This window comes from Anoplophora glabripennis, unplaced genomic scaffold (genome assembly GCF_000390285.2).
Source record: "Anoplophora glabripennis isolate ALB-LARVAE unplaced genomic scaffold, Agla_2.0 scaffold376, whole genome shotgun sequence".
NCBI classification, from domain to species: Eukaryota; Metazoa; Arthropoda; class Insecta; order Coleoptera; family Cerambycidae; genus Anoplophora; species Anoplophora glabripennis.
In genome coordinates, this window is record NW_019416547.1 from 1 (window position 1) to 72,089 (window position 72,089).

The 72,089-nt window shown below is 31.9% G+C and overlaps 6 protein-coding genes across 9 annotated transcripts in view; 2 read left to right on the top strand and 4 right to left on the bottom strand.

Moving 5' to 3' along the window:
• Window positions 1–6,539: 6,539 nt before the first annotated feature.
• On the bottom strand, window positions 6,540–8,424 carry LOC108910490 (40S ribosomal protein S15Aa). Its single transcript, XM_018715096.1, has 3 exons — window positions 8,346–8,424; window positions 7,586–7,886; window positions 6,540–6,677 (listed from the first exon to the last, which is right to left on the bottom strand). Exons 2-3 carry the CDS (start codon window positions 7,882–7,884, stop codon window positions 6,584–6,586), a joined length of 393 nt encoding a protein of 130 aa, XP_018570612.1. The 5' UTR covers window positions 7,885–7,886; window positions 8,346–8,424; the 3' UTR covers window positions 6,540–6,583.
• Window positions 8,425–17,546: 9,122 nt separating this feature from the next.
• LOC108910498 (mitochondrial Rho GTPase) lies at window positions 17,547–30,259 on the bottom strand. 4 transcript variants are annotated; one of them, XM_018715115.2, is made up of 11 exons: window positions 30,114–30,259; window positions 29,503–29,916; window positions 29,274–29,426; window positions 28,887–29,215; window positions 26,537–26,865; window positions 23,606–23,736; window positions 22,623–22,838; window positions 22,369–22,565; window positions 22,257–22,295; window positions 18,836–18,907; window positions 17,547–17,772 (listed from the first exon to the last, which is right to left on the bottom strand). In XM_018715115.2, exons 2-11 carry the CDS (start codon window positions 29,902–29,904, stop codon window positions 17,643–17,645), a joined length of 1,998 nt encoding a protein of 665 aa, XP_018570631.1. In that variant the 5' UTR covers window positions 29,905–29,916; window positions 30,114–30,259; the 3' UTR covers window positions 17,547–17,642. The 4 variants fall into 4 exon arrangements, with proteins under 4 accessions (XP_018570631.1, XP_018570628.1, XP_018570629.1 ...); XM_018715112.2 differs by lacking the exon at window positions 22,257–22,295; XM_018715113.2 differs by lacking the exon at window positions 18,836–18,907.
• Window positions 30,260–32,826: 2,567 nt separating this feature from the next.
• LOC108910499 (general transcription factor IIH subunit 3) lies at window positions 32,827–34,162 on the bottom strand. The gene is made up of 6 exons (XM_018715116.1): window positions 33,861–34,162; window positions 33,581–33,803; window positions 33,313–33,528; window positions 33,123–33,258; window positions 33,030–33,066; window positions 32,827–32,954 (listed from the first exon to the last, which is right to left on the bottom strand). Exons 1-6 carry the CDS (start codon window positions 34,085–34,087, stop codon window positions 32,891–32,893), a joined length of 903 nt encoding a protein of 300 aa, XP_018570632.1. The 5' UTR covers window positions 34,088–34,162; the 3' UTR covers window positions 32,827–32,890.
• A 396-nt stretch (window positions 34,163–34,558) lies between these two features.
• On the top strand, window positions 34,559–35,983 carry LOC108910485 (structural maintenance of chromosomes protein 4-like). The gene is made up of 4 exons (XM_018715090.1): window positions 34,559–35,032; window positions 35,131–35,241; window positions 35,297–35,813; window positions 35,871–35,983. Exons 1-4 carry the CDS (start codon window positions 34,559–34,561, stop codon window positions 35,981–35,983), a joined length of 1,215 nt encoding a protein of 404 aa, XP_018570606.1.
• Window positions 35,984–36,392: 409 nt separating this feature from the next.
• Window positions 36,393–48,667, top strand: LOC108910491 (arf-GAP with coiled-coil, ANK repeat and PH domain-containing protein 2). The gene is made up of 14 exons (XM_018715098.1): window positions 36,393–36,588; window positions 36,653–36,769; window positions 39,280–39,453; window positions 39,897–40,125; window positions 41,194–41,289; window positions 41,553–41,758; window positions 41,863–41,979; window positions 42,185–42,400; window positions 42,461–42,567; window positions 42,625–42,805; window positions 42,867–43,303; window positions 43,851–44,014; window positions 47,734–47,954; window positions 48,011–48,667. The coding sequence occupies exons 1-14, from the start codon at window positions 36,536–36,538 to the stop codon at window positions 48,159–48,161; spliced, it is 2,469 nt and encodes an 822-aa protein (XP_018570614.1). The 5' UTR covers window positions 36,393–36,535; the 3' UTR covers window positions 48,162–48,667.
• An 11,443-nt stretch (window positions 48,668–60,110) lies between these two features.
• The window catches only part of LOC108910492, a 26,035-nt gene continuing 14,056 nt past the window's right edge, over window positions 60,111–72,089 (bottom strand). Inside the window, exons 2-3 of the mRNA XM_018715099.1 lie at window positions 68,128–68,237; window positions 60,111–61,166 (exon numbers count right to left, since the gene is read on the bottom strand). Coding sequence (XP_018570615.1) covers window positions 61,055–61,166; window positions 68,128–68,237 — 222 coding nt within the window. The 3' untranslated portion in view covers window positions 60,111–61,054. The remainder of the gene's footprint in view (window positions 61,167–68,127; window positions 68,238–72,089) is intronic.

Sequence of the window (72,089 nt, forward strand, 5' to 3'; positions counted from 1 at the left end):
AAGTTTGCCTACCTTTCTAGTCTTCTTTTAATTTCGAATAATCCTATTGAAATCTTAAATAATCATTGAAATCTACTAAAATAACTCTGGAATCTCCTGAAATGTTTTGTAATCGGTTGAAAGATATTGTAATCTTGATTATTTATATGAAATTTGTAATTTTTTTTTAATCGATATTGAAATCTGCAGATACATTACAAGAGATTTCAGAAATTTTGTAATCTTCGTACGTTTTTTCCTTAGCGGATCGCCCCTCGGGATGTCCATCTATATTTTATATTTGCATTTGTACAATAAATAGCTTGAAACCTTTCGTTGATCGCTGAATATTAAATATTAAGTAAACTACGTTATTTTGCCTTTTCTAAGCACTTAATAGACCTGATTAAATCTTTGCAACGGATTTCAGTATATGGTGTATCAAAGTAATAAATCTCTATAGACAGAAGCTACTTCGGGAATGCCCCAAAGTTCTATCTCTGGCCCCATTATTCATTATATTTATAAATGACGTAGTAATAATTTTACGATAAATCCGGTGTTACTTATACATATACAGATAACCTGATTTTTTCTTTTTTCTGATACCAATAACTGACTTCGTCTCCGACATAACGGAATATTTTTATGATCTTGTTCCATTTAAGAAGAAATTAAATTTTAACAATCATATTTCAAACATAACTGGCAATGTATCTGAAGCTTTAGGTTCTGTCGCGGAATTTGTTATCAGAAGTACTGTTAATTTTACATTGCCTCGGTTCGATCCAAGATAGAATAAGTCTCAATAGTTCAGCGCAGTTTTTTAAAACTTGCAGCTTCTCGAATTATTGGTTTTCCTCAATCGCTTCTACTAAATCGCTTTCAACTTATTTCACTTGTTAATAGACGTAATATTGCTTGTTTAATATTTGCCTTTAAACTCCTTCATTATCAAATCGACTGTAATCAGCTACTAGCCACGGTTAATTTACAAATTCTAGAGTCACGTCACCTGGGTTTATTTTACCTAGACCTACCCACCCCAAGAGCAACTATTAGAAAGTACCTGCTCTCCATTACACAATATTTGCAATATTTACTATGTGCCCACTTCCACTCCAAAAAAATGTGACATTGTCTCTACTTTCATGTCTTTAATTTTTTTTAAGTATGCCATTCTTCAGATGAATGCAGCGCTTGACAGCTACCGCTTCTGAAATATTTAGTAGCACGGAAGTCAGCAATTAATTAGGTAATATGACTTTCTGGGTCAAAAGACTTTTTTCCACGAAGAATTTCTGAATAAGGAACGGTTACCAAATAAATTTAATGGCGGTTTCCACACGCTGCGCTGCAATGATCAGCGTTTATCAAATATTTATTTATTGTGATACACGGACTACAATACAGAGGAAACAATACCTTACGTTTAGTGTTTAATTTGTGCAATGTTGTCTATCGTCCTATATTAGTAGAAGAAAATAATAACCGATAAATTAATAAAAACATATCTATCCTTTTTATTTATCATCTTTTGTAAGTATTTAATTTATAGATATACTTAAATAATATCAATTAAATACTGCAACAAAAGCAGCATTTGAGTAAAACATCTCAAAACTAAATTAGGTAATTCCCGAGGTAATTCCTTCATAACAAATTTTTCAAAAAATCTAGGTTACGTAAATACAAATTTATAGGCATATAAAATATGATAAAACTCCCATTAATTTAAATACAATTCCAATATTGCACTAATGATACAAAAACATGGTGATCAATCACTAATAAATTATGGAAAGCTCTAGATAACTTGTAGGACTTTTGAACTTAAGATCGTAGACGGACATAAAAAAGTACATAATTAAATTATGAAAATAGTCTCCAGTTTGTTTACATTTCATTAAAATTATCTGGGAGACATGTAAATGAGTCATTTTTCAACTATTATCTACGAAAAAAAGGCCAACGAACTTATAAAAGCTCCAGAGAAATACAACCATTTTTTAAATCTGAATAATAAAGCGAAAGACTATAAAATTTTATGGGAAGCCGCATTTTTTTACTTAACTTAATATCTTTCCTGTAGGATATCAGTTTTCTTCAATATTTCGAGGTCTGAAATGACTAAACACATAAATATTTTACCTGCAGAAATTTCAAACAGTGTCAAATTATATTGGCTATTATTTGAATTGCATTGTTTCGTATTATAAATGTTCATTTGTTTTTGAAAGGCGAATTAAAAAGAAATAATTTAAATATGACCGTTACCTAAAACTAGGGAATAAAATACATTTTTCGATATTTATAATACAAACAATTTTATCGCAATTGCTTCGAACACAACCACGAACAGAACCGGTTTAGATTTTCTACCAATTCAGTTAGATTACGTCCAACATTGCAAAGAATGATTTATTAATGGTAGAAAGACTGCATTCTAATCTCCTGAGGTGTAAACTGCATATTATGCAATTCCATTCCATGTTATCCCAAGGATAACAGGAACAGTAGCATATCCCGCTAAAAAATAAGAAGCCACTAACCTGCTATCGAAGAAGGCAAAAAACACAGCAAACAAAAAACGATTAATCCATGTTTGAATCCCAAAAAGTTTCGTTGGAAGTTCCGCTCCTCTTGTTCCATGTTTAAAGGTGTTCTTTGTTTACACACAACCATGGCAGAAGTTTTAAAACTTGAACGAGACTATCTAAGAACTCACAGCTTCTCGAGGGGAAACATTTCACTTATGTTTACGCCGCAATTCACTTTCTGCACCAACTCCATTTTTAAATCACACACCGTAACAAGATGCGAAAAGTTTCGAAGACACCTGTGGATGCTGCCCAACGAACACACCGTTAACTTTTTACCTGGCCGGTTACTCGGTTCGTCACATCGTTAGGCGAGCACTAGCACTTCATGACACTTTTATCTTACTTTGTCGAGTTTTATTGGGTGTTTGACCGTATGAAATGCCACAACATATTCGCGGGACGTTACAGGAGACGCACCGAACACAGTCGCACACGTCGTAAATGCAAGTTTGTGAAGTGCATGTTTTCTGTTGAAAGTTTTGACGCATGCGCCGCGGCACAGGTAAGAAAGGCGAATGCCCAATGAAATATTTATCGGCGGCGGGACATCTAGCGGGCAGGTGAGGAACTGTGTTGGAAACAGCGTGGTGCGCACGTGAGTAAATAAACAGTTCAATTTTTTGCGGCTCACTCCAGTGCCGTGGGCGTCCCGTATTTCCAGACGCTTAGGGATAAAACATTTATAATTAATAGATTATATTTTACTGAGTGTTGCCAATTTATTAATTATAATCGAACTGTTTTTTATTTACACAAATGCTTATAGGTATTCAATTTCGTTGGGAGAAAAGTCTCGTAATTAAAAATTGCCTTACATCCATCAAAATATATATCTTCTTTTGTTTTACTTTAAAAGGTATTAAGCAAATTCAAATCAAGTCGTTAGTATACCTGTATGCTCTCTTATACCGAGCTAATATTAAAAATGTATATTTAAAAAGAATCTTTATTTCCATATTTATAATATATATAGGTAAGTATTATATTATTTATTTATTTTTTTCATAATTTATAATCGATTTATTTTGTTATTTAAATTTATTAATGTTTAGTAAAATATATTTTTATTAACTCCTATAGACCTGAAATTTTCTAACAACGCTCAGATGTTATTTCAAATGGAAAATATGTTTCAGTCAACCAATAAAATTAATTGACAATTATTATGGCTCTTGGTTTAAATGAAGCGTCATTGGTCTCATGACCTGTTGTTTTCCAAATAAAAAAGTTTTTTCATCTGGAATAGTTAACCAATTGTCGTGGTGCCATTATCTCCAATTACGCATTCGTATTCGAAGGCTATAAATATATAACAATGTTTGTATGTAATCTAAAAATAAAACGTTTTAGCGATTTCACACAAAAAAAGAAATTCGTGAACTAATTCATAAATAAATGTATATACCTGTTGCAGTAAACAATAACTAGGTACTCTATAGGCTATATGCTGTCTGCCCTAACTAGCATATAATTACACAGGCAATATCTAGTAAATATCCAGTAATTATTAATTTTTTATTTTGGATAATTATTAATTACTTGCTATTACATGATATTGATGGTGTAATTCAACGCTAGTTAGAGTATGTAGCACATAAAGTAGGTGTTTTCTGCAATATCAATAATTAGAAATATTGTCTCTGATCTGTATGTATAAGATTAGAAGTATTCTGCATAGATTTAAGTTTTAAATTCTTAATAAGAGAAAAAGTACACTGTTAACCCATGCAAGGAGCAATATCTTGCATTCCAGTCATTTTATATCTCTTAAGTATATATAAAATGTAAAATACCAGTTTAAATTTTTACGTGTTTATCTTTAGATGTTAATTTTAAACGCCCTGTATCTCAGAAACTTACCATTTGCCAATCCTTGCCCATGGAAACTTCTTTTCTTATTTTGAGATTCCATGAGGATCAGACAGTGTGGTTTTTTGCAGTTCTAGATAGGTATATTATGTATAGTTTTTCCGAAGTCAATTGAAGAACCAATAATTTCAAGGTACCATGCTCGGTCGCTATAAGCGGCAACTCGGCATTTGAAATATTTGAAAAACTTGTTCCCATATTTAATTAGCCATGCATAAACAGGTCTGGTCGAACTAAACGTGGAGATGATAGAAATGTATACACTCAGTTGAAGAATGCGAGCTCGGCCAAAGGAAAACGAGCACAGTTGTATTGGGCTTCTGGGCAACAAATCACAGCAGGTCACAAGCGGTTCATAAATTGCCAAGCAGTGCAGTGCAGCAGTGCGGAATTTGGTGTGAATCAGGCAATTTTAATTTATTATAGGCACCTGCTTCTATGAATCATTCATAGGTATTACAATTGCGTAAGGGAGAAATAAGATGGATATTTTGTTTACTAATATTATCACAGCATGGCATTTTGGAGACCTTTTGAAACGGAACAAAACGAAATTTAAAATAACATATATAATTAAAATATGTTGTTGGCCAAATGAACATATAATAGAAATTTTCTACACATATACAAATTATTATAACTTTTTACCTTTAGCAGAAAATTTTTTTAGGGACGCCTCTGAAACTCATTAAATTTTATTACCAGACGTTTTTTTGCATATTCAACTGATTTCGGAAGCTCTATACCTACTTGTAACATTTTAAAAAAATGTTACATGAGGTGGGTTTCTATTAGTGTCGGCTGGAGAAAACTAAAATGGTCATGCATATTTTGAAAATTAAGACTGGGATCCATACAATTTTTGAGGGGATTTTAAAGGTCATATAAGTGATGTAACGAATACTGGCATATTTTTTTACATTCGTGTTTGCAAAATTACGAATATTTTACGAATCAGAAAATAATCATATTTTTTGGCTGAAATGTGAAAATAAGACAAACAAAATATTACCTAATTTCTTAGCATTTGTATGCGTATTAGAAAAGTCTTCTTAGCTTCTTACTCCTTTTTTAAAAAATAACAAGTTTTTTTCACTAAGCAGTAGGTAACCTTGCAATTATATTTTTTTATTAGTCTACTTTAATATTAGGTAATAAAACTGAATAGTATTCGCATTCGCATGCGCGAATATCGGCGCCAGATATTTCTGTACATATTTGCAAAACATTTCCCATAACCATTTTTTTATTTTCCACGAAATTGTTTTTTTGTAGCTACCTATTCAAATTTTAATTTGACGCTAACATTCCACTTCTCAAATTTCGTAATGCCGTACTTTAAGAAATATTAAAATTGTAAGCAAAATAAGAAAAAAAATCTGCTTATAGTATTTATGAAAAAAAATTATTCCTCTATTTTAATTTTCTATTTCGCAACATTTATTAGAAAATTTTTCATGTTGACCCAGAAATAATTATCTAAAGAATGAGATGGGCACACTTTATATTCAACAGCTGCCATCATGGGTAGCAAACTCTATGGAGGCCTCTAAAAAAAAGCTTACACAATCAGTGACTTGATGTAAAATGTCAAAACCTTCACCGTTTCGTTTGATTCTAAAAAAAAATCACGCAGTCAGCAACTTACCAAATATGAGAATGATATTACTGGATCTTTTTTCACTGGGGTGGGCCGTGCATACCCCTGCTTCCTCCAGCTACGCCCATGGCTGCCTTAGGCTTTTATTTGCATAAAAATTCAATATTTTGTATAGTTTGAAATTGTATTCAACAGTTACTAAAAATAACATTTACAAAATTTAATCTCATAATTTTATTTTGTAACTTTTGAAATGTCTTGATTACTGCAAAACTAAAAAGTATGTAAATTAAAATGGATTTGAAAGAGATACAAGTTTAAAATTATCCATATTTGTTTTTTATCACAATTTCGCACTCTTTTATTAAGTTTTTCTTAAATAATTTGTATTACCTTTTTCATTTTTATATTTACCTTCAATATGCTCCAAATTTTACCTTTTTTAAATCACAGAATAAATAGAAGAATAACGAATTAAAACACACGCAAAAAACATCACATTTTTTAATAAGATTTATTAAATAACTTTACATTAGAAGAAAAACCCAAGGATTTTGCCTCCCAGATGTTTCCTTCTAGCTTCTTCATGGTCCATGATACCCCCACTTGTAGTCAGTACAACATATCTAAAAAAAGAAACAAATACAAAATTCATTATTTCAAACAATATCGTAGTGATGGGCAGAATCGAGTATTTTTAAGAATCAAGAACTCAGTTCTCGAATAGTTTTATAGAATCAAATGGTTCTTCGAGAATCGAGTGCCGGACGGAAGACTAGATGTTGAATGTTACGATGAGCAGAGGGGAGGTAAATTTAGCGTTTTATATATAAACTTTTGTGTACAATTATTTAATGTTGCTGCAGTGCAGTCGACGCGGCGAGAACTAAAAGCATCAAATACTTTCATCAAGTATTCAAGAGACCAACAAAAACTTTTAAGAATCGAGAACCACTTGATTTTTCCAGTCCAGATCTCCCATCACTACAATAACGGGGAAAGAAAACAACATTACTGCCATTTTCTTTAACAGTAAATATATTAACAGTAACTATATTTAAAAGTTAATTATACCTTGATTCCTTCAGTTTTAAAAATATTAATAAATAGTTTAATAATGTCTTTGGAGAAACGGAGCTGAGGATAGATGTTAGTTGCCAGATAATAATCAAGTTAAGACTATTATAGTGGCAACTAATGCTATGTCAGCACGGGTCTCCAAATTTGCTCTCCCTGCGTGCATCAAGAAATTTTGTATTGATAAACGAAACTTCTCAAATATCACAGGTTATTCACATTGATGCTTCTTGGCAGACTATGTACTTTATTTGACTCTGAACAAAGAAAAGCAACAATTCACAAAATGTGTAAAAGAATGTCCTTTGCAGTAGAAATTAGTCACTTAAAATTAAAAAAAAATAATTTCACCGACTATTACAACTGCCATTTTAGTTTTCTAACAAACCGAAATGTGCAACAAATCCAATTGCAAAATATGACATAAAATACCCAAATTTAACTTAACGCTACTTACCCAAACTGACGTGAAGGTAAAAGGTTATTTGTCCATTTTTCAATATGTGTGATTGGTACGTCAAACCTAGGTGAAATCACACCGCATTTATTTAAACGTCCTGTCAAGTTTACCACGATCTTCCCACTTCTGTGGTCGTCCACAATTTCAAATTCGCCGATATATCCATGTTTCATCATTACTGTTAAAAACTTAACTATAACTTTGGAGCACGGGCGGATGAGTACCTGCCTCTTGCCACGCTTTTCAGCATTGTTTATGGATTTAAGGGCGTCACTTAATACATTCATACGCACCATGGCTAAAAACAAGAAAAATTGGTTTAATATAGAGAAGGCTTGTCCAGAAAACTTAGAAAATGTGTATATTATTTATCAAAATATCTATAGTGTGTAACAAAATTTCAGAACTCCTAATTTATTAACCAAATAGATGAAACATATTATTGGTCAGAAATTGAGGTTACGAAAATTTTGCTAATAAATAAATAAAAGTTTTAGCAGCACATTACTAAAATCAACTCACTTGGAAGTTATTTATTTAAATGTATAAAATTAAACCAATAAAATATTAAACAATAACAATATTTTATGTTTTTTCAGTGGCAACTCTGAAACCCACCACTAGTTTTTTGAGTAGGTTTTCTGAGACTATCTATCTAAGATAGAGAACGAATATTCACGATAATGTAAAGCACAAACACAGATAAATAATATGCACTTAATTTCAAAAGCGGATGGTCATTATTTCCTTCAATTACCTGGGATTTATTTTGTGTTTATTAGGGAACCATTCACGTCCGCAAAACACCGAGAAAAGGAGTTCATTTTCTGTTTTACCGACCGAGACGTATGTTCTACCACGATCCAAAACTTAACACTATCGTTAAGTACGTTCCCAAATTTAGTTAAAGCGGTTTACTCTTCATTTTACGTGTAATCTTTCCACTGTATAACACAAGTCAGTACTTTACTACTTAAAAAAAAATAGTTTTAGAAGGCGTAAAGAATTGTGACATTGAATGAGTCGACAATTTTGAAAGAGTAATTTCTAGCAGTTTTGTGGAACTAATAGTGCAGTTAAATTTTTAATTTTTTATGGAAAATACCTACTGCTTTTCATGCAAAATGGACATAGACTACTTTGTTTCAAATAAAATTGTAAACGACTTGCTGAAACAGATCATGTAGCAGTAATTAAATATATTAATATCAAATTCACAAATAGAAAAAATAGTTTATGAGATGTAAAAACCGCCATGTTCTAAAGTAGATTGAATGTATGCAAAAAAATTGTTAGCAGCAACAATTGTGCCACGTCCTTCCTGATTTATATTATACTGTTACCCTTCTGCAACGTTTCAATTTTGTATCCAGAAAGACGTCTTTTACACAATTAAATATAAGAAAAAAAAAGAGATTAATATTCAAACTTTTTATTTATTAAAAAAAATAATACAATGTATAGATGCATGTATAATTTTTTAATTATTAATAAGAGGATACCTCTGGAGAAAAATTATTACAAAAAGCATGGTCACAACTATTTTAATAAATTTGGATTAACTATTGCACTGTAAAAAAAAGATTAATTAAGTACTTTAAATATTTCAATGGTTACATTACAAAAAAATTATTAAAACAGAACCGACTTCCTATAGAAAAGTTTAATTTTGGCAGTTTATAAAGTTATATCCTGATCTGAATACTACAAAGGACTAGATTAGAACAATGTCTACAGTTACTATAAAATATTGTATAAATATTATCCCATATTAATTTGTTTATTATAAACCTAAACCTCTATATACCTATACTATCTATATACAGTCTTTTGACTAATGTTGAAATTTATACAGTTTTAGTTGCCACATTCGCCAATACTTTTTATAGCTAAAGCGTTAATTTAGAAATACAATTAACAATTAAATTTAAATTAATTAAAGCGGTTTGTAATAAAATATTATATACATGATATTTGAATTATAACTGGAAAAAATGAAACAGGTTATTACAAGCACCGTTTTTAAGAAATTGCACCTTTAAAATCATTTTAAAATGAACATGGCACCCTGTTGAGTACTTATATGTATATTACCCACTCACAATCTTACTACATTTCATTTCTGAATAACATTATTCCTTAGGAACAATGGTACAGGGTGATCACGTGAAAAAGTACATCCGATGAAACTTCTTGTTTCTGAAGGTATGGGAAAAATAAAATTTGAATCAGCGACTAATTTTCCACAAGGATGTCTTTTATCACAAAAAAAAAATTAAGTGGCATATCAGAGGTACAGATACCAAGACTGTTTTTTTTTATGTAACACTCTGTATATTTTTACATATTCTGTTAGAATAATTGGATATGGTCGAAAGAACGTAAGTGTAAGACTTTCTTACAAACTAAGCAAAAATACACAGGATGTGTCATAAACAAGGTTAGTCTACACTGAAATATTAGCTACTCCATAAAAAGTTCAAATAAACATTTCTCTAACTTCATTCTAGCTTTTCATAAATAAAAGCCAACAATTTCACCAAAAGGATTTTCAACTGCAAATATCTTAACAAGTGATTGAAATCAATAAAAAAACATTAAACAGAAAAGTTTTACAACATTTTTTCTAGCAGCATAAAACACGGGTTTCGCAGTGGCTCGTCAGGTGACCTAAAATTTCCGTTTGGTTGTCCAATTTAAAATTATTTTTAATTTTATATAAATTTTATAATTTAGGTATAATTCTATACTGAAAGTGTATTGCGTTTGTTTGTTTAATACGCAGAAATAAACAGAATAGTTGCGCGGTGAATGCCTTCTAAAAAAACATTGCCTTCTTGAGCGTGAACATCAACCTCGAATCATACAACGTGAAGTACACGCAAGTGACGCAGATTGAAATCAGTCTATATTCTGCTTCTCTTCGTAGCATTGTTTACTGTATGGCAACGAGGTGGCCAATACATGATTAAACTACGGCGTCGGGGAACGAGTGACTCAGAAATTGAAGCAGCATCGCCCATCGCCTGCCTTTAACAGTTTATGTTTATACGATATTCGTCGCCCAGTGCACAATTATAACGGCTCTTTGTTAATATTTGTTTTGTATAATAATTGTAGAAATGTTTCCTATGTAAGTATGATCCAGTATGTATTTTATTGGAAATGCCATTTTCCAGATTGAAAATTGAGGACAAAAAGGATTTTTTAAATTGTGAGACGTGCTTTATTCTCTCGATATGGGAAAAAGGGAAGTCAAATGACGTGTACGTTCGAAAGTTTCGGAATGAATGGTATTCGGAGTATAAGTAAGATTTAACAATTTTGGGAATGTCACGCAAGATTGTCGTAACCACAAAGCTTCTTTGGAACGTACATGTACGATGTGCGTTAATGTTCGCAGAAGTCCACAAGCCAAACTAATACAGTTGAACTCGCTTATAACGAGCAGGGGATATAACGAGCACTTGGTTATTACGAGCAAATTGAAATGTCCCTTCCGAATTCCCTATGTAAAGTGTATTTTTGTTCGGCTATAACGAACTCCTATATAACGAGGGCTTGGCTATTACGAGCTTTGATTTTGGTCCCGCGCAACAGTGATCTCGGCTACAACGAGTTATCATAAACAGTGAGCTTGACTATAACGAGTTATCGTGGAACCAGTTTTTACACACATACATCAAATGAACGCAAAAACTTGTTATGACTAGTAGAAATAACAACATATCCGATTTTGACGTCTTTGACTTAGTTCAGTACGACATGGTAGACGAAAATCTCGAAGTGGCTGAATTCCCAAATGAAATTCAAATCACACAATTAGCAATTAACCCATCAATAGATGAAGAAAGTGATGAAGAAGAGACGGGAAGCGATGAGGTTACAGTTCCTTCGACACATTAAGCCATCTCTGCGTTAAAAACCATAGTATCATACGTCAAATTCAAATATCCGGAAAACGAGCAGTTCTTAAATGCCGCTGATCGGTTGCAAAGAAATATCAGTCAGGAGATATTAAGCAAAAGAGTGTTGCAGAAAAATATTACAGAATTTTTTCATTAATAATAAATGCTATGTAATGTAACTTACCTACAGTTATACGTATCTATGTTATGTAGATAAATAATATTATATGTTTGAAAATAAAAATACAAGTGCAATGCAGCTATAATTATGTGTCCAATAATTTTCAGCATAGTTGGCGACGGCGATGTCTATAAGGAGCACTCGCGTATAACAAGCAAATTTTGCGTTCCTGTGAATGTTCGCTATAACCGAGTTATACTGTATTTCTATTTTTTATGAAATCTAAATGAAAATCCTTCTCACGAACGTCAGTTTTTCAGTAATATTGCAAATGCAACTAAAAATTTCCAGATTCATTTAAAGTCGTTTGACCTTGAAAATTTGAACATTTTTGCCAGCAGTGCTTTTTTTTTCTTTTTAGTCAATCAATGAATATGCTCACCTATTCTCAATGTCACGAGCCGCCGCTGTTTGTTTGTAAGATAGAAATTACCAAACTGTCCCAAAGATAGGAAACACAAAAAAAATATATATGATTTTATGCACCTGTAAAGTACTATTCCTGTATGAGATACCAAAAAATATTAAGAAAATTTGGTTAGAACGAAAAACTGAATAGGAAAAATAAAAAACAGAATATTTACGTAGTAAAGTATGAGATATGAAAAACGAAAATTTTTAATTTGAGAAAAATATAAGGCAAAAAGTCATGGCATTTAAAACTTAGCACTAATATTTAGTTCCACATTCTGAGAAACCCTTCTTAATAACATTTTATAATATCTCATACATTCTACCAGTGAAAAAAGCTGAAATTGAGCATAACATCAAAAAAAGGCCAAAAAACATTAAAATTTTGTCCCCTTATTCAACTTTTTACTCCGAAAAACACTTCTTCATAACATTTCATGGTATGTCGTACTTTATTGGTGAAAAATAAAAATCAAATTTTTTTAAATTTCTAGGGTTTACTGGATTTTATGGATTTGAAATCACGACAGATTGTGTTTCACAAACAAGCTGGGTTAAATTTCAGAAGGTCATTTTCTAGGTCAACATATTTTTTCTCCATTTCACCTATCCAAGAAAGGCAGTATAACTAAAATTTCTGTGTCATGAGTGACAGCGACTGAAAATATAACACTGTTTCCAGAATTTAATTATGTGAATTTGTTTTCAAGGAAAACGTGTCCAAGATACATATCGAATCAATCATCATGAACTATATGTTACAAAAATTTGTATATTTGTTATGTTAAGGTATACTGTCCGAACTTTCGGTGTCGGTAAATTTTGGCGCTAAATTGGGGTTTCAGTTTAGTCTTGATGCTGCCGAAACTACGACCGAAACCAAAACTACGTTCATGACCTTTGATGCGGCCTTCGGGAGCGATCGGTATAGTGGAGAGTGTTGAGTCGACTAGATTACGCTCATACGCTTCCCCCTCTTATTTATTTATTTCATTTTTTAGATGGAAGAGTCTATTTTTGTCTACTTTACATTGTTAAGTACAAAGTATATTTTTTAAGTACACGGGTACTTCATTTGTATTATAATTATTTATGTGCCTTTTAAAATGATGGGTTGATAAGTTGATTGTTGCTACAAACTTGAATGTTCATACTTTGAATGTCAGAGAGACTGGTTAAATGATATACTTACATAATAATAAAGACTGATATCTATATTTATTTCTCTGAGTGAAATACATACCTCCCGAACCTCATCCCATATTAAATAGATAGTTTTTTTAGAGAAAACAAACACAAATTTGCATCTAGCTAAAGTGAATAGAAACTTACAACTTATACAAAAGAATTACCTTAAAAGGAAGTTTCGGTTTTGGTTTTGGCCGAAACTGATACAGAAACCGAAATTTGGTTTCGGTCATAAAAACTAATTTCGGTCGGACACTATTAAGTTATAACACGATTTTAGAATTTAATTAACCTGAGCCGTTTTACAAAGAAAATTGCACTTACCAAGATGTATCTATCACCCTGTACATAATGTGAATATCGGTACTACAAAAATTAGTATATTTATGTTTCAAATCACCCTGAATAAAAATCTACAACTTTTGCTCTAAAAACAATCGCTTATATTATTTCCCAAATTTTTGTGAGGAAAAAAAAAGTTCGTTTGAAAACATAAGAGCTACCAGGGTGTGAATGTGATGCTCAATTGTTTTTTTTTATATATAAAAAAGATAATTTTGTATTTTTATAAAAGATTAATGAAAAATTAACAAAAAATCATACTTTCATTTTCCGATATCTTCAAAAATAATAAAATTAGTCGAACATAAGATTTTCGCATGATGACTCTGTACATGGTACATGATGAAATATTGTCATTGTCCAATTAAGAAAACCTGTGGTAATACACAAAAATGCAATAACATCGTATAGTTTACTGTAATTAAAAATATTATTAATCTGTTTAAATACTGAATTGTACGCATATTGAAAGTTCCTGATTGTTTAAAATTAGTCTTCCCTTATCCGGTACACTTTTACACTGAAAAACGTATTAAGGGGTTATATCACTTTGAAAAATTTTTTTTGTTGCCTTAAAGTACACTAAAACATTCCAAGATTCATAATAAAAAACTTTTTTGCATGAAAAAACTCACAAATATCCGTAAAATTAATTTTTCCGAAGCAATTCCGAAGCGTAAAAATAGCAGATTTCGCTTTTATTGTCGATACAGCATTTTTGAATTTCGTGCTATAACATACCGATCATCGAGAAAATACTTCAAAAGTGAACCATAGATGTCATCACAAGCAAAAAAAAACGTTATTATACACGGTTGGAAAATCCACATGGTCCATCTGCCTTTACATGAGAGTGACAAAATAAAGAAAACCGTGCGATAGACAAGGATGGTTATATTGAAGACGTTTTATAATCTGAATAGAAACGGGAGGTAACTTCAGATTATGAAATGTCTTCACTATAGCCATTCTTGTTTATCACACCAATTTCTTTACTTTACTTTGTCGCTCTCATATGGACCATGTGGATTTTCCAGCCGGGTATACTGAATATAAGATTTTTACGATGGTTTGAGCACATGCGTCATCAATCACCTGTACACTGTAGTTCGACTTGTGCTATTATTGTGTTTGTGGTATTATTTGACTTTGTTGATTTGTGTGCAGTGATGAAATATGAGTGATAAGTTGTATGCAGGCCGTAAAGGTAGTAAAAATCGAAGTACAGCCCGTACGCGAAGTAAAATTGGAAATAGGCATCCGCCTAACTGTCATTCATTCGAGTGCGGTCTGGAGTTCGTGAGCGTGTCGCCGAAGAAACTCAAAACTTGATGATGATGTGTGAAAGAGAAGTGAATGAGTCTTTTGGGTATCGTTTCATTGACTTCATGACCATGAAAAGAGCAGGAAGAGCAAGATACGGCCTTGGAAGGGCAATTATATGGTGCTTGAATAGTTACATCATTCTCAAACTTCAAATACGTTTCTCCCGAAACTATGTTTTTGAAATTGGCGAGTAGCAGAACTCAAGAGTTTTCATCCGATCGATTTGAAAATTGAACTGTAACTTCAGTTTGGGAAAAAAATTCCTAAAATTATGATCGTGTGTACTTCGCTAGCTAAACTCATGCAGTTTATGAAAAAAAATTTTTATGCTTCCAGATCCAGCGATGGACCTTTGAAAAATTTAATTTTGTTCATGCGCTTCTATAGCCGCCATTCTGCAAGAAATTTTCAATTTCTTACTCCTAAAGAGTTGCTTAATAGATTGGTGTATTGGTAGTTCATGATTACCACAAAAAAGTACTCAAAAAAAATTCTTGAAAAAATCCTTTTTTTTCGGCTCCAAAGTGATATAACCCCTTAAAATACCAAAAGTTGATGTGATACCTGCTTTTCTCACAGTTTTTAAATAAACTTGAGGCAACCAACACAAAACCGAAGATGACTATTGATTGCCTATTCAATATTTCAGAATTCATTTGTAAAAACATATCTTGTCCATCTAAAAATCCCCGAGAGTTGAACGACTAAAGGAAAAATAAGTGAGCAGGACAATGTTGTCATATCTAGTTCCGAAACTTTATATTCAGTGTATTAATCTCATCATTTATCTCATGTTTTACATATGAAATTCAATAAAATGATTTAACTAAAAAAAAGTTTCAAGTTTTAATTAAAATTTTAGCTATACCCTGTATACCGGGTGACCACGAAATTACTACCCAGGCTCTAGCTTAGGCACGAAAAAAGATATCGATTTCAAATTTTGGGCATACGTATCATTGAATTTGATGCAAATTTCATAAAAACAACTGACCGTCACTTCCTGTTTGACCGGAAATGCCCTAAAGTTTGTTATTTCATATGGAACACCCTGTATATTATTTTTGTTTTAAATTCTGCTGAAGAAACTAACACTAAAATATGTATTATGTCCTATACCTATCTTTGACAGTTTCCGAGAAAATCGCGCTTTAAAATGTCAAATGTGTCATTTATAAAATCCTTTTGAAAGAAAGCAAACGAAGAAAGGGACAAAGTCATATGACACCTTTAACTTATTTTAAAAGTACTAAAGTCTGAGATCATAAAAATGTCACACTTCCAGCACATCCGGAAAATACCGGAAGTCATCTTTAATAGCAAGTATCTAACTGCAATAATTTTAATGGAATACCCTTCAACTAATTGAGAATTCGTATTCTACAAACAATTTCAAATCATTTTTATGTACACTTCCCTATACCTAAAGTTCGGAGTTAATGAATTATTATATGTCTAATGTAAAAATGTCATCTGAACGATGCATAAATGGAAAACGACATAATCAGTCAATGCATAGATCAGAGGTGCCTAGGAATCTTAATTCTAATATGGTTGCTGTGACAGGTTTTTCTTTGCAAATATGGCGCCTAAAAACAAAAGCCTGTCATAGCAACCATATTAAAATTAACATTCCTAGGCACCTCTGATCTGACTGATTGTATCGTTTTCCATTTATGCATTGTTCAGATGACAATTTTACATTAAACATTTAATCTCAAAAACTCTGAACTTTGGGTATAGGGAACTGTACATAAAAATGATTCGAAATTGTTTGTAGAATACGAATTCTCAATTTGTTGTAGGGCATTCAATTAAAATTATTGCAGTTACTTGCTATTAAAGATAACTTCCGGTATTTTCCGGATGTGCCAGAAGTGCGACATTTTTATATCAGACTTTAGTACTTCTAAAATAAGTTAAAGTTATCGTATGACTTTGTCCCTTTCTTCGTTTGTTTTCTTTCAAAAGGATTTTATAAATGACACATTCGACATTTTAAAGCGCAATTTTCTCGGAAACTGTAAACGATAGGTATAGGACATAATATATATATTTTAGTGTAATATTTTAGTAAAACAAAAATAATATATGGGGTGTTCCATATGAAATAACAAAGTTTAGGACATTTCCAGTCAAATAGGAAGTGACCCTCAGTTGTTTTTATGATTAAATTTTGCATCAAATTCAATGATACACATGCCCAAAAATTGAAATCAATATATTTTTTCGTGCCTAATCTAGAGCCTGGGTAGTAATCTCGTGGTCAACCGGTATATAAACTTTTCCTTTTATCTATTTTTCCTTTTATGTTTTGATTGTTTTATACATAACTTATTAATGTATATGCGTTTCTGTGCCTGTTAAATTAATGCTATTGGAATTTCGTTATAACAAAAAGTTTCCATCCATATATTTATCACATACCGATTAATTGTAACCTTTCCCAAAAAAACAAAACGCACGCCTCTGGCCAAGGGGGATCCATCATAATCAAAGGTCATTCAACTCTAAAGCATTTTTCGATGTACTTACCACACTGTCCAATCAAGCATCATGTTTTTTACACAACTCCCATGTGAAAAAATAACCGTTCCATATCCAGGGATGTAAAAATATAATTTGGAAGTACAACTCAATGATTATACATAAACAATAATTACAAACTAAACTCAAGACATTCACCGTTTCCATAAATCTATCTCGTTTTATCCGACGTGTTCAGCACCCTCGCAACTAACAGTCCCAAAGCCGTAACGGCCGCCAAACTTAGACCCGCCTTCCACCAGACTGTCGAGTCGGTCGTGACGCCGAACTCCCTGAAGTTCCTGCGAAGATACGAAAGTCGTTAGATTCAATTCTGTAAACTTCAATCGACATGCGACATTCAAAAGCGCATGCTGAAAGTTCAAAATGCATTGACGGTACACAATTTTTTTAAAAATTTTATAACTACAACACTTTTATTTGATTCTAGAACAAATAACCGATTTTCAATGCATTTTGAAACATCTGAGCGTTACACACAAAACATAAAGCGTTGAGCGTTAAAACAAACAGATAAATTATACAGGGCATTTTGAAAACAGGTGCGACAAATCGAAAAGCAGGTAGAACATAAAAAAATAAGATGACTTTTTCTATGGGCTTTAGGACCATCCCGTTTTGTTGTTAATATTAGGCAAAGTGTATAAACTGGTCAAAATTTCCCTAAAAATTCCAGGTTTTCCAGGTAGATACATTTAAAAGATTTTTCCGTTTCCCAAATTTTTTGTTGATATCTTCAAATAAATATTTAACAAAGCATAACTATTTGGAAAATTATACAGTGGCCGCCATAAAATTTGTTCCAAATAGGAAACATCTTTACGATTTTAGAAAACTTTTTTCTTCTAATAATTTTTGCAAATAAGGCTAATCTAGACATACAAAAAGACTTTTGGTTTAACTGACAATGATGTATTTTAAACCAGCTTTCTTCAAATTGGCCAAAAAAAAACTGAGATGAATAGAAACCAAACATTTTTAGATATTTTTTTATATATATTTCATTTTAACAGAAAGACCCTACAACACGACTATGGAAAAAGTGGTTTCCATTAATTTTGCTGAATTTGAACATGACCCTTAGAAAAAGCTCGTTTTATTTTTTGACGTTCTACCTGCCCCTAAATTTCAAAATCTTCTTCAAAACACCCCATATGCGAACAATTTTTATAACAGAATATGAGTTTTGCATTCTTCAAAACCCATAAAGGAAAATAAAAAGCGTTAGTAACAACGAGAAACGCAACTATTTTACTTCGAATACAATGTTGGATTAGATTTTTGGTGAAACTGTTCAAAATGTGTATTAGATAACATTCTTAGAAGTCTAAAAGTGATAGCAACCTGCAAAACTGATTCAGCCACTCTGTGGGCTGAGGGCGCAACAGTAACATATGAACCATGCGGCGCAACGGACTGGAAAACAAAAAATTTCTATCAACGGGAGCCTACAAGCCGTAAAGGAAGATCAAGAAAGAACCACAGTAGACTAAATATAGTGCTACATCTATCCCCCCCCCCCCCTACCAATAAGGATTGTAAATTTGGTAATAATTCTGATTTTTTTTTTTTATGTTAATGATCATGTTTTGTTATTAATAGTGATTTAGAAAAATTGTGCTTAATCATTACCACCTGTAATATAAAGTCTCACATCTTAGCGTCACTGTTTAGTGACGTCGCCCCAGAAGTTTAATCAATCCTTAATTATTAATGACATGAAGTTAGGACAAACATTGATCAATTTTAACATTTTGGTCACTATTACAATATTAATTAATATAAAAAACCAAAATTTCGGATCACTTGCTCTTGCTTTGAGATATACCGAATGACTCATTTTAATCGACGCACCCGAATATCTCTGTTGCTAAGCCGAATAAAAAAAAATGTTCAGACAAAAGTTATTCAGGACAAAGGGGGTCATCTAACTGCAATAATAACTTTGACCTTGGTGTCAATTTTCAAGGTCATTTGAAGGTCAAAGGTATTTTTTAAATGGGAAACCCTATTTTTGATGCCGGATTCGGAAAGAGCGGGAAATTTTACGTCCAGTAAGGTAGTTTAACAATTTTTAGAGTGACCTTGAAAAGGTCAAATCAAGGTCAAATATTGAAAATTGGAAGAATGTGGCTCCAGTAAGATGATTTTTTTTATTCGGCTTAGCAACAGATACTCGGGTGCGTCGATTAAACTGAGCCACCCAGTATATCTGAAATCATCTGCAATACCTCATTTTCCACAAAAGACAAGTCTTGCTTGAAGATGTTTGATATTTCAGTAGCACATTTTTCAACATCTTCACAAGAAAACGGATATGCTCATGAAATTTATAATATTCGTCAATTTGTTAAAATGGGAAAAACGTCTTTCAAATTCATTCAGAATATTTCTCATCTCTGACTCGTAAATACCATAATTTAACTGACGACTGACCTTTGCTTTCAAAGACAGAACATTTATCAAATCTTTCCTCCCCTATTCAATTATATGAAAACAGTGAATAATTTGACTAGGGTTTTTCGTCTTAGTTCATACGAATATTGCTTGTAACGCAATGGAAAAGATACAGCGGTTTTAGTATAGCAGTGGCGGCTTTTAACTTCCATATCAAGGAGGGCGGAAAAATTTAAGTACAAAGTTTGAAAAAAAATCAAATAACGAGCGTTCAAATAAAAACGTGGTCGAAGTTGGCTCTGACACATTGGACGTAGGGAGTAGCTTATAGCGACCAACTTAACCTCATTTCTCAACGAGCTGTATAGCAGCTGTCAGTTTCAATAACGTTAATGACTATATAACTTTATTCTAAGAATAATCGTGATAACAATAACAAACAATTAAAAGAGAACAAACGCAAATCTTTTTTTAACACTGTGTGGCAGGTACCGACTGATACTCCCACCATTTGTGATAAAACACGTACAGAAGTTCTTGGCGCATTTTCCATTATTTGTTGGACATTTTCTTTTAATTCTTCAGTCCGCTTTGTAGGTCAGCCGCTTCCTTCTTTTCTTGTTACACTGCCCGTTTCACGAAAAACATTAACACAACGCTGAATTGCACTTTGAAAAATTTTGTACTCAACAACGCCGGGAAATTGATTTTGAAATTTTATGAAACATTCCTCAATAGAATACTTCCATATTCCATCAATCTTGCGTCCATTTCTAAAGTAGGACTCTATGATAAACACTTTTTGTTCTTGAGAAAACACCATTTTAAACGCTTTTTAAAACGAAAATATTCAAATTGATAGCGGCAATATAGCGCTTTGCCAGATGACGTTTAAGTTCATTTGCTATACGCTACGCCCTACGTCCAAATTTTCAGAACCAACTTGACCACGTTTTTATTTGAACGCTCGTTATAATTGGGTAGTATTACGTAAAATTGAAAACATTATTTTTTTATAGTGAAAGTCCATTCTTCTGCTTTTGTCCGAAATAAGCTTTACAATTACTTATTCATTAAAATTTGGGATTTTTCAATAGATTTCATTGCAAGTGCTGTTAGTCTATCTTTACAATCTAATTTAAACTTTTACAATTTTAAAAAAAACACGTACGTAAGCAACAAAATTTTATACCACTTGTAAGCAAATTACGTTTAATAAGAAAAGAAAGCAAAGAAAGTGGTGAATAGCTATTATTTGGTCGCGAGTGGACTAAACAGAGCCCAGACTCACTGTGTGACGGTAACCATGACCACCACTGTAAACACTTTACAGATTTCCTTTTTGATGTGTTTCATATTATATTAGGGCCCGGTACTTTGAGTTTTGGTTAAGCCTTGATTAACTAATCAGGCGATTAGACTGTGAATATACTATTATAAAATAATTCAGTATATGTACAGCCTAATCGCCTGATCAGTTAATCAAGCTTTAACTGAGACTCAAAGTACCGGGCCTAGGTCCATCAATAGAGCATTAAATCACTGATTTTGTGAAAAAAATACTACGAGTAGTAGCAAATGGACTGTGCCATTATATAAAAGACAGTATGTAAATATATGTTTCCTACTCGAGTTTACCATTAATTAATTTTTTTTACCATTTTTATGCAAAAAACCGCATTTTTTGCTTATAAAATCTACACTAACGGAGCAATCTGACTACTATAAAGAGACAATTTGTAGAGAATGGAAATATGAATAAAACGAGACGTCAATTGACCCGATCAGATAATTAGAAACTAAGAAAACCGGAAAAAATCTGAAAATTTACCAAAATTTCTTGAAGCCATATTGTAAAAGTAGAATTATAATATTACAAAACGTATATTATTCAAATTTTCCGATAAAGTGCTGCGAAATAGGTGAAAAATTACTCCAAACATGCTCAAAAAGGGCCGAGCGTGTGGTCCAGTAGTGGGAGAAGATCGGAAGATCGTTTCGTTTCTTTACCGAGTAACTTATCTGTCACGAATGAAACGTCGAGGACTTTATAAACTAGGTGGTAATGGTTTAAGCGGATAACTTCAATAACATTATAAATATATGTATATTTTGTGCAATTGTGTAATCGCATGTGTCCGTGTCGCAACTTGTGCTATTTCATGTAAAATTGTGTTACAAAAAGTTTATTTTCTACATTTTTTTTGAGTATAAATCAAGCTGTAAATAAATTGTGTAAAGCCTTACGAAGCCAATTTGCCGTAGTGTGACTTAGCCCCACATCAATTTTATTTTACACCCTCTTTACCACGAAATTTGCCCAACCATTACACATCGAACAAAATGCTGTACGTCTACGTAAACAAACCTGTGCTTGTAGAATAATATCCAAGCTGCTTGAAAACGACTAACAAAAATCAAGAATTAATAAATTGGCGTATAAATTAATTTTCAATAGAAACGACTGCGGTAGTACTTACGGGAAAGCGGCCATGGTCGCCAACTTGACGAACATGTCCTTTTTCAAGGGGCCCTTGACGCTGAAACGTTGCGGGGGTAAAATTTTGTACTTTTGACAGAAGCTGGCGGGTTGTAAAAGATACTCCTGCCGTACTTCTTCTAAGTCGTCCTTACAAGCAACCATTAGCACTGGAATTTTGCTCTCTGCGAAGTATTTCTACAAAAATAATAACAACGATAAGTGAAAAATGCGTTTTGATTCAATTTTACGTACAACATATATCCTGGCGATGTATTCAAAGGATTTTTCGTTATTTATGTCATACACGAGACAAGCCACGTCACATTGCACCTCTTGTGGCATCAGTGGGTCAGATACGTTGCGGACATTGATGTCCCTTAGCACCATTATTTTTTCCTGGCCGTATACTTGCACCACGTTGACTGTACAGTTGGGGGTTCCCGTTTTCTCCATAAGAGCATTTTTACCCTGGAAAGTGTTTTTCAAAGGATCGTTGAAACATGTAATTTGAAGATAAATAATATTGTTTATGAAGGCAAAAATAATTTACTTTTTTATACGATTGTTTGCGTAGGTTAACCTTGAATGAAACAAATGGAAATAATCCGGTTACAAAATTAAATATTTATCGATTTGCTTGATTTGAAGAGTCACGGTTTACTAAATATTATAAATAATATCACATTCTTTTTTCTATAAATGATTTAAAAAGACAATGAACAAATGGACCACTAAAATGGACTGTAATTTCAAAATTATTTTCTCATATAAGTGGCTCAGAAATCAACTTTGAGATGCAATTTCCATGTTTAGTGGATTTCTGATTTCGATGCAAGGTGTAGACTTTTAATAAATGAAATCAAAATAAAAAAAAATAAAAAGTTCTATAAACAAAAAAATATTTATCATAGACGTTTCATTGTTCTATATTGTTAAAAGCTAATTTAACGAAATATTTTATAAAAAAATAATTATAAAAAGTAAATTAAGGAAACAAAACAGATTGAAGGTAATAAAAAAAATTATTAGAAGCAATAAAATTACTGCAATACGTAACTAATGACAAAATTTATAATGTAGGTACCAACTTGCTCAAGGTAATGAAATTTTATTGACTAATAAAAAGATAAACAAAGACGAAAATAACTTACAAAGTTAAACAAACGAGAGAATATTAAAAGATTGATGAAGAGACAAAATTCATATGTTAAACTTTGTCAAAAGCTGCAACTTACATCAAGTGCTGACTTAATAAAACTCCTACAAAAGCTAGATTTCCCAGCGCCCATCGGACCAATAACGTGGCATTGATAAACGTTTCGGCTCGACTGTTTTTTCACCAAGTCAAGCCTTTTTTCTCTCGTGACTAAAAAAAAATAAATAATTGTTACCCTTGCAACAAGAAATAAAAAAATAGTGCCATATTGGTGATTACCTCAATTATGAGTATTTTAAGACTGTATTTTATCTTTGAATCTAATTAGTAAAAAATGCCAATACAACTACAAAAAACATTAGAGACCATGTATTCCATTTTGTTTTAAGATGCATGCCTATTTTTGAAATGTAACAAATTTTTTTAAATATAAGTAGGTTATTAAATTTTGCACAATTTTTTATGAATTTTTCAAAAATGATACTAGAAAAACAAATGAAGTCCAAGCAAAATGGCCGCGGATGTTAACTTTATTAATTTAAATAGAACACTATATATTTTTACATATTTGGATAGAACGTTCTCTGTCGAGCATAGTCATATAGGGTTTGTTGGGACCTTCTCTAACAATAAGCAAGATACTATTAGAAAAATAAAAGGTTTTTTATTAAGAAAATAAGACATCTTGTAATTATTTAGACCTCATTCAGGCATTTTTGACTTTTTCAAATTACATAAGGATTTACAGATTTAGTTGTGAAATATCTTGACATATCGGACATTGATATGGTCCAAAATGCTAGGTATTCTAACTAAATTTCGCTAGAGTAAAGATCTCCATACTCTACTTTAATTCCTAATATTTTAATTTTCTACTTCTGTGTAACCTATTTTAATTAAATAATAATACAAACTGTCAATCAATAACAATGTTATCATGACATTATCTGTCACTGTCACGGCCTACTATATAACATTGTCCATGAGTAATTAGGCCTCTCACGGCCTAATTAGTGAGATTTAGTTAGAATATCTATACGCATTTTGGACCATATCAATGTCCGATATGTCAAAATATATTACAACTAAATCTGTTAATCCTTACGTAATTCGAAAAAAGGCAAAAATGCCTAAGAGGTCTAACAATTACAAGATATCTTATTTTCTTAATAAAAAAACATTCTGTTTTTTTTTAAGAGTATCTCGCTTATTGTTAGAGATGGACCCAACAAACCCTATATGACTATGCTCGACAAAGAACGTTCTATCCAAATATGTAATAATATACAGGGTATATACAGGGTGTTTCATTTAAATTAACAAAGTTAACATCCGCGGCCATTTTGTTTGGACTTCATTTGATTTTCAAATATAATTTTTTTAAAATTCATAGAAAATCGTGCAACTTTTGTATTTTACATTTTTTTATAACTCTTAAAACAAAAAAGTTAAGGGGGGGGGGTCAAAATATAGTGAATCACCCTGTACATGGAACTGATTGTGTGAGTCAATTTTGATGGAATCTCACAAATTACTAAAAATTGTAAAAAAACTGATGATACGTTTTCGGTATCAATTTTTAAGACAAAATCAAGTGTTAAGTCAGATATTTGGTATCTTCATATGTTTTTGAATTACAGTACCAATCGTGCATTGTTAGGTTGCCTAGGCTCGGCAGTCACATGGCTTGTAAACATTTATGAAGGTCCTGTATATAAATAAGATAGTTTTTATTTTGTAAAGAAATAATTTATTTTTATTAGCCGCCACTAACGTTATCTCTCCTTTTCTTTGCAGAAATATATTTCTTTATCTCCAGTTTCATTATTATTAATTCTAGTTCAAAAAGGTAAGTTGCCACGGCATTTTTGGCAACCTATTAATTTGATTATTATCCTAGCAACTATTTCAAATAAAAAAAATTATAATTTCCTGTATTTCTCATATTCGTTATTCTATTTTCTACATCTTAACCAACTATTGGTTCCATTCGAGGTTCCATTAAAAAGCACACAAGTTTGTGTTATAGCTTATAGTAACCATGAGATCCACTAAAAAAACTAGTATCATCAATAGATTCCATGTCGAACAGTTCATAGGGACCAATTTTATTTTAATTCTAACCGATACAGCACCAAAGATACCAAATATTCAATTTGTCTTGAAAATCGAGAAATCTAAAGTTATTTACTTGTGGCATAGTTTTCATTTTTTTTTTCCTTATCTATAGGGTATTATGCCACGTACATTTATAGTACACCTTAACGAGAATTTGAGAAATCAAATATTTGTGATTTTGCTTGGGAAATGAGCATATAATTCAATGACGTTCAGCCAAAATTTGGGAGAAGGAAAATAGTGCATACCATTAAAAGTAAATTAAAAGAGACAGATTTTTTTTTTGAAGGGAGAAAGACGCTTCAAATTATTTTGTGAACTTGGATCCTTGGATGTTGGCTAAAAATTGTTAAGAGATGAAGTAAGTAAGTAATAAAAGACTAAACATCATATCATGCCTCCAACTAAGGAAATAAGCAGAGACAGACAAATTTAAATTGTCAGAAATAATTAAAAAGCGTAAAGAATTTAGCCTCAATTACTATTTGTCCACGGAACTGACTAACTTTTAAATTTGAAAAAATCCCTTTTTTTCAGAATGAACAAAATGTTGTTATTACAAAATGAAATTAATAATGTTTGTAGTACAAAGCGCTGAAAGAAAATAATTGAAAGAAACTGGAAATAAAAATGTATGATTCCTTTCTAACGAAGCATGGAACAACACATCGACCTGTTTTAGGTAAAAATTAATTTACCTATGGCTCACTAAAGGAAATATCAAACTGAAATCTGACTCATCAGTTTTTTAGAGAACTTAAAAATCGTATCTGTCCATTTTTTCTGTATCTGTTTTATAGTAGTCTTTACAAACACTCATTTTTGAAGCAATCACCTGAATTTTCTGAAATGCATTGAATTTTAAAATGCAAAGGATTTTCACCCTACAAACCTTGCACTGCCGTTACTTGACTCTCATTTTCGTAAATATTATACCCCAAATAGGCCAGGTATTCGAAAGTCCTCGGCAGATCGACAAGCGTCATCAGTGCCCACTGACACATATAACCTTGCAAAGTGATCCAACCCTTCTCGTTGGTAGGGACCATGGCACTGACATCGGGGCCCCAAGCAGGAGTGGGACAGGTAGAAAAGAGCTCGTCGAATTCTGCAGGAGAAAGAGCCCTGTCTCTGTCTTTATCGAATCTTTCAAATATATGCGTGAGGAACTGTTGGCCTTTGTGCGAGAGCTCTGTGGTGCACCCTGACGGTACTTTTAAGCTTCAAGTAATAATACATTATTTCTTAATTAATTATTTTTTTACAGTATACAAGGTTTATTCTACAAAAAATACTTTTTCTCATTGATGTTGCATTCCTGGATACAAGGTGTTAAAGTAAAGACAAAGATGCCAACGTTTGTACAAGAATAAATAATATAAACTGTGTGTGAAGAAAAACATGAAAATAGATAGTACTTAGGTATAACTGAAAGAAAAATTTGTTAAAAAATCAAAGTTTCATAAATGCTTTGCAAACAGCAAATAATAATAATACTATAAAAAAGGTACACTAGTTGAAAATCCATAGGATGTACATTTTTATTTTTCGAGAAAAATAAGGGAAAAGCTCTTAGTTCACAGAAAATGACAAATAATTATTAAAACCACATATGAAGGAAAAATAAAAGGATATTTCACATACACTAACGCAAGCAATTAAAAAGTCAGAAGAATTTCCGAAATTTTTACATGATTTTTGACAGACTGTATTTAAGTGAAAAATGGTCGTATTGGGAATTAGAAAAAAGCATTTTGAAGCTCTAAGATTCTAGTTTTTAGATCTTTCGAAATTTTTTAGGAGCTACAGTTATCATGCAATTCTAAGAAATAGCATGACAAAAAAATTTTGCAATTTTCTTTTTTTTTCTGAGTCCACTGACTTGGATAAATTTGTTTCAGTTAAGCCATTGTATGGACCAGATAGCTTGTTTATTCAGCTTCAATTTCCTTTTTTTTTATTTCGATACGACCATTTTTCATCGAAATATTGGAGTTTTAATGGAAAAGGATCCTTTTACCCTCAATCATCAATATCTCGATGACAAATGGTCGTACAGAGAATTGAAGGGCAGTTTCGAAAACTGGAATAAATTTCGTATAACATGCTGCTGCAACTTTTTGGAAAAAATATTTTTTCATCTTTTACACGAATTTTAAAAAATAGGAAAAAAATGGTAATTTATGGTTTTTTAGAAAATTGACGACTAAATTAGAAATATTTACGAAATGACTAATATTAAACATGACTTTTACAGTTTGATATACCTAGAAGAAGCTTGTGAAGTTTCATCTCGATCTAGCGAACCCTTTCTTTGTTTCAAAGTCAAATCTTTGAAAAAAATTAAAGGGTCAAGTTTTTTGAGCCTAAAAAAATTTTTTTGAGGTTTTCTCACATTTTTACCGCAAATAACATTTAAATTGACGAAAAAAAAATTGAAATTTTTTTCAGAGAACAAAAAGGGTAGTTGTGAAAAATCTGTTTTTTAAGTGATTACAGACTACACAAAAATTAATTAGAAATTTGTCTCAAAAAAACGGTATGAATCTGGGTCGAAATCTGGTTTGGGTCATCAACTTCAATTTTAATTTAAAAGTTGATGAACAATTGAATTTTGTTTTCTTCAATGTCCGGAAGATTTAAAAAAAAAACAAAAAAAACTAAATTAGTAACTTTGATTTTAACATATATTCTTCAAACTGCACATTTTTTTTAAAGACAAAGTTGATATTTATTTGCTTACAAATTTTGATATGTTTATTTTCATCCATAATTAATAAAAACCCCATTCAAAGTAACAACTTTAACAGCCTGTATCCTAGATACACAATGTAAAGAAAAACATTAAGTGAATAACCCCAATATTTTTTTTGAGGAACCACATCTCCCAGTTTTTTTAAATTTAAATGGGGCACTGCACATAATTCTATTATTTTTAGTGGGACTGTTAAAAAGTTGGACCAACAGAAATTTTACTTGTATTCCCACTTTTGACTATCCCTAAATTCCTCAAACAGAACAAAATATAATTGTAATAATTAAAAAATATGAAATATTTTCATGTGTTATCTACCCAAACATTGATGATTATTTACAATATGATATAAACCTATCAAGTTTAACCCGTGATAAACCGATCAACAGTGATAATATCTCTGATTTAAATAGGAATTATTTATTATAGGATAAAAGTCAGAAAGAGCAAAAATTTACAGTGCGATATTACAATAATTATTTCCTACCTTGGGAATAAATAATCCTTAGACATATTTAAGTTATCGTTATATCCAAATTTTCGCAGCACTGTCCATGTGGTCTCATTTCTACCCCTCTGTATAAACAAGCTGTGCAAATACAAAAATCCCTTCATCGTAACACAATTCTGACACACTCCGTCTTCCAAATTCTTTCTCAAAACAGCCTTAACATCATCTAGAACTTGTGGCTGTAACGGTGCGTTGAAACAACGGCTTTGAAAGTTATTTAACTCTATGTCGTTGAGTAAACCGTCACAGTCTATATCACAAATTTTGAAAATTCTAATTAGTGCCTTTTTACATGCATCTGTCAACTGGAATAAAATATAATTTTACAACTACGAAAGGTAACGTGTTTGCGGTTTTACTCACGTCTTCTTTTTCTACTGAATAAATTGGTGATGTAGGGTGCAGGACTGCCTTTTGAGCATAATAAAACATCTCTGAAATATTTTTCAGAGTTTTTGCAGAACATTCTACACAAGTTTCTATTTCAGAGAATTCTGCCATTATTTCAAATATACCCTAAAATATATTTATTTCGTAAAAAAATCTCATTTAAAACTTCCCTAAATTAAAAAAATAGCATGTACTGACTTACATCAATAGTTGAGTATTCCACAAGATCGATTTTGTTTCCAACCAACACCACAGGGCATGGTTTATCCGGATGGTTTTGCCTTATGAGAGGCATCCAATGCGTAGTTATCCTCTCAATGGAATCTTCATCATCGACACCATACACGATGCAAACCACACTGGCCCTTTTAATTTGTTCATTTAAGTCGGTATCTGTTTGTTCGGCTGATGAAAAGTCCACAATATTAGTGGGAACTTGTTCGGGAGTAACGTCTGCCGGTATGGTAATTTCTTCTGCCTTTGGTGGTACATTCTCCGGAAATTCTTCACTTACGAGGGATAAAATTAAGGAGGTTTTACCTACACCACTATCACCCACTAGCAAAATACGCACAGTACGTTTTAATGGAGATTTCACTACCATTTTTACATAAATCTGAAATAATTGAGGTTAAGACTAAATTCATAAACCGAGTTCGTATATAAAAAGAAATTATTTACAATTTTGTTTGTTTTTAACTGGAAATCGTCTCAATTAAGTTTTACGTGGTTTAAGATTAAATAAAAATAAGTATGACACTTGAGAGGAGACAGGGGACAGGTGAGAAAATCGTGGCAGGTAGGTGCATTTACCTGTGAACTTTAGTCATTAAATATTTCCCACGAGCACATAACTGTTTCTATTAAAACAATGTTTTCTCCAGGTTTAAGTCACTAAAATTACATCACATTTACTCTTTACTAACGAATTTCATTATCTTTTCTCTAATGTTCTTAACGTCAAAATTTCAACGCGTGCGTACACTAACTGGCACGTGACTTTCGGAAAATTTATAAATTTCTGACTTCGCGCGGCGGTTGCATACTTATTTTATGCCAATTTGGTTACTTTTTGCGAAATACCACTCGCCGAGAATGTGTTAATTCTGTTACTTTGTTTATGTCCCCCACGATGAGGCGTTCTAGTTTCAGTCCGTTTTTTTAAGCGGATTAATAAACCCATCCCAAGGAGCTTAAGTAGGTCTCCCGCCGAGACTGTAAATATATTAAAAAATTTTGTCTATTAATAGGCCCGTATTCCGAAAATATATACCGGTTTTTTTTTATTCGAGTTTCAGAGTCGCTTAAAATTCAAAACACTCCAACAGGAAATAGATGAAAGCAATGGTTTATTCATTTCTTCATTCCTGATTTTTTTTTTACATTTCGTGGACTAACATAATGGTGACAAAAATTATTAGTAGTAATTAAAGTTTGTTTCATTCAAACTGGAACATATTTTATGTATAATTTGTAATAGTAGGTACCTAAAACTATCCAATTTTTCACATTCATGGGCATGGGCATATAGGGTTGGCAGAGGTGTGCCCACGGCCCACCCCAGAAAGCTGACCTCAGAATAAAAACATCCAATAATATAATTTTTCTCATAAACAGAGTAAAAGTTGCTTTTTTTATTAAATAGAATTTTTCTTCGCTTTTCTACATTTGTAAAATGAAAAGTGAAAAGAACTTTAAAAAAATAGGCTCCTGGGCTCACCCCAAGCACAAATCCTAGCTACGCCCTTGTTCACATTTGTACCTCTGCACAATTTCTAAGAATGATCTTAACTTCGAATTATTGTATAATTTGTAATAAATACCATAACTAAAGACATTAAAAATATTGAACTACCTACTTATCTATTATAGATACTTAAATTGATTCCCTAAATCTGTTTATTCTTCGAAAGTCAGCTGCATTTTTGCAGTGAGAAAGTGACATCTATAACAATAATGTGGAATTACTGAAATTAGTCTTGTAGGGAAAATATTTATTATAGTTTGCGTATTTGATTTCATAAAAAATGGATATACTATAATCATATAAGTAAATAAATAGGAGGATTTTATTGGATAGGGCGAACGGAGCATGCATTCACTGAGGCCATCTCGTGTTGGTGCAGCAAAACATTGTCCTTTATAGAAATTGTTAAACAGAAATCTGCAACCACAGATCGAATCTGTAGGCTTTTTTCGCGACTGTATATTGGTGAACATCTGACGTGTAATTACTTTTTCTATCTCTCTTGATCTTAGTTGTCATCTGGTAATTTAAATCTCTTCATTCTCTCACACTACACATACTACTACACTCGCGAAAAAAAAGTTATTATCTTAAATTATTAGTAGCTGTTTTATGACCTATTACTTATGAAATACTTTTTATTTTTAGTGCATTTCATTATATTTAAATTTACCGCCATTGTGGTGCAGCGACATCTATTAGATAGTAGAATTAGAAATTACTCTAATTGTGTTTTTCAATGCAGTTTCTTTAATTATTTTATGGTATGTGGTTTCCGAGTGTGTCGTTTGCTACACCAGCTACAGATGGAGGTACCCTACCGCTGCTGCCGACAGAAGACAGAATAAAACCCTCTTATTTAATTACTCATATGACTATAATCTTTGATTAAGTGTTACGTTTTTATTTTTGCAATAGCATTGAAATAATGTAAATACAAATAGCAGTTTATTTTGCATTTAGATCGAATAGTAGTTTCAAGTAAAAAAAAAAATAGGTATTAAACTGATATGGAAATTAACTACCTTGTGGCCCAGAATAGAAAACTACTTGTGGAGTAATGCCAATTCAGCAGTTGGAGAGCCTAAGAACATCTCATCTTCCAAATGTATTGTTTATAGTGCTGCAGTGGAACAATTAAATATTTATTAATAAAAATTATATTGTGCCCCAAGAGAAAACGTAAAAATATATGAAAATTGAAATTAAATATCTCAAAGTGGCTCCAACATTTATTATTTATAAAAAAAAAGAAACTACCATAGAACTATAAATAATATAATAATAACGATATATTTTGTGATGTGTGACAATTACGCCGTCTCTTAAAAGTGACTTGACTTTATTGATTGTAATTACAATGCTGAATAATCCTGTAAGGTACATACCAGGCTTTAAACAATTACAGTGATTAAAGTTAGTTAGTTACCTACAAGTAACATTATGTTTATTTAAATATTTGCAAGAGCTTCACAAATGAGACATTTTTTATAATTCATACCACACAAATACGAATCACATTCGCAGTACTAGAAATTATTAATTTCCTTATGAATTAGAACGATCAACCCTTTGACAAAAATAACACCATTTCTTTATTGACTTTTTTCACAAATTAAAGGTCCTTTGATCTCTGAATGAAGAATATTTAATTCCCAATTTTTTTCTATTATTTTTAATACAGATTTTAATATATGGTCTGTTATCCACATTCATAATAATACATCAAAATTTAAGAATCATACCATTTAATTTGTATTTTGTATTTATTTAAAAGTATTTTTAATGCAAAAAAATATGCAACAAATTATAAAACTTAAACATTCACAATGTAATTAAAAAATTACAGTTTAATCCTCTTCTTCTTTGGTTTAACAGCTAACGGAGCTGGCATTTTGAATACAGTACTAAAAAATGAAAGTAACTTTAAGTAAGTACTTAAAAATGTATACCTCAAACAGTTTAGGAAAATGTATACTTACTGACACGTTGTGCAAATTGGACTAAACTTGCAGAAAACTAAAAAAATATATATACGTTTACTTACAATTTTGGCACTTATTAGTTCAACTTACTTGAAAGACAGACAGAACAAACATATCCAATATCAATAAGTTCTCTATGGCAAAAACATGCAGCTCTATAATCAACCTTTACAGGTGGTGGGAGTACTAATTTTTCTCTAATAGGTGGTTCTGGTAAAAATACCCACTGAAAACAATATTTTCAGACACATTTAATACAGAGAATGGTTACAAGAATTACCAATAAATACTGTAGCAATCCCTGCAGTTGTGGGACTTTTAAATATAAACCGTTTGTAATATCGCAACCCTGCTGCAATAAACTCAAATGCTGGTCCAATGTGCAAACGTCTATCACAACGTTTTGTTTCTGGGCGGTGAAAAAAACATTCATGTAGTTCATGTATTGTGACGCAGAACATCCGCTTCCCGTAACGACTAAAATACGGCTATTCAACTGAAAAACATTACTCATATTTTAAATGTTCTGTTAGACATATTTTGTATACCTTAGCACCTGGAGGTTTCGTCCTTTGTATTCTCGCAATATAACAAAGAGCCATGGCGATTGCTCCTGCTAAAAGTGACTCTGTAACAATGGTGGAATTTTCAGATGACAGCAGCTTCGCCAAGTTTTGTTTTGTTGTCTTTTCAACTGCAGTAAAAACTTCATATTGCCCATCAACTTGTCTTACATCCAGTGGTTTTCCTGGTCCAGGGTATATAAACTGACTAAGCAAAAAGAATAGCTAAAAGTTGTACTTCTCTATTGATTTTGAGAAAAGTTACCTTGTTTTTGAATGACAAGCCATTATTGCTAACCTGTTTTGAGACTTTTGCATTAAATGACTATTTGCAAATGCTATCACAGAGTCAATACAGTGAGTTAGAACATGAGGATTGTCCCTTAACATTTTTTGCCCAGGATTGCTATCTAAAATAACAACCAACAAACTTGTTTCGTCTGCCGATGTAATTTCGGGATGTTTTTCACCAGGCACTACTATATTATTCATTTTTAGTTACTATTAAATTAACTTCCTTTATTAGTTAACGACAAATTAACCTAAAAATTCCTTGTTGTTTGCTTGAATCTGTCAAATGTCAACATTTCAATCAATAACAGAAGTATGTGTCAATAACATCCAATAACGGCTATAGTCATACTGCAAAACATACAGGGGTTATACGATAATTACTTTTACTTTTGTTATCCGAAACTGAAATTAAAAGCAGTGTCAAAATTTGTAGAAATATGCCAGTGTAATGACAGTGAAACATCTAAAGATTTGTAAGTTATTTGGTATAATTTACTGTCTTATTTTTAATGAAAAAAGCTTTAAAGTCTAAGTTATCCGGTCCAACAAAACTGGTTAGGTAAATTTTTGCATTATTTATAACAGCTCGTAAATACGAAAAATTGCAGGAGAGTACTGTCAAAGCCTTCAAACCCGTCATATGAACCTGCAGGCAATCGGGAAGTTCCAATGACAGAGGAAGTTCTTTTAGCTAAAGAAATAGAGGCACTTAAAGACCAAATAACGAATTTAAAGGCGGCAATTAATGCTTTACAGGAAGATACGGAGAAAAAAGAAGTCGCCATAGCAAGACTAGCTCGAGAAAAGGAAAAATTACATTTAGATCTTTTGAAACAGAAAAGATCCAATAATAGTTTAGCCAAGCAGTTAAAAGATGAAAGGGAGTTTTATTTTAAGGAAAAAGAAATTTATTGTCAAGAAATGAATGAATGTAAAAAAATTAAAAGGTTAATAAGTAGTTCTTCGTTAGCTGGCGATGATAAAACTGTAGCAGAATGTAAAAGTGAAATTATGAAATTGAAGCAAACTTTGAATCAGACTTTGGAAGCTAATTATAATTTAAGCATAAAATTTTTAAGAATGAAAAACACAAAAACGTGTTTGAAGACGGAATTCAAAACAATGAAATTGGAACATGAAAAGGTATAGAGGTATAAAAAATTATTATGTAAAATATTTTTTTAGCAGTTTAATATTTATACGTATTAAGAAACGGCGGGAATATAGAATCTTTCTTTTAGTTGGAAAACGACTATAAAATGAAAATAGAAAATTTAACCTCGGAGCTGAATGATTTAGTAAATGAAAAATTGCATAGTTCAATTTCTCCAAGCAGTAAGAAATATCTACAGGTATGTATTTATTTTGAATTTTAATATTGAATAATTCTAAAAAAAAATATTCCAGCTGGTTAAACAAAACGGTTGTTTAGTCTATGAGAATCTTTGTCTCCAGTTAGAAGTTGATAATCTCAATTTAAAATTTGAAAAGTTGAAATTAGAAAGAACGAGAAGTGAAACCAATAGTAGGCTAAAATATATACACCACGAAATTCCTACTAAAAGAAATGAGAGGCCTGATAAAAAAAAGCTTCATAAAGATCCGAAAAGAGTACGAATTCAAGATGAGACTCCTGAAAAACTGGAAAAAGAGCCTAGACCTTCTTGTAGTGGCATTCAGTCATCTAAAAATGAAAAAGTTATAAAAATTTTTGAAAGAAAACAGACTGCTGGAGTACCCGAAATCAAAATATTAAATGAAAAAGAAACTAAAACGAAAAAGGCCAAAAAGAAATCTCAATCTAATATTAATAGCCGCAATAAAGAGAAAACAACTAAAGAAAATGGCAATGGCGATCTGAGGAATCCCTTTCCTCAAATAGGTCCAGTTCTAGAAAATTATGAGATAAAGATAGATGAGAAATGTAGGGAAAAAATTTTGAATATTGATAGTTCAAAGTTAGGACTTTTTCAAATTTCAGATATGCAGTCATCGGCGGCCTCGAGTGTTTCAGTAGCACCCAGTTTAACGAGAAGTCAGTCATCACCTGACATTGTGCAGGGTACTTCCTTTTATAAGACAAATATCAAGTAAATATTAGATACTTTAATTTGGTAGTCTCTTTGTGTTAAGCTTCAATAAAGATGTGTACACCCATACCCATTATATATTTTTATATTTATTTTCAAACAATCAAAAACCATAAATAATTCTCCATTTGTAACTATTTATACTAACCTGATTATTTTACTCTTGAAATATTCAAAAACTAGTCAGAGATCAATTTAATATACCGTGTCCTCAACCGTTTCGAATTTATAGATTAACCATTCCCGTTATCCGTCATCGTCATCTTTAGTCTTTAGTCAACTAGTTTTAGCGTGAACCTTGTACACTTGGCACGCTCAACATGTGCTCAGAAAGTAGCCGCAGGTGGTTACCAATTTAAATATATAAATAAAACATTATTTTTATGTTGCTGTCCTGGGGTCATAGTCTTGCTGTCTTGCTTGACGTTTGACGTGTAGACGAAAAATAAGAAAGTGGTTTTCTCCTTTCGATGACTCAATTTAAAAGCATTTAAGTGCATTTAACTTATCAAGAAGAACTGTATTATGTTCATAGTCCTAAATTGCATTTATCAAAATGGTTGGCAAAATAGAACTGCAGGAATGTCTCAGAGATTCACCTAAATTCAGGCAAGTTAGCATTTCTTGGAATATTGTTTATAAACATTTACATCAAGATGTATTTTATTTTTAGAAGTTTGTTGGAGGAGGAAGAATCGAGCATTGATCAGCTTGAAAGTAGGCTGGAAAAAATCCTAAAAGTATGCGGGTCTATGATAGATGCTGGAAAAACATATGTTGGCCAACAAAGGTTTGCATTTAACAATTTTAATTGCCTTAATTGCTGTCACAAACTGTGACTGTTTTCATTAAGTGCACATGTTAATAACAGCCTATTAGTTGCTAGAAAATGCACATTTTTAAATAGTTTATCTTATCTGCAAAATTATAGGCCTTACATTTTTATAATCTAATTTAGCAATTAAGAGTATCAATCTATTGGATAAAAAAGCCATTTGTTATTATTAATCATTAAATCATTTTTTTTCTGGAACAACAGAAACGATGATATTGAAATGACTAATGTTATAATCATTCTTATGTACAAAAATCTCAACAAGGTTAAAGTTTAACCCACAATATTTTGTTTGCTGTGAGTCACTAGTGTCTACCTGTATTAATTTATGCAGGATCATCTTGACCACTTTAATATTTTCTTAAACAACAGTTCTATGTACAATTATATAACATATCGAGAAATATTCGGAATATGTAAATATTTGGAATGTTTGTAAACATAATAATTTATGATGAACTGTCCAGGAAAATTAATTTGTTGTATTATTAATTTCATATCGTACAACTTGTGGTTTATGGTTTATTAAGTACTCTACAATTCTTCTAAGCAAATCATTACTTATAATTAATCAAATATAGAAAAAATTATATGGTCACTGTGAGTTTTGTGAATATTCATTTGAAAGACGATTGAAAGTAATTGTTCTAACTTTAATAACACTGTTAGACACTAAAAAGGAACTAGGTATTTGTTTTAATGTTTTTAGAGAAAATGACTAAGTTTACATACTTAAAATATAAAACTGAGTCTTAAAGGGATAATATACTAAAGTTATCTTCCTGAAAATATACAACTAACATATTTTGTGATTTCATAGTTTATTATACTGCTTTTATTGCTTGTTTATCAGTCATGATCAAATATTTTATCAAATATTTGAAGTGAATCTTAAATCTATACGTAATCAACACATTGTATGAGTAATAAATATTGCAGATTAATTTTTTGATAAAGATAATTATCCAAATTTGATATATTACTCAATCAAATTTTTAAATTGTGAAAAAATAGAGTTCTTGAAATTATATTATAAATTTTAATTCTTATTACAAAAGGAACTTTGAATTCGATATTCTCCATACACAAGGTGGTCTATTATAGTACGCCAAAGTAAAGTAGCTCTGCTCTGTAGTTATTCGAGATCCAAAGAAAGAGGATGAAATCAAAAATACATTTACACATATATGTATATGGTGACATATAAAAGTGAGAAGGAAACCGCTGACCAAATCTGTAGAGTAAAATGCTTAAGTATTACTTAGGCGGAGATGACGCATGCATATGTCATATGTGTGATGGAATGATGGAGATAATCGTTTTTATACTCAAATATTACTCAAGTCTGTACACTAAATTACTTCTGCAGTTTCCTCTTTTACAAAAGCCTGATAGTCTAATAGTTTTTTTTTCTTTTAATGGAACCTATTGTGTGGTATTCGATAAATTCGATTTAGACATTACATCCAGAAACACTTTTTCATTATTTTATTTTTTATTTTAATTAAGGTTACTTAACGCACTTTAAACAAAATAAAGTATCAAAATTAATCTGCGTTCAAATGTAAAATGATGGCAAATGCCAAAATCAACAAAAATACGTAATTCAATAAAACAAAATAGTAGGTACTACTTAAACAGTAATAAACATGGCTTGCACAACGCACAACTGTTTTTTTCTGATCGATCTATTTGGTTTTTAAAATATTATCTGTTATCCAGTGCGAAGAAATGGATTATACAGAGCAAGATTTTCTAAAATAAAATAAAATCAAGCATTTTATCATATCTGGGTTAAAAATGAAGTGATGCTGCTACAATATTTTATTCAATCACTAATGCACATATAAATTCTAGTTTAAAAATAAAAAGATAATATAATATTTCATTAGTATTATTTAATAACGTATTGTCTGTACTTTTATCTTAATGATAATATTAATCAAACTACATCAACATTTTAATAATAAAAAAAATAGTTTTATAGTGCACCCATTGGAAGTGCTCATATTTTTACACAAGCTTGGTACTAGGGATTCCACAATATGTAGTTTATGCTTTGTGCAAAATATCTCAAATTATTCGTGCCATAGTAATGTAAGTAAATTATTTCCATTATAATAATGTTTTGATTGACTAGAACGTACATATATGACACAAATTGATTTTTTCTATTAGTTTAGATAATTTAGCAAAGCCTCAATCAAACGTAAAATTATTTACACCACCCTCTGCAGAATTATACAATAAATTGAAATATGCAAAAATTTATAGGAAAAACTAACTTTCTGCCGGATTGTCTTACATCTCTCTGTATACTAAAACACAGCATTTTTTATCCCCCACCCCATCATTTATTGTAATACTTTTTTGTGTCTCAAATAATTACAGAGCACACTAATGAACCACCATATATTTACTTTCAAGTTAATTAATATATCTTGAGAAAAATCGTGTATTTTCAGCTTATTTGCGAATAGCTTGTGGGACCTGAGTACCCACTTCAAAGAAGACCCAGTGGTACTGTCTTCTCTGAACAAACTCATCCATAGTTTGCAAGAAATGAACAAATTCCATACGATCTTACTAGACCAGGCGTCTCGAACTATATTGAAGAATCTCACGTCTTTTATAAAAAAGTAAGTTAACATCAACTTTAGTAAAACAATATGTAATTAACCAGTTTTGGATATTGTTCTCGAAGTGTGACATCAGCAAAAAACAATTAATTAGTGAGTTATTTCAATTTTACGCACCGTTAGAGATAAAGTATGCAGCTTCGATTAAATTTAACTTTGCTATAATGCTGTAGGTCTTTTGTTTGTTAACATTGCATTTTTTATTAGTCGTTTGACGCTTAATACATTCTAAATAAAAAAAACTAATTGTGGCACAACTTTAGTTTATTTAAAATGTACATACCTTTTACATTTTTCTCTAACAATAAGAACTGCCTACTTTATGTTCACATTGCAATACTATTTTTGAAATTGAATGCAATATCTTCTGCATAATATGCAAGTTGGTACTTCAGAACATAAACATATTTCCTGAAAAAGTACCATTCAATAAATTTTTTCAGTGATATAAAACAAGTCCGCGACTATAAACAACACTTTGAAAAAATTTCTTCGGAGTACGACAATGTATTGCTGCGCAACTCTCATACCCCACGCAGTAAGCAACAAGAAGTCGAGGAGGTTCAGAACATCTTGGTAGCAGTTAGATCGTGTTTCGGGCACCAAACTCTGGACTACGTAAACAGTATCAGCGTGCTGCAGTCCAAAAAGAGGCATGAAATCCTCAGTACAGTAAGTCAACATATTTTTTGCTTGAACTTCTTAAACCTGTCTTAGATTTACCAACTATTGACCCAATAAGTCGATAAAGAAATTAACCAAGTTATATTTGGTGTATGTAATTCATACATTTTCTAGCCTCAATAAGTTGTTCAAGAAATTGGAGACTATAGAGCCAGCTTTGATTTATTGGCCAATTTTGGTAACTCTAATTTTTACCTTTTTAGTGGCTTAGGTATGCAGTTATATGCATCTGTTATGATTTGTTATTGTTTTTTTTTCTAAAGCTTGGTAGCTACATTTGCCCAACAAGTTGGCCAATTTATTGTAATGTATATATGACAATTTCTTGTAATCTATTACTTCAAAGACTGCTAAATGTGAAACAGGTTTATGAAATATGTTATAAGCGATATTATCAGCCCGATATTTTATATTTACCTTTAATATTAAATTTCATTGTTGCTAAAACTTTGCCAACCCTTTTAAATAAAACATATGACCTATGCAAATAGGTATAATATATGATTCTTAAACAAAAAACTACTTCAAGAAAATTTGATAATAATTCCCTGCATTTTCTCTGTAAGTATGTACTTGCCAGTTTATTACAAACACATTGACATCTGTGGCTTCAACATGCATTTTATTATTAATCTTAAGTACCTCTTCTTGAAATAGATGCTGCTGTTGACAATACCAGAAATGAGTGTCACAAAATTTACTGCTTCACACTACAAACAAACAGTATTGATTTATCAGCAGTTGAGTCATCAGAATGTCCAAATTAATTGTACTGCCCTTTAGAACCCTTCCCCCTTCAATAAATGGAAATGTAGTAGCAGCAGTAGTTTTGTATTTGCCAATAATAATGGTCATCTAAAGTTTATATTGGTATGTATTTGGAGGCATATCTAATCAAATAATGTAAATTGAGTAAACATTGATTTATTTGAGCTCTATTTGGTCTTATCTGTTGTAAATTTTTGCACAATTTTCCGGAGATAGAGATATGACATTTTTTATAGATGTGTTAATATTTATTTACAATGTAAATTGACGGAGGATATGATTTCTCAGCTGTTGTCGTACATGCATGCCTGTACGACTTATTACCACCAGGGCTCCGACCTCTGTGCCGATTTGGAACCGTTTTTCAAAACATTGGCAGACGAAGTAAGTGAAAAAAAATGTTTTATTTATTTTTTCCTCAGTATATTCAATGTAAAGGGAGTAATGGGAAGTTATTCATTAAGGGACTTTATTAAACTTATCTCATTAATATTGAATTTGCTGTTTAATTTACTTTATTTACTTTTGTTATTTATTGCGATAAGTATTGTTTTATTTATCACTTATCAAAGAAGTGTTAGTTATTTAAAAAAATATTTATTCCGTATTCTTCTGGGCATCGCATAATGTTTTTTTTAAATTTTAAGATAGCAGTTATGCGGGAAGAAACATATAAGGTACAGAAGGAATTAGAAAATACACATGCAGTGGTATCCAACATCGAACCGGTTTTGTTAAGAAATGACAGGGCTTCGCCTACGATGGAGGGGTACTTGTTCAAAAGGACTTCGAATGCTTTCAAAACCTGGAATCGTCGCTGGTTTTACCTCTACGACAACAAATTAGTCTACAGGTAAAATTAATTTCGATCAAGTTCATTCGTAATACATTTTTTTCTATTAATGTAAACGGTGATCATATTTAAACATTTCACAAATAAGTTATTCTGCGATTTAGAAAACGGTCCGGAGAAGAGCACGAAACAGTTATGGAGGACGATTTGAGGTTATGTACAGTCAAACCAGTGTTAGACGGAGAAAGAAGATTCTGTTTTGAAGTCTTGTCACCGTCCAAGTAAGCGACTTTCTTCAAATTTAAACATTTTTTTATAAATGACTGAAGTAAATAGACTTCAAAATTTTAATTTCAGTATTTGACAGAAGTTCAAATGTACCTTGAGGATATAGTTCAAAACTTTTGTAGTAGTTCAAATGTACCTTAGGGGTACACAACTGAATATCTACCGTTCCAATTTGAATTTCATATTAATTTTCCACAGGAGCCACATGTTGCAAGCAGACTCCAAGGAAATGTACGAATCTTGGATTGTAGCCCTGCAAAAGGGCATCGGTGCCGCCATTCAAAGGGCACACAGCGTAGACATGGATAACAAAAAGGGCGAAAACCAAGTAATTCGATATTCTGAGGATATCTCCGGGAAGAATTCGTTTGGACAGTTGTCTACTATTAACAACAACAAAATCAAGAAGATAAAGTAAGTTGTGTAACAGCGAAATCACATTTGTCACATAGAATTTGTTATATTTTTTTGTAGGATGTGGGAGCAATTGTTAAAAATTCCTGGCAATAACTACTGCTGTGATTGCGGTAGCCCGAATCCGCGTTGGGCTAGCATTAATCTAGGGATAACTCTTTGCATCGGTTCGTAAATTCCTGTACTAAGATTAAACATTATCTGACCCTTTATCTATTTTTTAGAATGTTCTGGTGTTCATAGAAGTTTAGGTGTTCATTATAGTAAAGTCCGATCTTTAACGTTGGACGACTGGGAGCCTGAAATCATCAAAGTGATGGCCGAACTTGGCAATTCACTCGTTAACAAAATTTATGAGGCTAACGTACCTGAAAACTTTGTTAGGGCTTCGGAACACTGCATTGGGTAAATCTTAGATCCTATTGCTTGTTTCCGGTAAATTTTTATAATCCAATTCTCTTTTCAGTGCTGTTAGGGAGACATGGATAAAAGCCAAATACGTAGATAAGGCATTCGTCGAGAAGTTACCACAATTCAACAAATTGTCTCCGTCATCCAACAGGACGTCTCGAGCCAGTCTGATGGAGGTGCGCAAGTGGAGCGTGAGGAAAATGCGGCGGAGACCCAGGAGCTGTGACAAGCGGGAAAAGAAGAGGCTCTCTAAGTCGGTGGAGGACCTGGCTGATAAGATCGATAAGATACCGGAAAGCGTGGAGAGTGGCAGTGCCAGTAGCGGTAAAGAAGATGACACCAACAGCGAATCTTCCAAACGAAACAGCTTGAAGAAGCGTACCAGTATATTGCTTTTCGGAAATGACCTGGACAAGCAGCCGATAGAGGGCGCTATAGATTTGAGTAGCGATCAGGAATCTACGGGTGGGGAGGAGGACGATGAAACTGTTGGTAAGTGAAATAAATTGAAATTGAAAAATTTTTACTAATTCAATAATTTTGTGTGTGCGTATGAAATAGCAAAAATGGAGATCACTGAGCTGCATGGTTTGACTTCTTGTGTGATGTGACACTTTCCAGCTGAAACGTGTCAGTGCTTATCATAAGCGTATAAGCGGGAAAGCATTATTTTCACGTTAATTATTCCGATAAGCGTTGTTAAGAATCGTATGTGGCTGTTAGTGGCCAGTCTACTAATCAGGATATTCGTAAATGACCAAATTTAACAGATCATGAACATTGTATGATAAAATTGACTTTTTAGGATAGCTTTACATGTGTTCAAGTAGCGATGAACAAGAGACTACTGTGAGGATAAGTGAGATATTTGAAAAATGGTTTGCGACATAGCTATTTGCTCTATATTTAATAATTTTTGGAAAATGAAATGCATTCCCCGCATACCTTAGGCGTTGCACAGGTCTACATGTGGAGAATGAGTCGCTGCCTATTATTTCGACACTGGAGTATATATTTATTTCATTTTGATCTATTTTAGGCGAAGAGGACATTTCCAAGCTGCAGCCTGATCTACTTTTATACAAGGCTGCTGCGGCACATAATTTACCAGTGATGTGCGAAGCTTTGGCTCAAGGTGCTGACAAATGTTGGGTCAATCCCGACGACAGGGGAAGAAGCCCCATTCATGCTGCAGTTCTAAGTGTAAGTCATACTTGTGTCATTTAATTTTCTTTGCTACTTGTAGTCTCATATATACTTTGTCGAAGATAAGAATGTCTGTCGTGGGGATATCAAAGAATAGAAAGAAGTTATGTTGTTAGGGCATCATTTAAATGACACAAACATATCTTAAATATATTTTATTTATGATTTTTTATTAAAATGACTTCATTTATGGTAACTTTGCCAGTTCCGTAACTGATATTTTGTCTTCAATTTAGTTAACAATTTCATTTTAGACGTCTTTTAAGATACATACTAGAAAGGTAGGCAAATCTGCTGATGCGGGCTTGAGCTTTCTCTCGGGCCGTGCTGCGCGCAACTCGACCACCGCTCTACGGTGCGTTCTCTTTTACAAAAAAGAAAAAAGAAAAAATGCGACCCTCCCACGATTCGAACCTCGGACCTTCGGCTTCACAGTCGTGAGTTTACAAAATGTGCTACGGCGATCTAAACACTAGAAGGAGCCTGCATGGGCTATTTGAAATGTTAGTTCTCCGTGAATGTAAACAGAAAATTGAAAATGTTTGCCAAAGTTGCCAGTTGTCTCTAAAAGATCAGAACCGATGCCTAATGGCAATGTAACGACACCGTGGCCCGATCGTCTGGAAAAACGGTTCAAATGACAAAATTTATTTTGACGTCTTCACTGACGTTTGTCTCCATCTCTGTTTAAATATCGGATATACTTCGTGTATCTCTCTCCCACCAAAAAAAGTTAATTTTCGGCGAGGACTCTTTAAGTGGAAATTTCACATAGAAGGCGCGAACAGATCGCCTTCAAAATACGATGTTTGGATAAAGGAAGGACCGAGGGGCCCTCGGTTCGCCGCTGCTCGGCTCGCGAGGAAAGCCTTTGATAATACCATATGCCTCTTATCGCTTCCGAGAGTGGGAGCGAGAGTAACCTACAGCTTTTAATATATATGGATTTTCAAAGCATTTTTTTTTTGTTTATGAGTAAATACAGGGTGTCCCGAAATTCATGCAATAAAATTTGGTCATAGATTCTTAAGACAAATTTAGGGGACCCGTATTTTTTCTTTTTGCCAACTGGCCCTCTCTTTCGGAGTTACAGCCCCCTGAAATCTGCTGTTAAGAAGTATTTTTTATATCTCAAAACCATGTTGTGCGAGAATCACTAAATTTGGTACACAGGGGTTTTATGATATGTGGAATCTTACAGTGCTACGCTTTTTGGCGAGAAACCCCCTTAAGACACATTTTCGTGGGCTCCTTTGTATTTGGAATCAGAATTTTAGGTGAAGCAGTGCGTCACTTGCGTCACTTGACGAGTCCACTGAGGTGGGGTTGCAGACATCAATTGTTTTCTCGTTATCCTCCTATGGTTTTGAAGAACATTGTTCGACTTGATTTGATAAGATTTTTTATAAACATTTTTTTTTTTTAATGTTTGAATTAGCTTAATTCAATTAAAATTAATAAAAATTGTTACTAATCTGTTATTAGTTCATTTCTGGCTTGTATACAGGGTAAGTCATTAATAATGTTACACAGCTTAATGGCAGATTGTTAACGTCAAAATATAGCGATTGAGCCAAACATGCCTTAATCAATTGTTGCTCATTTTCGTTCTACAGGGTGTTAAAGTTGAAAAAATATTTTCTTTTTTTATTTATATTTTAAGTATGTATAGACCAATTGTTTTGAAAATTTGTTGTTTTACGTTTTTTGAGGTGGCAAATAGTGTTGGGGCCACGTCTGGTAGTGATGGGCATAATAGTTCATTTCGGAGAACTAGTTCTCGAGAACTACTTGCTCCAAGTGAACTAGTTCTTAAATCTAGTTCGCGAACTACTTTAGATATTCTCCCGCTGCCAATCGCGATTGCAATCGTTCAGTCTCGGTCAAGCAGATTCGTTTACATTTAGAGTTTTATAGTTACCAGATCTATTTCATGACAGACCCGGAGAAATTAATGCCTTAAAAAAAAAGGTCTAGAAAATGTGGGAGTTAAATTGTTTACAAAGAAATCGATAAAAAAAGGACATACTCAGATACTCAGACAGACACTGAACCGTTTCACAAACGTAGCGCTGTTTTATGTTACATAAGATCAGTCAAAATCGAAACAATTAGTTCGCACGAACTACTTTGTTTTAGAATAGGGAACTAGTTCTTTTAGTTCACTATGAAGAATCGTTCGTTTTAACTCGTTCGTTCGCGAACTACCCATCACTAACGTCTGGGGGCGCTAGTTGTACTGTCATGTCAATGTAAAAATATGTCTAACTTTTTATATTTTACAATTTTGAATTTTTTAACTAGAAATTGTTGAACTACGTTCAATTCTAAATAAAAAAGGTATACATGTTACAAATCGATAAACTCAACTGTTTTCGAGATACAGACATTTTAAGTTTTTGAGATTTGACGGGAATTAAATTAGAAAATTATTTTTTCCAAAGTAGTAGGCATGGACATAATAAATTGACAGCTGTCACTACAATACCATATTGTTTTCTACTCAATTTGATTAAGAAGTAGTTTTTTCCTTGTCGTTATTTTTTAGAGAAGAGAATATCTTAATAAAAGGTTAAGAAAGTGCACTGAAGCTGCTGGTAGTTAACAATTTGTTAATATATGCATAATAAAATCTTTAATTGCTGTAATGTTTGTCTTAATTTTTAATTCAGGCTTGGTATTTTAAGACCTGCCAATTTTCTAATTTAATTCCCTCCGAATCTCAAAAACTTAAAACGTCTGTATCTCGAAAACGGTTTAGTTTACCGATTTGTAACTAGTACACCTTTTTTATTTAGAATTGAACGTAGTTCAATAATTTGTAGTTAAAAAATTCAAAATTGTAAAATACAAAAAGTTAGACAGATTTTTACATTGATAGGACAGTATAACTAGCGCCCTCTAGAGGTGACCCCAACACTGTTTGCATATTCGTATTTGCCTCCTCAAAAAACGTAAAACTACAAATTTTCAAAACAATCGGTCCATACATACTTAAAATATAGATAAAAAAAAGAAAATATTTTTTCAAGTTAACACCCTGTAAAACGAAAATGAGCAACAATTGATTAAGGCATGTTTGGCCCAATTGCTATATTTTGACGTTAACAATCTGCCATTAAGCTGTGTACCATTACTAATGACTCACCCTGTATAAACAGAATAGTAATATTTTATGAATATAGGAAGGAATCTTGTTTTTATTTTGTTTCTAACTAGATTTGTAAAACTAAGCGGATTCTGATGGAGAAAAAAAAGATCTACATTGTTTTTGAGTATATTTTTCTTTAATATTGGAATGATCTCTTATTAAATCAGTTATTTAAGTCTTTTTTCAATATTACAGTCTGAATGTTGTATCGAAACTTGATAAATTTCTAATTTTCAGATACTATTTTTACTTAAAATTCTACAAATTATTTTAGAAGACAGAAAACCTAACTGTTCCATGATAAAGTACAGAAAAAATTGCCGGATTCTTTTTTGTTCTAGCTCTAATTATTGAAAAAAAATATATTGAAAAATTAGGTATAATTCAAAATATCTTTAAAACTAAAACCTACCCGAGATTTGTTTGTCATTCCGATGGTCCCTCAAACCTACAACTTCTTTTTTTTATTTTGAGTGTACATATATCTCTCACAATTTTCAATATCCCAATGATAGGCACCCTTATCGTGAACAAAACGGCCACTCATTATTAATCATTCCTCCAGGGTTCTGTGATGCCATGTGCCTACTTAGTATTAAACGGTGCGAAAATAAATGCTCAAGACCAAAACGGAAAGACTCCCCTACATCTGGCGACCCAAGAGGGTCACACGGCTCAAGTATGTCTATTTTTGAAACACCGCGCCGACCAGCATCTCGAGGACGACGAGGGCAAAGTGCCCTTGTCCATGGCGGAACAGAAAGAACACGCCGACATCGTCACACTGTGAGCAGTAGTAAAGATTCGTGTTTAATAAATTAACTAAAAATAATTTTTTGCAGTTTGAGACTGGGCAGGTTGAACGAGGAGATGAAGGATTCGGAACTGGGCGTCACAGGCGACGATACATTCAACGACGTAGTTAGGGACTTCTCCAGGATGGCGTATTCGCACCCGGAGAAGCTACAGAGGCCAAAAGTGGAGGAGGAGTAGTGGGGGAGCTGCATTTTAACGAACTGACAATATTAATCATGCCAATTAGTAGGTTTAGTAGTACAGTGGGCCAAAAAATCGTCACGTCACTTTTTTATAGAACCCGGAACACGATTAATTGAATTAGTGAAAGCGTTCATCCGAGTAATTTGTACTTAAAACTAGACTCGTAAATTCAATGGAATTTAAATAGGTAAGTAAGTATTGATGGTTGTAGGAATACTACTGCCAATTTCGTTGAAGCTTTTCGGTAGCCGCTTGAAATTTTACCGTTTTTTCATGTTTGTTTGTATTAAAGGTATTTTTTCTTGACAAACAGTTTCAGAATGTTTTTGAATATATTTTCCTGTTCGTTTGATGACGTCACATACGAAACTGATTGATTCCGTCTTGAAACGATCTTAAGAACCGTGTCGATATAGTAAACTATCAAATTATGATATACAGGGTGTTTATTAAATACCTGTACAAACTTTAAAGGATGAAACTGACTAATTTTAAGACAAAAAGTAACGGCACAGGGTGCCAAAAAAAAATTTTGTTTGGTATTTTGGTTATATTTTTGTTAATTTTATTTTTTCCTATTTTTTCACTAATTTGGTGATAGTAATTTATAAATTGATAATGTTACATAGCACATGACTTTTTCACTTGTTTTATTGTTTTTTACGTAAAATTGAATGGAGAATAGGTATGTGACAAATGACATACAGTGCGACACAAAAAAGTTATAGTTATTTAAATTCAGGTACAACACTGTATGTGGCGCCCTCTAACAAACAAAATATTAAGTAAATATTTGAGTTTCTCATCATCAATACTCCCAGTTTTACGAATTTTTTCAAATTGCCATGTAACTGAACAAAAATATAATCAAAATACCAGACATTTTTTTTTGGACGCCCTGTATCTCTAGAACCAAGCCGTTGCAGACTCTTGTTCATATGAACTTTTTATCTTAAAATAAGTCAAAGATTCACCCTTTAAAGTTTGTTCAAATACTTAATAAACACCCTGTATAACTAAGAACTGTATTTAATATTAGATATCGGAATACACAGATTCTAAAACATTATTAACGCTGCGCCAAATTAATTCTATAGTATTTTTGCTCCCCGTCAGTATTAGTAGTAAAACATATTATCTACCAATTTTGAAGCGTTTCGGGTAATACATTTTCAGGGTTCGTATGCGTTGGTATGCCTATTTTATGAAAAATTTGAAATTTTTGGGGTACAACATATATTTGCTTCACATTCTCTCAGTTAGATGTGTAAATTATATATTTTAAGAGTTTCCGATCTGATTTCTACTCTAGCGCCAATTCATCGGTCAGTCTTTGCTTGTTGTGGTATAACTAAATAAGTTTAGACATTCCGGTCCTCTTTTATCCTCGTCTTAACGCAGTAGTGCGACAATATTATTATCATACGTCTTTGAAAGCTAACAAGGAGAAGGTAAGGTAATCGGATTTTTGTAATTTTTGATATTTGTGGTACGTGTAGTTTTGACCTTGAATAAGAATTTTCTGAAGTAGTTCGACGCAACGTTCATAAATTACCGAGATAATCGATTTTGAAGTTTACAGCCACTAGATGCGATTCTTCAACTGAGAGCGTGGCCTAGTTGGTGCGTTCGGGTCTGACAGTCTCGAGATTGGTGTTTTGAGTCTCGTAGTGTGACATTTTTTTTTTTTTTTTTCAAAACGCAGCATATAGTTTTATTCATTTTTTCATCTCGAAAATTATGAACAAACGAAATTTTATAATGACTACTTATGTACATGTTTCAAATATTTCATTAAAATGCACAATTAGTTGATAAACAATATTTATTGTGAATTAGCAATAAGGTTTCTTTAAAAAAAGCAAACGAGGTCAAGTAGGATGTTTTTTATTATATTTTTAATATTTGACATTTTATGCAGTGTGGCATAAGCCAGAATGATAGTTATCATAGAAACATGGGAAGCAGATATTTTTTAAGCATCTAGTACGTCGTGTAAATGTTATGTTTTTACAAGCGCATTTTGTTTTCAAAATATCGACGTGGAAGCAAATTTCTTTCACATTTTGAAAAATTGTTCTTTCATCGCACAGTTTCGATGCTTCTCTACCCTTTGCGGAATTTACCGAAACTTTTTATGCCCGAGCAGGTGTGTCCTGTAAGCGGTTTTTCTAAACACGGTGGACGACCCACACAACCTAGCTCAAAATGTTAATTAAACACTTGAAGAATATTCCTACATACAGTTCTCATAATATTTCGTTTGTTCATAATTTTCGAGATCAGAAAAAGAAAAAGAAAGGAAGCTAGATGCTTAAAAAATTTCTGCTTCCCATTTTTTTATGATAACTACTATTCTGGCTTGTGCCACACTGCGTAAAATGTCAAATACTAACATAAATATAAAATGAAAGAACATCCTACCTGACCTCGTTTGTTTTTTTTTAATGAAACCTTATTGTTAATTCATAATAAATATTGTTTGTCAACCGATTGTGCATTTTAATAAAATATTTGAAGAATATTCCTACATATACATAAGTACTTATTATAATATTTCGTTTGTTCATAATTTTTGAGATGAGAAAAATAATAAAAACCCATATGGTGCATTTTGAAAAAAAAAGCCACGCGACGGACTCGAACCATCGATCTCGTGACTGTCAGATCCGAACGCTACCAATTATCCCACGCTCTCAGTTGAATAATGTGTCGCATCTAGTGGATTTAGGTGTTAGGCAAAATTTCAAAATCGATTATCTCGGTAATTTATGAATGTTGCGTCGAACTACTTCGGAAAATTCTTTTTCAAGGTCCAAACTACACGTACCATAAATATCAAAAATTACAAAAATCCGATTACTTTATCTTCTCCTTGTAAGTTAAACAACTATTTGGAGAGCGTCATAGATAAAGATAAATATGGAATAAGCTTGAAGCTGCTCTAACTCACCATTGCACTATTTCCTATAGAAACAAAAGCCGTCAAATTTAAATTCATGTACGAGGGGGGGCCCAAAAATAACCGGACGAAATTCGCTACGTGTTCCGAATGATTGATATTCAAAAACGGCGTGCAGCATTGAAAGTTTCTTTTCTGTTCAATAATAGTGAATCGGATGCTGTTCATATGTTCTCGAAGCGAGCCGCCATTTGATCAGAGGTCAACAAGCGGAAGATGAATTTTGCCACGATTAGTCTTATTTGTAAATCTTCGGTTACAGTACACACTGAGCTCCACGAAAAACCAGATAATTTAGCAAGTGCATCAGTAGTACGGCTTCTCTCCTTGTACACAGCGCGTGAATTTTTTCCACATTTTCATGAGTTCTGAACGTGGAAGGCCGACCCAGGCATTGAACGTCTTTGATCGACATGGCACTGTGTTTGAATTGCAAACACGTCTTACACTTGAGTTATATTCATGGTATGTCCTTTCTAATAGTCACCAAATTATTGGTTTTACACCGCTACAGACTTTGGTTAAGCTTTTTGACATATGAATCAGCTCTACCAATAAATGAAAGAAGCAAATAAATTTCAAAAATGTCATCTTTCCACTCATAATTGAAGTAATACAACAGCGGTACCGTTTTGACACATGTTATATAAATATTAGTTTTTGTAAGTGACAAATCAGTAAAAACAATGCAAAACTAGTACGACGCCACACAATTATTTACATATTCCAATAACATAACCTCATTACTGATCTGAGGCTGGAAATCTGTTGGGTTGGTACTTCTGAACTTCACGAAGAAATTGACGAAAATTAGAACATGCTCTAATTCGTCAAGAACTTGATGAATAAATTCATGAAGTTATTTGACAGCAGATTTGGTGCATTACAATTAATTGATCAATAAATTGTCAATGTAAAACAGCTGTAAGCTGTAGGCAGCATATTAATCGTGTTCGATGCACTTTTACCGAGCAGAAAACAAAATTTCAATGCCACACACTGTTCTCAAATTCATTTCAAAAAATCGAAAGAATGAAAATAGTCATTGCATGATGCGACATCTCTTGGCAGATTGACTTAGTAGGGATTACTAACATTCATCTCGCGAGAGAAGCCTGAACTACAAGAGCGGCGCACAGCGAATTTCATCTGGTTATTTTTTATTTGCAGCTTTAAATTTTTTTTAGTTGATATTCAATCTGGTCCAATGAAATTCTTGACTTAATAAAAATTTAAACATTAACTATTTTTACTATATTTCAATCCACTCGACAAAATTCAATTTGTTTCAGAAGGAATGGAAAAGTTTTACTGAAAATCTGTGAGAAATTTGTGTGTGTAACCTTTCCAGCATAATACAAATTAAATTGATTTTTCAAATTTTGTACATATCTTCAGTGTATTTTTTTTCAGGACTTCTACATATTTTCAACGTTTTAATTGGACAGTATAAACATTGATGTCATCAATAAAACTGTCTTCGAATGATCCTTAAAACTGTTTTGTCAAGAAAAAGTACCTTAATGGTAAAAATATTTCGGCTTCACGCAGTTGCATCTTGCAGATTATTTCTGTTTCTGCTAGTGTTGTAAAAGGTAATTCAATGTGGACTTGAGAATATTCACAAAGAATCGTGTAAAATATCAGTGTGTGCAAACGTCCTCTTTGGACGCCTAAAAAGAGGATTTTCTTTCAGAATTTTCTTACGAGTTCTATGGCACTCTGGTGGCATTAATTATAAAAAGTAACTTTCATTAACCACTTTTTTAATAAATGTTAAAATTTGGAGAATATTCAGCGTTTTCCGAATTTTTTGCAAGAATATGTGGCAATAACAACAATTTCCATCATTTTCACACAATATTTTGTTTTTTTTTTAATTTTAATAAATCACATACAATGAGGTAGTTCAGTTATCAAAATTAGAATTTAGTCTTGGCATTTTGTAATAAAAACTTTTGTCCTTAGAATCCCCCTTTTTGAGGCTTATCCCAAAATTGAACTTAAAATTCAATTTTTTGATTACATAAATTCAAATCAAAGATCTTTGTTTAGCTTAAAAATGCTTTTTTCATAAATAGATGACCTTTAGGCTAGTAGGCGTAAAAAATTCATAGTTTTAATATCAATTATCTTCAAGATTTTGTATTTTTTTCTATGCCAATATACGCAATAAATTTTAATGTTAGTTGAAATACATATGAAATAATTTTACCTTAGGAATTGATTGGAACTTAAAAATCACACTTTTTTCTAATTTTTGAATTACGACAGATATGCCTCTTTCCTCTAATAATTTCGTTCTGTTTGGCAGGTGAAAAGGTCTTATTTAAATTATATATGTCAGAAATATCCATCAATTTGTTCATGTTAGGTGTAGTAAGGGGGGAATATCAAGAAAAACTCTGCAAACACATTCCAATCATTTAATTTGATGTAGTAAATAAAAAAATCAAGTATAGACAATTTGATTTCAGAATTTTCTAATAATTCCTGGGTTTCGTACAGTAAAACATCCAGAATTTTGAAATTCCGATGACTGAACTCCCTAAAAATATTTCTTGTTTATGTTCCCACTTATCCTTGATGAAAATTCTCAAAAAACAAGTTCTCGAGTATTTTATGACACTAGTTTCTATTATAATAAGATAGTTTTGCAAATTTATTAGTCGAGACTTTTCCCCAAGTAGAAGTCAGTGCTTACTTACACTTAATGCATTGTTTTTTCATTTAATTTTTTCCAAATTTATTTTCTACAAATGAAAATAAATGTCTCATGTTTTATTAGTACAGGGTGTTACAAACTTGAAGCCTCGCCCTTGTTACGACAAAATAAAAAACGTAAATAAAAAACTTAACTTAAATAGGACTAAATAGGTTAAATTTTATCCCAAAAATATTTTTTAGAATTCCTGAAATATAATTATGAATTTTACAGTTTCTTGTCATCTTACCAAATTAATACATTTGTATATGTTTTTCTGATATTCGCTGTGATAGAATAATAAAAGACATGTCGAAAGACAAATGCATAAAAGAAATCAACATGTGCCGTGCTTTGCAAGTTGGTTGATAGTGAACAGTTTTGATTATTTTAATACTTAAAACATTTCCTTTTAAAACTTGCCAAAAATTTAGTTTTGAAAAATAAATGTTGAAAAATAAATACAGAATAAAATATAAAAAAAGCTCAAACATCGACAATAATAATAAAATTTGTTGGTCATCAATTTCAATATCAAAAAAATGTTTTGATAAATGCTCATATTTAAAATGATTTACAGTTAGCTTATTTCATCGGTGAATGTAGGATGCGCAGTGGTAAAGTGTCACAATGGCCCGCGGAATTCATTTCATTCACAGTAAAGGAGATCTCGTCAAAAATTTCAAATGAAATTTTAAATTTCCAGAGAAGAAATAAAATATATAAATACATTTAGTGTAAAATATTGTGTTTCCATGAATTTAAGGTTAGCAGGTAATATATATGATGATTTTCACTTTCTGTCTAGATTGTACTTGTAGTTCCTACCACTCGATCCTCTAACTTTTTACATGTAACGCTCATCTCACCGAAATAAGTTGAATTGTATTTTAAGAATTCCGATTAAGAATATTTTTTACTCTATTTAGTCCAAATACATCTCTATTGTGACTGTGATTTTTTCGGTTTTCTGCTCGAAACACCTTGTATAATTTTTTTATTGTTATTTTTATTACATTTTTTGGCTTACTCCTAGTTATATATTTTTATCTAATTTTTTTGTTGTTGCTCATACATTTTTACATTTTCATTATGTTTAAAAATATTCCAATTATTAAGGCAAAACACATTCCAAAGTTTTTATTTATGTAGTTTTGTAAATTGCTTAGGACTATAAGATGAATACTAAAATTTTACATTTTTCAGCAACGGAAATTGTTTTATTTTACAAAAAAAATCACTGAAAAGTAATAAGTTAAAATACATTGAAATCGAAAAATATTTTAAAAGAGAAATATGTTCGATCTTAGTATTCGTTCCTTGTGATTACCTTTTCTTGAATATTAATTTGTTAGTTCCCTAAAATGTTATGTCTTTAATTTTAACACGTTCATTGATCAAAGAGTATTACATCCAGAAACCAAATAAAACTATTAACGATTGACGTTGATTGCTCGACTTATATTCTAATCGTAGCAGTATTGCTAGACACGCATTCGAAGAGGGTGACAATGGCTTCTGAACTGCCTTACGCCTTATAATGTGATATTTTTTTGTAGCAAAGTGCGTGCTGTGAATTCCGGAAATTACATACAGAGATACAAATTATCAAGAAATTGAAACTTAATTTAATTTTTAACCCGCTTTATACTATTTGTCCTTTTTATTTAGTTTTTAGTTACAAAAGAAAAAGATTCATTATATACTTAATACTACTTTATACAGAGTGTTCTGATTTAAATATGGACAAGCCATTAATATAAGGTAAAAAACAAAATAAATTTGTATTTTCTAAAAATAGGGCATTTAAGAAACTCCCCTCAAAACTGCAAATCCTGCCAAAAATCTGCAAAACTGTTCTTTTTGAACACTAATTCAGAAACAAAAAATCCTTTTATAAAATTTAAAAATGGATACATTTTTATAGAAATTGCTCACTTATTATTAGATTTTGAATGAAAAATTTGTTAACATAATTTTTAAAAAAGATGCTCCTAAATTATTATTTTTTTAAACGGTTTTAGTAAATAGAAATTGATAAAGACCATTTTTACAATTTCTCAATCCACTAAAACAATTAATTGTAATGTAATACATTAATATAATTAACATTCAAACATTTTCTAAGAAAAATGTATATAATTTCCAGAATTCACAATTTTTTTAAAATTTGTTGCCTGGTGCCCTAATATATAAAACGTATCACCCATTTAACCATGTATATATAGAAGATTATATTGTTTTTAAAATGTATACTCAAATATATGTTTTTTTTAAGTTAACACTTTTTTCTTAACCCACTTCCCCGGCATTTTATGAATATTTGATTGTGAACATCAATATTCCATTCCGGGTACAAATTTTCCACTTCGATAACTTTTTGACTTTGATTTTTCAAGCGAAGGAAGTGACCCGTTGCTGCGGTCACAGTCTATGCAAATGTTTGTCATGACTTATCGCAGAAAGTTTTTGCAACGCTGCCCCTGATGTTATCGTAGGAGTTAAATCGTGTGATTTATGAATCGCGAACTGACAGGAGTTGGTTGAGTTTACAAGAAAATGTGCAGATAAATGCTTGATTTATGCTCCTGCTATTTTTTATCAATTATTCTATTATTGATTTGATGTTACCGAACTCATGTCCTAAAAAAATAAGGCAATAAATAATGCACTTATTGAACAAATAATTATTTTATTTGTTTTGTACAGTTTATTAAAGTTATGCTAATTCTTGGGTTACTGCCATCAGCTTTGCATAATAGTTTCCGTAAAAGTTTTATAACGAGGCGGAATTTATTTTACAGTCGATATCGAAGCTTGTGAAAAAGCGATTTTAGAATTTTGTATGTAGATTGGGTAGTAGTTGGTAAAATTTATATTTTCCACATTATATAAAACATGAAATTTGAATTAATAATTTTAAATGTATGAAAAGTATATTTTTTTTAAAAATGTGTATACTTATAAGTAAAAAAAAATCCAGTTGGTGAAAATATACAGCGTGTTTATGAAAATATTCTTTTAAACTCTGTAGACGACTTTAATTATAAACTGAAAAAAATTTTATCGAAACAAAAAATTGAAATAGGTTATAGCCAACTTTGATATCTTGAAATATACAGTGTGTCCATGATTGGAGTTGAAAAGAGGAAAAAAGTTTTTTTTCATTTTATGAAAAAATTCTGTTGTTTAAATAAACCAACAAATACAGTATGCCCTCTACAAAAAAATGATAAATGTCTGTCTGTATCAGTTGATTTTACCATTAGAAATCTAATAATCAGTGATAGTTCACGAAAATTAAAGTGGTGATATTTTGATAATGAAACTTGAGATCCATATCGTTTTTTAGGTCGTATAGAGAACTTTCATGCTGAAAAAATTCCAATAAAATTTGTGAAAAAAAAAATTGAAACAAGGGTGACGACCTTGAGAAAAGTATTGCATATATATTTGCAGAATATGATTTTTCGTAAACAACTAATAGGTACTTTGAGGTGATTTTTGTATTTTTCTTCATCGTATAGTATTTAAATTTTAATTTGACATTGACATTTTATTGTTCTTGAAGATAAATAAAAATTTTGAATATACCTTTTTGCATCTATCAGATGATTATGAAAATGTGCAACCCTTTTTGAGATCTCAGGATCAGACATATTTTAATTTTTCATTTCACGAATTCCATTAGAAATTTTTTCATTGCTTGGGTACCAGACCTTATCAAACTATCACTATATACTTTAATTTTTATAATCCGTTAAAACACCCACCACATGAATAACCAATCCTTTTCCAGCATTGATTATGCTCAGGATGTTCTTAGATTCTCTTAATAGAATTAATAACAAAACAATTTTGAGTTAAAATTTTGGCGTTTTGGGAAAAGATCCTATACCTATAATTAAAAAATGATTTATAACATACATTTAATTCTGAAAAATTAACTAAAGCTTGTCAGAAGCAAAAAAAATTCTACATGGGTAAAGTACCTTTTTCATATAAGGCGTTGAAAAATTTTATTGGGACAACTTAATCACAATAAAAATGTATCTTCGTGTACCAAATTTGAAGATAATGGGCCTGGTTTTATATTTAGGATATTAACAGACAGACAGAAATGTTTAGTCAATTAGTCAGACAGGAAGATAGACAAAATTACTCACAGAAAGGCAGGTAGAAAGGCAGGATGTCGGATAGATGGACAGAAAGAAAATATAAGCGTACGATAAATACAGACTAGCAAGCAAACAAACAGGTGTGCAGGTAAAAAGGCAGAATATAAACAGACAAAAGTAGGCATGTGAGCATTCGTTAAAATTTTTTTCAATTTCTTTCACCTCCTATTCTTACTTTAACCTTCAAACGACCTTGAACATGAGGTGATAGAGGTCAATTGACATCGGATTCAGATTCATTGTCAGTGACCCAAAAAACCTATGTCTGAATTTTTAAAGATTTTTTCAACCACCTTTTCTTAGTTTGACCGTCAAATGACCTTGAACCTGACGTGATAAAGGTTAACTGACCTCGGCATCGGAATCAGCGACCCCGAAAACCCCTGGGTGCCTAGGTAGAGTCCGCTGTTTTTTTTTCTGTTTCGTTCAACTATTTCACATTTTGTTTTCTGAATACTACCGAACAATGACTCTTCTCATAAAAATAACAAAAAAGAATTTATTCCGTTTTGAGATTTCAGGGTCGGTCCTATCTTAATTTTTGAGGGCACAAACTCATGAAACTTTTTTATTAAAATTGTCTATATGAGCCTAGAAATTATCCTCAAAAAATCAACGCTTTATTATCAAAATATAACCAGTTTCGACAAACAAAAACTGAAAATAAGAAATGATTTCCATATTTGAACTTACCAAAAGGTGCGAAGACAATCGGCATATCCTCTTTCAAAGGTGACACTGCAACAGAACAACGCCGACTAACCTCTGTTGCACCTCGGAAGCGTTCTGAACATGATGGAATTCTACTTAAATTTAAACTGTTCACGGTTCAATTTTATTGTTATTTTATTTTATTTTAGATTAATTTAATTGCTGAATAAGAAGAAAGAGTGGAAACATTCCGTATTTTTGTACATCACTATTTTAAATAAGTATCCTAAATCAGTAGTACAGTAGTATAGTTCAACGAAACTAGGTCAATGTCGGATGTCATTGACACCGAGATTCGCACACTGAATACATGCACTTCTTAAAATTGTTTGTAAAAAATTGAAACGATTAAAAAAAATGGTTATTTCATATTAATTAGATTTATTTATTTTTATGTTCGTTTTTTAAAACAGGGAAAATAATTTTTAAAACATTAATTTGTTTTATCTACAATTAGTGATGTATCTCCGTACCAATTTAAAAAATCATTTAAAAATTTAATAAAATATTTAAAATTTTTTATTTGTTTAGAAACGATAGAATGATTTTTTAATGGTTGGCGCTTCGACCACAGTGATATCAAAAAAATATGGTGACTTTAAAATGACACGTTTCTAAGTTCTGTTTTAATAAATTATTTTCCATTTTCGCTGTCCAACAAAGATAACTGACAACGCTGGTGGGGCACTGATACAACTTATCACACTAATTCTAAGTGCCCTGATTTACGCCGGTCAGACGCTACTGGATGTACACAAGAATTAAAGTTCAATTTAAGAAACTAATTATAACACTATTGACTATTTGAATAAAAAAAAAGGTTTTCAGATTAATATTATCTCTAAAAAAAACTGACTCTCGCCTAAAGTTACACTCTGTATAGGTAAGTTGATCCAAATTGTTTCATTTTGATTTGAGGATTCTGTAGCGATATTTAGAGAGATCAAAGGGTGGAGGATATTATTGCTAAACAACAAAGTGTATTTGAATTATTCCAAAAAATAGTTCTAAAAATATAGTAGTGCTCAAAATCTAGAGGAAAACATGGTTGGGCCTACTGAAAACGCTAGTGGTTGCAGTTTTTCTTTAAGTTCAATATTTCAACGAGCTTGTAGGTACATTAAATCACAAAAAAAATAAAAACAAAATGTTTTTTAACATCGAAATCATATGGTTAATAAATCTGACCAAGAATGTTATTATTAAAATGTAGGTATCAGGATAGCTTAAATAAGTCCAAAATTAGGCATTAGTGGGATAAAAAATTAGTAAATTTTTAAAATAGTTTTCACCAGCGCATTCGCCATTTTATCGAATATCAAATTTGTAGTCGTATCGATAACTAAGCAAATACAACACAGGGACAATAATCGAAAGGTAAGTAAAAATCTGTTCAGAAATTATTTATTTAATGCACAATAAAAATCCATTGAAAGGTCCATTGTAGAAACTGTAAACATGTATTACAGAAAATATCTAAAGATAATGACATTTTCTTGTACTGTACTAGAAAGTAAGATGTAGCTACAATAAGTGAGTATGACACGTGAATCATGATGACATATTAATTTCAACTAATCTAAAATAATACTAAATACTACCAAATAAACTGAGAGAAGTAGTTTAGCAACCAATTCCCCCCGTATAATCTACTCTGATAATGATACATTCAATAATAAGTTAAGGTAAGTACTAAAATATACACTCATTAAAGACCAGAACACATCATTTTATAAAAGAATGTTTAAAAAGCACAGAACATGAACTATATAATTAAAAACAGAACAAGTGATCTTACAAAACAAACTTATATGCACCTAAGAAAAATAAATAAAACAGAACAAATTGCAATTGCACGATTGTATTACAAAAACACATATAATAAATATTTTTTCTAACAGAAATTAATGTATTTGTTGTAAACATCGTTGTTGATACCATACATATCTACCTAATATCTTACAAAAAAATTGGTTGTCTGCTGAGTTTAATTTATTAATTTCTTTTTCTTAGTTGATACATAGATTCATATTATAAAGCTGTAACCAATATATTACATCTACCTAACATTTTAATTTTCTGTTACGATTATACAGTTTACAAAGCTGATGTGTCGAGGTCATCATATAAGCTGTCTTAACATACATAAAATACTTGTATAAAAATCCTACATTAACACTGATCAGTCGAGATGCATCTACTTCAGGATCTATTAAATCTACAAAAAATAAAGTCTAGGAACTAAATTGGATGTGTGTGTGTGTTTGTAAATATTTCGTTTAGGTTAATTTTGAGAAAATTTTCCCTATGCTTTTATCGGGGAATTCGAAAATCATGACTTGCTCCCCTCCTGAAGTACCTCCACTTTGCAACGGTACACGTAGGCCGCTATGGAGATGTCGTCGTCGTCTCTCAGGCACTTCTTTTCGTTGTCACAAAAGCACCTGAAGAAAAACAACTATTGGCTCACTCTGTAATGCTTGATTTATAACGTGTTTTTATACAGGGTGATTTTGAATAGAGTAGCACAAACGCTACTAGTGCATCTAGATGAAAAAATAAGGCTAATGAACTAAATATACCTTAGACAAAAGTTGCACTCCTGAGGCATTACAGGGTCTTGAATGTTGTAGAGCCAACCAATATTTACTTCAATTTATCTTGAACGATGTGGCGTAAATCATTTATATTTGGTACAGACATTTGTCCATGCTTACAGATACTTTCTATTAATATTGTTTAAATATATCCACCAGAGGCGCTGCTGTCGACTACATGCAACATATTACTCCAAAGAATTTTTCACCCTGTATGAAAATACATATCTTATTCTCATATTTTCGGACGTAACAACTAAAAACAAACATTTTTTCTCTCTTGCATTTTTTCGATAAACGCGATAGTTTTTTTTAAATAATTTACGAAAAACAAACTTCGGAAATTTCACAGCGCCAATGGTTGCAGTAACAAACACATCAACACACCATTCTGTAATAGCAAAAAAAAACGCCTTTCTCGTAAAGTAATTTTAATAAATTTATTTGGGAGTATTCTTTATGTAACAAATAAAATTATTTTAAGTGTCTAATTTAAGTAATAATATCTAATTTAATACTGCCTACTGTAATCTCGAATGTAATACTACAACATAACGTTATTTTAAAGTAAAAATTTTATAAAGAATATTTTGAAAGTAGTTCCCACTTTCCTTTGAACACAATCTAACACGATTTGTTTGAGGATTTCCTGCTTAAATTGATAAGTATGGGAATACTTCGCCAACATCATAGTTGCTCCTGGTAAATCGGAAACAAATTTGCTGAGTAAACAATTTGCTATTTTTGTGTTGATATGTCAGTGTCATCAACGGTTTCAAATAATAGTTGTTTAATTATGGCAAACTTTACTAACAATGAGTATGTTGATATGCTCCAAGTATTTTTTGAATGTCACAAAAATTGTACAACGTTTCGCAAAGCCTTGTTTGGAACTTGATTCCCGATAACCTTTTACGCCCTTTTCACCACCAGCCGGTTCAAGAATTAACTGCAAATGATTTACCTGCAAGGATTGTTTTTTGCCAGTGGTACCTTAACATGTCCAGACACGACTTAAATTTTTTATCTCATATTTTGTTCACCATGTTTTCAAAGATATGGCTTAGTTAACCATCGTAACAGAGTCATATATGGTTTGATGAAAACCCTCATGAAATACGTCCATCAAGATTTCAGCACAATTTTAGTGTAAATGTATGGTCAGGAATTGTTGGAGATGCTCTAATAGGTCCATTTATTCTTCCCTATCGACTGACAGCTCTTGAATATATTCGATTTTTAAATGAAAATCTCCCAATACTATTGGAGGATATACCACTAGGTGTACGACAAGTCATGTGGTACATGCATGACGGGGCTCCGGCACATAGTACCTTAGCTGTCAGGCAATGGTTGAATTTAAATTTTCCGGGACGTTGGATAGGTCGTGGTGTCGATGCACCCGTTAGTTGGCCTGCCCGTTCACCGGACATTACCCCACTTGATTATTTCTTATGGGGACAACTGAAAAGTCTTGTTTATGCTACTCCTGTTAATACTGTTGAAGAATTGCGTCAAAAAATCTTTCTCGCAGCTGACGATATTCGTAACAACCCAGAAATATTTGCAAGAGTACGTCATAATTTTAATCGTCGTGTTAGATTGTGTTTACAGAAAAATGGGAACTACTTTGAAAATATTCTTTAGAAACTTTTTACTTTAAAATAACGTTATGTTCCTTAGTATTACATTCGAGATTACAGTAGGTAGTTTTAAATTAAAATTTATTATTTAAATTAGACACTTAAAATAACTTGATTTGTTACATAACGAATACTTACTGTTCCTTCAAAATAAATTTATTAAAATTACTTTACCAGAAAAGCGTTTTCCTTTAGCTATTAATGAGTGGTGTGTTGATGTTTTTGTATTACTGCAACCTGACTGCAACCATTGGCGCTGTAAAATTTCCGAAGTTTGTTTTTCGTAAATTATCTAAAAAAACTATCGCGTTTATCGAAAAAATGCAAGAGAGAAAAAATGTTTGTTTTTAGTTGTTACGTCCGAAAATGTAAATAAGATATGTATTTTCATACAGGGTGAAAAATTCTTTGGAGTAATATGTTGCATGTAGTCGACAGCAGCGCCTCTGGTGGATATATTTAAACAATATTAATAGAAAGTATGTGCCCACACTGGACAAATGTCTGTACCAAATATAAATTATTTACGCCACATCGTTCAAGATAAATTGCAGTAAATATTGGTTGGCTCTACAACATTCAAGACCCTGTAATTCCTCAGGAATGCAACTTTTGTCTAAGGTATATTTAGTTCATTCGCCTTATTTTTTCTTCTAGATGCACTGGTAGCGTTTGTGCTACTCTATTCAAAATCACCCTGTATTTTTCGTAGGTACCTATGCCCCAAATGTGGTGAAAAAACTATATACAACTGCTATTTTCAGACAGAAAAAATTGTTAAACATGAAAGTAGTACTTATTTTTCTGAAGCGTCGGAATTTTATATTAGGCCAAACACATGATTATCACAAAAGTGTCAAAATAAAGACTTTGTATTTTTTTAATAAAACATCCTTTTATTTTAATATTCAGTTATGCCATTACGCGAGAAAAGGACCGATATGATGTACAGAGTGTTCTACAAGGTCTATGACAAACTGTGCTGGGTTAATTTCAAAGATTTTTTCTTATACGAACGTAGGTCCGATTTGTTTTTGTTTAGAAGTTACAAGCATTTAAAAAAATACTATTTCATGTCTCAATCAAAGTAGCTTGATAAATTAAGTAAAAATGATGGTTGCTATAACAATAATTATTATTTGTGTTTAAAGTTTATTAACCTTTATTAACCAAATTAATAAATCTTAAGACTATAAAAATTGTTTAAAATGTCCACCCTCGGCTCGAATGAAAGCCTCACATCGGCGAACTAAAGATTCCGTCACTCTATGAATGAGATTTGGATCATTTCTTATCTGGTTTGAAATGTTTTAAATTCTCTCTCAAGTAACTGCTGACGGGTAGTGATTTCAACATGGTCGACAAGCTGCTTCAGATGTCCCCATAAATAACAGTTCAAAGGATTTAGATCTGGGGGACGAGGTGGCATTGCTCTTGCACCTTGTTAGCCTATCAATTTATTCGGGATATGATCATTTAACCAAGCAGTTACTTGTCTCCCTCTATGTGGTGGTGCACTATCGTGATGATACCACATATTTTGGAACAATATTAAGCCCTACGTCATCAATGAAATCAAAAAGGTTGTTTTCCAAGAAAGTTCTATGCATTTAAAACATGTACAGGCAGTAAATCATTGTTGAAGATGCTTCTCCAAATGTTGACATTGAAACGTTGCTGAAATCATCTTGATCTAATTGCATGCGGATTTTGTAATATGTGCATTATGATTATTATTTATGCCGTCCACATTAAAACACCCTTCATCAGACCACATGACAAGCGACAGGAATCTAGCATTTTGTACAGGAATGTTGAAGTAACCAGCGACAATACTGTAATCGCTGAGTTGTAACATCTACAGCATGTAACGCTTGTATATTTTGGCGATGATACGCATGTAACATTTCTCTGCTCAAAACATGCCATACAAAATTCAGTGATAAATGAAGGATTACTTGCTGTACCCCGAAGACTAATTGAATAGTTGTCAATGACAGCATCTATTATATCTTCTTCATTTTGTCTCTCAAATCAATAGACACAAAAACAATATCTGCATACTCTTCAGTTGTAAGTAAACGCATTTTTTTATTTAACACTTCATAGCTATGTGTCAAGTGAATAAACAAAATGACACAAATAATTATGGCAACCATCATTTTTATTAATCAGGTTACTTTGATTGAAATATGAAATTATATTTTTTTTTGAATGCATAATTTCTAAACAAAAACAAATCGGACCTATGTTTATTTACAATGTTTGAAATTAATGTAGCTACCATCTGTCAAAGTTTGTCATATAGTTTATAGAATACTCTGTATTATATAATCATCATACCTTGTATAATACAGGGTAGCCCATCGAAAACGTACCGCAAGGCATTACAGTGTAGTAAAGAATTTTTCGGCAAAATCCAAAAACAGGTAAAGTTTGCTTCTGAGGGGGACAACTTTTGGCGCAAAAAGCATAGCAAAATCTTCAACCCCCTAAGTGGGGGTGCCATCCCCCAAATTTTTTTAAATGGGAATGGGGGTCAAGTGGGGGGTCATTAGAAAGGGCTTTTAATTCTCTATACATCGATTCTTACTTTTTGAAAATCGATCCATTATTTTAGAAAATATGCAGCTTTGAAAATACGAACAATATTTTTGACGAGAAATGCGAAAATCGATTTAATTTTACTTCAAAACTTACGGTATTAGCTTGGTAAATTCCTTCAAAAGAATTCTTTTTTTTTTTCTGATTTGCGAATTCTTTAGCCTGATTTTGGTGAGCAAAAAATTGTCCGCTTTTTGTTTCGTATTTAGATAGGCCACAAGAAGTTGCTAGATAACTGTCTTGTGACTTGTAGTTGAAGAGTACCAATACTGCCGAGTCTTTTAAATTGATTAATTATGGTGTACTCAATTCCAGAAAGAGTAGAAATTATTGAGCTTTTTTTCAAAAACAATGAATGCGGAAATCGGGTCGCCGAACTGTTCAACCAACGGCATCCTGAGAAACATGCGTCTGGAAAAATTGTTCGCGAATTGGTGGCCAAATTTCGCGAAACTGGCTCCGTTCATAACAAAAAGAGGCAGGTTGAAAATCCGGTACTAAATGAACCTACGGAAATAGCGGTATTGGGGCAAGTGGCAATGGATAGTACGCTGAGTACAATGCAATTGGCTACTGCGACAGGAGTGAGTCGTACAAGTGTCCAACGAATATTAAAAAAATACAAATTCCATCCTTATAAGATTCGGCTAGTGCAAGAGCTAAATGAAGACGATTTTGATCGTCGTTTGCAATTTTGCGAAATAATGACTGAACGAGCGATAAACGATAATTTCCTCTTTAATGTGTGTTTTTCGGACGAGTGTACGTTCTTCTTGAATGGTTTAGTGAATCGCCATAATTGTCGTTACTGGGCTGATACCAATCCAAGGATTTTCCATGAGACACACTCCCAACACCCCCAGAAGTTGAATGTATGGGCAGGTATTTTTGGAAATTCCATTGTAGGTCCTTTTTTCCTTCCTGGAAATTTGACAGGCGATATGTACTTGGATTTACTACAAAATGTCATCGACCCAGCTCTAACAAATATCATAGAGGACGACCCTGCTTACAATGAACACGAACTGATTTTCCAGCAAGACGGAGCTCCTCCACATTACTCGCTCAATGTGCGCAATTACCTAAATGAGACGTTTCCAGGACGCTGGATAGGACGAAGAGGTGCAATTGAGTGGCCCCCTCGGTCACCCGACTTAAATCCTTTAGATTTCTTTCTCTGGGGGCACATTAAAAGCAAAGTTTACAGCACTCCACCTGATACCTTGGAAGATCTGCGAGGACGAATCATTAATGTATGTCGCGAAGTAACACCGCAAGTGCTCCAGAATGTTCGACAACGGTTTGAAGACAACCTGTATTATTGTATGCAAGTTGGCGGACAACATTTTCAGCATTTACTTGACTAATACCGTAAGTTTTGAAGTAAAATTAAATCGATTTTCGAATTACTCGTAAAAAATATTGTTCGTATTTTCAAAGCTGTATATTTTCTAAAATAATGAATCGATTTTCAAAAAGTAAGAATCGATGTATAGAGAATTAAAAGCCCTTTCTAATGAACACTTGAGCCCATTCCTATTTAAAAAAATTTAGGGGATAGTACTCCCACTTAGGGGGGTTGAAGATTTTGGTAGGCTCTTTGAGATAAAAGTTGTCCCCCTCAGAAACAAATTTGACCTGTTTTTGGATTTTGCCGAAAAATTCATTACTACACTGTAATGCCTTGCGGTACGTTTTCGATGGGCTACCCTGTATTATACAAGGTATGATGATTATATTATACAACAAATCTAGCAATTTTAAGACAAATTGACAAGAGAAATTTTTTGAGGTGTAGAAAATTAAATGTTTGATGGTTTTTATTGTTTTCGCCATCCTTATAGTGTATACCAACTTCGAGTCAGATGGCCTATGTGGGTTACTAGATATAAAGATGACTGTACTAGTGGCGTAAAATGCAGAAAAATCAATGAATTTCAAAGCTATAAATTTTAAACGGAGCTATAAATAAGAACGATGCATTTTGTTGGAGACTATAATGTTCAGCTTAGGTATTCTTAGTATTTGTATTGCCAAAAGGTGATGATTTGGTACTTAAAAAGATTGTTGAAAATGTTGGAATTTCTTCGTAAACTTCTACAATTAGTCACATTAAAATAAAAAATAAGGAAAACGAATACAATCCTCACGCAAGTTCAGTCAAATTTAAAAAGACTGTGCCAGCCTGTTTTTGTCTCTTTTTGTTTGTCCGTTATCCTTGAAAATAGCCAGGTGTCATAAAATAAAGTTATTGTCATTTTTTAAACCCTAAATAGTTTAGTTATTAAATGCTTATAATCTTTTGTCCTTATAGAAAACACTCTTTTTAGGGAACGGCGATTTTAATTAAAAAACACCAGAAGTTTTAATAACCTAGAACCTAGAACTTTTAAACGAAACAATGATCACTGTTCTAGCCCTGGATCACCCTGTATGGAAAACTGAATAGAAGCTTTCGTCAAATTAATATCCAAAAATTGACCGGGCATCAAAAAAATTAATAATCGCGACTCATTTTTTACTTTATTTTCAAAATAAATCAATCCCTGGACAATACCAACCTGTTCTTCATAAAATACTCGATGTATCGCGTCGTCCTGTTGTAGATAGCCCACCCACAAGGCGTTCTTCCAGAGCAGGATTCAGCTTCTTGATTTGATGTCTCCGACCTCTGTAAATAAAAAACAGAAATAAACAATCGCTCCTCGTCCAATGGAATGCCTTCCTCAGTTTACTAAACTAAGAAAAATATGCTCCAATATCAGTGCTTCCGCCAATAATATTGATTTGCGGTTATCGGGTTCATGCACAATGATTTGTTGGGATTTGCCCTCTGTGATTACTCGAAGAAGATGACGATAAGAAGCGGAATTGTAATGGAGTCTGTATCGTTATGTTGATAACGGCGTTATTTTTTTGTATTTTTTTTTTCATAGATTTCCAGTTACTCAATTAGCCATCTGCACAACATTTATCTATATAACAATCCTGTCTATATTTCATTGCAAGCTGCGGTACAAAGTAAACAGGACTTTTTAAACATAAGAACAAGAAAAAATTTTTCTGCCAAATCGACATATTTTATTCAAACAAGGCTGAAATGAAATGAAATATAAACGGATTTCCAAAATTTCGTTTTTTTTTTCAAATATTTCAATCATGTTAGTCCTGATTTTTTAGAAGCATAATGTTGGTCCCCTGATTATGCAACTTTGCCCCCATTTAAGCTAGTTCGTATCTCTTACCGTTTCCGAGATCCCTGTAGTGAGAAGCGAATTTGTAACAGCGTGTATTTGAAAAATTATTTGTCAATAAAACTTGTCTCTCTTGATTTTTTTTCGTAGAATACACCATTTATGATTAAAAATTTAAAAGCTATGACAAAGTTAGAAGCGTTTTTAGCAGCAAATCAGAAAAATTTTGGATAAATTTGCTTTTATTATAATGAAAGGTGAGTGGACTGAATCTCTCAAATCAATAGGCAAAAAGCTTTATTGGGAGATGACTTTTGAAAAAAAGATTCTCTGCGATGTCAAATATTTTTTTTAACAATTGCAACCCCTCGTATTCCTACTGATTTCAAGACACCGATTAGTTTTTGATTAAATTTTACAATGTACTGTGGGGAAATTGGACCATACCAAATTTGTAGTCTATATCTTTAATTATTCTTGAGTAATTTCTTAAAAGCTATATATATATATATCAAGTCTAATGTTTGGAGAATCTAGAGCACTCAGAAATTGTCATTATTGGTCGTTCTTTGTTTATTTGTCGAGAGATATTAGCCCTGAAAGTTGTTTCCAATGTTGTTCTTACACTGTGTATATTTCTGAAACGACAATTATTAGTCTTTTATTCATTAATAAAAAATTTTATTTTAAACGTATACACAGAAATAATTATAATGGAAATTAAAATTCACACAATTGTTTCTAAAATACAAGTTAAAAACACAACTTGTGTCAAATTTTTCACTAATATTTGTGTAAAATAAACCTATCGTAGTTTAATATTTAGACATCATTGGGAAAACACTTACAAGAATCCGACTAATATAAAATATTTACTGAAATAGTAATAAATTAATTTTACATATCTTTGGCTGCTCTTGAGTCTACATAAAATTTCCAACAATACAAATTTATGAGCCTAAAGAATATGTTGAGCTTATATGTAAGGATTAAAGTGTTTTTAAAGCATACAATACATCTTATTACATTAAATTAGTTAACATATTACAACTTTTATTTTAAAATTAAACATTAAATATTTTATTTATGCAAATATATGTTGGTATAATATACACCGTTATTGCGAAAAAACTCTCTGTATAAAAAGAACTGACAAAATTATAAGAGTGAGTATATATGTTTTATTTAAATGAGTGTGTTATTTGGAAATTTTTAGATAATTTGTGCCTATCCCCATTTTAGCAACAATTGTGTCAATTTTCAATGGTCTCTGTCAATTGTAAACTTCGACTGAAAAGTGAGAATATCACAAGTAGCAAGGAAGTGCCAATTTCTTAATCTTTTTTATTTCGCAGATTGCATATGTCATGTTACATTTTCTGAAAAGTTAGATATTATGTATCAATTAATTTATAACAGTTTTAAAATTTGCGAATTTAATTTTTTTCTGACAAATGGTAGCAATAATGTAAAAATATAAACTTAAAAAGAGAGTAAAGAAAATCATATGAGTCGCTCAAAGGAGTTTTAAAAATAAAAGAAATCGTCCAAAGCATGATTGATTTCCTTTTTAATCCTGTCTCAAAATTAAAAGACTAATAGAAAATATAGAAATCGAATTCAGTTATATTTCTTAATGTACTTAACTTTATTCTATTTTTTTACATACAGTTTTAAGCAGTAAAAATCTTCATCATTAGTTAAGTTTTTTTAAACATATATTTTATTATAAGTTCTGGTACTTTTTTTCCTAAAAATCCTATCAAATGAAATCAAAATATGTTCTTTGATATCAAAAATCTAATCTCTAACTTCACAGACAAGATTCCTGACGATATTGCTTTAACTCAGAGGTCCCCAAACTTTTTTGTTTTGTAGACCACGTTACAATTTTGCTCTGTTTTTGGTAGACCGCTGCATTTCTAATATTGAATTGTTACAAATTCATCAACTTCAAATGTGTTTCTGACACAGTGCAAGTTTTTACAAGTTACAAGTGTTGCGACCACAAAGCGAATACTCACAATTTTATGAAATATACTTTTAATATGTAGTTGAGTTGATTAATTTATTGTTTATTACGAAATTTATAATAATTCTTAAACAGTTTGATATATAGAAAAATAATAACTTAAATTTCAATAACAAAAGCATAACAATAATTTTACAAGTAAAACGAAATAGGTTGATTAAACTCATGATAATATTCCAACAATTAGCATTAATTAAAATTCAAAGAAATTACGTTCGAATTTTCCCATGATTAAAGCATGAAGTCATAAAGTTTCCTCAAATCTAGCTCTAAATTTTCATCATGTTTCGTAAACATTTTTACTTCGTATGTAATTTATACAGGGTCGGAAATTCCCCATGGTTCATCGGCCGTTACGTGAGAGCGATAAAGTAAGTCATAGAAATCCATGCGATAGAGAAGGATGGCTATAATGAAGGCGTCTTATAGTCACCGCCCGTTTTGCCCTTCCACAAATAAGATCCACTTCCACTTGTAATTCAGCGACCGGTGGTCAACTTTGTTTTCGTCGTTTGCCTTTTCTGTAATAGATGTCACTACTTATACAATTCCGACTTCGTATTCCGATATGTTAATACAATCCGTTAACAGAGGACAGCACAATTTGTCTAAGGTGAGGCGCAGCCCTAGAAAGAGTGATTCCAGATCTACAGTTTTTTTTTTGGAATTGGGGAAATAGGGAATTTTGCTTTATTTCTTGGGATTTTTAAGTCATTTTAAAAAGTATACTTAAATAACAACTAAATGAACTTTAAATGCAGCTGGGCACTATACTCAATTTGAATAACTTCTCTGTAGGGGAAACAAGGTCACTAGATTTACAAACAGAGGTATCTACTAGCCACTGTAAAAAGGTTTCTTTGTTACGCGTTGTGCTGCCCTCTGTTAACGGATGGTATTAACATATCGGAATACCGAAGTCGAAATTCTAGAAGAAATGACATCTATTAAAGAAATGCCAAACGACGAAAACAAAGATGACCACCGGTCGCTGAATTACAAGTGGAAGTGGATCTTATTTGTGGAAGGGCGAAACAGGTGGTGACTATGAGACGCCTTCATTATAGCCACCCTTCTCTATCGCACGGATTTCTATGACCTACCATATCGCTCTCACGTAACGGCCGATGAACCATGGGGACTTTCCGACCCTGTATGTCTTTTATGAGAAAGTATTATGTAAGTACAAGTATCTGTGTTATGTTAATTATTCCATTTATGGCAAGATAAATTTCGGTCACGACTTGCTTAAATGGTATTCAACCTAGTGGACCCCCATTTACATCTTATGCACCCC

Bases quoted from the DNA above. Each gene is read 5' to 3' on its own strand.
- LOC108910490 (XM_018715096.1), bottom strand. From the start codon at position 7,884: ATGGTGCGTATGAATGTATTAAGTGACGCCCTTAAATCCATAAACAAT. The intron at 6,678-7,585 runs GTAAGTAGCGTT...TTCTTTTTTTAG, and splicing joins TTACCTTCACGTCAGTTTGG to ATATGTTGTACTGACTACAA.
- LOC108910498 (XM_018715115.2), bottom strand. From the start codon at position 29,904: ATGGTAGTGAAATCTCCATTAAAACGTACTGTGCGTATTTTGCTAGTG. The intron at 22,296-22,368 runs GTAAGTACTACC...GATTTTTGTTAG, and splicing joins GCGACCATGGCCGCTTTCCC to TCGTTTTCAAGCAGCTTGGA. The intron at 17,773-18,835 runs GTTGCTATCACT...GTATCTTCGCAG, and splicing joins TGGCTGAATCAGTTTTGCAG to GAACTTCAGGGAGTTCGGCG.
- LOC108910499 (XM_018715116.1), bottom strand. From the start codon at position 34,087: ATGAATAATATAGTAGTGCCTGGTGAAAAACATCCCGAAATTACATCG. The intron at 33,804-33,860 runs GTAACTTTTCTC...CTTTTTGCTTAG, and splicing joins GCTTGTCATTCAAAAACAAG to TCAGTTTATATACCCTGGAC. The intron at 33,259-33,312 runs GTAATTCTTGTA...TATTGTTTTCAG, and splicing joins GATTGCTACAGTATTTATTG to TGGGTATTTTTACCAGAACC.
- LOC108910485 (XM_018715090.1), top strand. From the start codon at position 34,559: ATGACAGAGGAAGTTCTTTTAGCTAAAGAAATAGAGGCACTTAAAGAC. The intron at 35,033-35,130 runs GTATAGAGGTAT...TCTTTCTTTTAG, and splicing joins TGAAATTGGAACATGAAAAG to TTGGAAAACGACTATAAAAT. The intron at 35,242-35,296 runs GTATGTATTTAT...AAAATATTCCAG, and splicing joins GCAGTAAGAAATATCTACAG to CTGGTTAAACAAAACGGTTG.
- LOC108910491 (XM_018715098.1), top strand. From the start codon at position 36,536: ATGGTTGGCAAAATAGAACTGCAGGAATGTCTCAGAGATTCACCTAAA. The intron at 36,770-39,279 runs GTTTGCATTTAA...GTGTATTTTCAG, and splicing joins ACATATGTTGGCCAACAAAG to CTTATTTGCGAATAGCTTGT. The intron at 39,454-39,896 runs GTAAGTTAACAT...AAATTTTTTCAG, and splicing joins CTCACGTCTTTTATAAAAAA to TGATATAAAACAAGTCCGCG.